At 44.2% G+C, this 63,328-nt stretch overlaps 2 protein-coding genes across 4 annotated transcripts; both read left to right on the top strand.

Moving 5' to 3' along the window:
• Positions 1-3,214: 3,214 nt before the first annotated feature.
• BCL2A1 (BCL2 related protein A1) lies at positions 3,215-15,861 on the top strand. 2 transcript variants are annotated; one of them, XM_059878947.1, is made up of 3 exons: positions 3,215-3,555; positions 6,038-6,636; positions 15,581-15,861. In XM_059878947.1, exons 2-3 carry the CDS (start codon positions 6,217-6,219, stop codon positions 15,686-15,688), a joined length of 528 nt encoding a protein of 175 aa, XP_059734930.1. In that variant the 5' UTR covers positions 3,215-3,555; positions 6,038-6,216; the 3' UTR covers positions 15,689-15,861. The 2 variants fall into 2 exon arrangements, with proteins under 2 accessions (XP_059734930.1, NP_001032177.1); NM_001037100.3 differs by lacking the exon at positions 3,215-3,555 and having other exon boundaries at positions 6,030-6,636.
• Positions 15,862-29,995: 14,134 nt separating this feature from the next.
• MTHFS (methenyltetrahydrofolate synthetase) lies at positions 29,996-47,274 on the top strand. 2 transcript variants are annotated; one of them, NM_001075616.1, is given in 3 exon segments: positions 29,996-30,182; positions 38,537-38,798; positions 45,749-47,267. In NM_001075616.1, coding segments are annotated over 3 exon segments (606 nt in total). In that variant the 5' UTR covers positions 29,996-30,062; the 3' UTR covers positions 45,973-47,267.
• Positions 47,275-63,328: the final 16,054 nt, after the last annotated feature.

The following is a 63,328-nucleotide window of genomic DNA, read 5'->3' as shown; positions in this document are numbered from 1 at the left end:
ATCCTGGAGCAGGAGGGCACCCGCGCCCTTTACCGTGGGTACCTCCCCAACATGCTTGGCATCATCCCGTATGCCTGTACCGACCTGGCCGTCTATGAGGTGGGGGTCTCACAGAGGGGTTGGCAGGGGCGGTGTGAACCCAGGCCCGTGGAGAGCTTCCTCCTGGCCTTCTTCTCTCCTAGATGCTCAAGTGTCTCTGGCTGAAATCAGGCAGGGACATGAAGGACCCTAGTGGCTTGGTCAGTCTGTCATCTGTGACACTGTCCACCACCCTGGGCAGAAATGGAGGGGAAGATCCAGTGTCTCCTGGCCCCAAAGGGCCTTCCAGGCTCAGGACCAAGGGCAGACTTGTCAAGAGAAGCAGACTGGTTGCCTGGGTCAGAAGATTCCTGGTGCCTCCTCCCCAGTGGAGTCTGGACTCCAGTTTGGTTTGCTGCGACTTGTCCTTGGGCCTCTTAGTCTTGAACAGGAATTGGAAGCCTGGAAGATGCCTGGGTCCAGAAGATAAACTGAGGGCCTAGATCAGAGCTTAGAGCTCGGATCCAGGGACCTTATGTGAAGCTGGTGTAGGGTGTCGAATTAAGAGTCTAGGATCCCTTGGTCCTGGGAGGAAATCTAGACCCTTGAGTTGGTAGGAGAGCTGGTTCCATTTCTGGAAGAGAAGTAAGGACTCTAGATCCCTGGCTGGCCTCCGGGGACTCTAACCCAGACGTCAGGCTTGAATTCCTGCAGCCGGTGGCCAATGCCCACGTCGGCTGCCATTCAACCTGGTTCCGGCTAATCCCCTCCGAAGCAAGGATTCTTAACCACTGGACCACCAGAGAAGTTCTGATACTCTGTGAATTCTAACCTGGGTTATAAAAAGCTATTCAACTCCTATGTTGGTCACTGGAATGCTTGCTCTTGGCACCTTTAGCCACCACATGAGAAGTATGACCAATCTGAGATTGCCATGCTGGACAGACCACACAGAAAAATTCTGTGACTACATGAAGAGAGATGCCCAGCCAACCCCAGCTGTTCCAGCTGCCACTGTTTGAAACACTCCAGCTAAACCCCAGACAACATGGAGGAGAGACCAGTCATCCATCTGAGCCCTGCCCAAGGTTCATTTCATGAGCAAAATGCATGATTATCGTTTGAAGCCACTGAATTTGGGGAACTCCCTAGAAAGCAATAGATAACATATGTATACAGATGTGGCAATTTATATAAACACCACAGATAGACACAGAGGTGTAGTTCCTGTGTGTGTGTGTGTGTGTGTTTAGTTGCTCAGTCGTGTCTGACTCTTTGTGACCCTATGGACTGTAGCCCACCAGGCTCCTCTGTCCATGGGATCTTCCAGGTAAGAATACTGGTGTGGTTGCCATTCCCTCCTCCAGGGGATCTTCCCGAGCCAGGGATGCAACTACTTCTCCTGCATTGCAGGCAGATACTTCACTGTCTGGGACACCAGGGAAGCCCTGGAGCCTGGTGAATGCAAACCCAGGTCACAGTGGCATTAACAAAGGATACGTCCTTCTGTCTCTATACCTGCTTCATGATCAGCTACTTGTCTCTGTCCCACATGGCCCTCCATCCCAACACACCTGAGAAATGGGACATTTCCTGCCCTATCAGTAAATAAGAATTTCACAGTCATCAGCAGGTGCCACCTTCCAGAGTCAGGGAGCCTGAAGGAGCTTAAGAAGGAAAGAACACCTGCTATCTAGCAGCCATGCCCTCCGGTAAGCCCTGAGGAAACTCAGGATGAGAGAACACAGGACACTGGTCCCAGATACCTGGGGTGCATATCAAAGGAAAGATTTCAGTGAGCCCAGACTCTTGCATCTTCCTATACAAAGAAAAGCACTATCTTGAGATGTCTGGTTTTCCTTTAACAAACAACAATCTTTTGACCTTCCCTTTGTTGCAAAACTTCTATAAACTGGCTCCCACCTCACCTCCTTGGAGCAGTTCTCTCAGGGTTACTTAAGATGCTACTTCCTAGCCTGAAGTCCTAATAATTCCCACCGAATAAAACAACTCAACTTTTAGGTTGTGATTGTTTTTTAAACCTACACACCCCATTCCAGTCTTTTCATACTTTATATACAAATAATTCTTTCTGGAAAAGACTTTGTCTTTCTTCTACCTATCCTGGAAAAGTGATTATTTGGAAATACTGCAAAATAAACTAAAGCAGACTACAATATTTAAGACTTTTTACAACAATTTCTTTTCAATTCCAGATAAGGAACCCAGAGCCCTAAATGTAGTTGGCTCCAGGTGTGACATTGGTCATGTTTATTTATTCAACAGAGATCTGTCCCTGGCTTCCCTAGGTCCAGGCTTGAACACTGGCAAGACAGGGCGAAAAAGGTAGACCCTGACCTTATGAGACTGAATTGCAACTCTTTAAAGTCAGACTTTTTTTTTAAGTCTTTATTGAACTTGTTATAACACTGTTTCTATTTTATGTCTTGGTTTTTTGGCCCAGAGGCTTGTGGAATCTTAACTCCCAGACCAGGGTTCGAACCTGCACTCCCTTCATTGAAAGGCAAAATCTTAACCACTGGACCACCAGGGAAATCCCCTGTACAGTAACTCCTAAACCACCTGCTCATACTATTTTTCCAGAAATGCTCATCACCACAGGAATGTAATTGGGCAGGGGTGGGGGGTGGCAGGTTATAATAAATTTTCCCATCGTTGCCATGGTTCTTATGGTGCTCAAGGATGATTTGAGGAGAAAAAGCTGGCTGTACTTGGCTTCCTGCTCCTGTGGGCCAAGAGGCATTGTCCCAGGTGGTGGGAGGAGGGGAGGAAGAACCTCCCCAGGGGAAATCCCAGAGAAGTGACTTGACCACAGGTCTGCGTGCTCCTTTGTTCTATAACTCTAGGCGGAAAATGCCAAGAGAGGGTTAGATGAGCGAGAGATTTAGTGGGGGGAATGCCTGTGAGGGAGAACCGGGAGGGAGCTGTCAGACCACAGTGTGGGCCGGCCTGGGCTGAAGAAGAACCAGGAGGAAGGAGGACCCAGGAGGAAGAGTCTCAATTGGAGCAAAGTCTCAGCCATTCTTCACAAAGCTGATGAGGAGTCATCGAGCCACCTTTCAAAGGAGGCTGACCTACAGGGACAGCTCTTCCTACTCGTGCCTTGACCAGTCTTTGACAGGGACAGCCTGCAGGCAGCACAATCTCTGTGCAAAGTCATGGGGGCGATAGATTAAGGACCAGCCGTGGGGCCCTTGGTCAGTTACAGCAATTACGCCACTGTGGCACAAGGTTTACAGTGCATTGTTGTTTTCTTTCTTCTTTTTATTTTTTAATTTTAGTAATTAATTTATTTTTAAACTTTTGGCTACACCCTGTGGCATATAGGGTCTTAGTTCCCCGACCAGGGATCTGACCTGCACCCTCTGCATTTGGAGGCTGAGCCTTAACCACTGGACCACCAAGGAAGCCCCAGGGGTGCATTTTCACGGCCACCACAAGTCCCTCTCAGCCAGCACCCTAAGCAGCAGCTCTCCCATCCTTCTTAACCCTTTGGAGATAATTCAGAAATACAAGGTATGTGGGATTTTTTTTTTTTTCCTGTTTGCCACTCTTCAGAAACACTGAGGCGAAGAATTAAAGTTACTCCATATGTGGATAGAACAACAACAACAAAAATAGTGAATCCCATCTCTCTAGGGACCCTGCACTGTTTACTCTTTTTCCCACTCTCTACTCCTGCCTATTAGCAACCCTGGCTTCTCGGTCGACAGAAAGATGCTGCCAGCAGACAGGGATACAGTGCCCTGACTGCCTTCATTGCCATATAATCTGTTCCCCAGGGCTCTTCTTAGCCAACACTTTCACCGTTTCCACCAACTGTTTCCCAGAACTGATGCCAAAGCTAAATGAATGACAGATTTGCAATTCACTTGAACCTAAGCGTTTAGGAAGTTATGCTCTTATTGGGAAGCCGAATTTCTCATTAGTCTGTAAAGATTGATGGAGAATTAGGGCTGATGAAGCCCCCACATTGTGCCAGCTGTGGTCACAGGTGCTACACGGGTCATCAGTTGCATACCTCACCCCTGGGAGTTCATTGCGCATGGCTGCATTTTACAAACCCTGGGCACATACTGAGTAAGGGAATAGAGATTTGGGTGGGAATGAGGCTTGGGTCCTCTGATGCCAAGTTTAGTGTTCCTTCTGGCCCCTAAATTCTATCTGCACGTTGGACAATTTGGCTGACTTAAATAAGAGGAAATAGAGGTATTGGCTTATAGCAGGATTTTGTCTTTTTGTTTGTTTGTTTGTTTTAATTATTTGTTTATTTGGCTGTGCTGGGTCTTAGTTGTGGCATGTGGGATCTAGTTCCCTGTGTGTATGCTCTGTCGCTCAGCCGTGTCCGACTCTTTGCGACCCCATGGACTGTAGTCCACCAGGCTCCTCTGTTCATGGCATTTTCCAGGCAAGAATACTGGAGTGGGTAGCCATTCCCTTCTCTCCAGGGCATCTTCCCAACCCAGGGATCGAACCCACATCTCCTGTGCATTGGCAGGTGGACTCCTTACCCACTGAGGCATCAACCCAGGCCCCCTACATTGGGAGCCCAGAGTCTTAGCTACTGGACCACCAGGGAAGTCCTAAACCCCTTTAGTTTTGTCTAGAAGTGTCTTGTGTTGCAGTCTTTAGAATTGTATGTGTTTAACACCTAACCCATTGCTTAATGCTCTTGGGAAACGTATTTTTCATTCTTGATTGTACTTCTAAAAAATTTGTGTTCATCTGTTATGCAACAAATATTTGCCTAAAAAACCAAAGTTCTAGGGTAAATGGGATGTGAGGAATGAAGCAGATATGTTTTTCTTCCCTCCCATGTCATCCTATCTGAGCACCACAGTGTCAAGCACCATGTTGCCTCAGCAGTGCTTGAGAGGCCCTGTTTACTGGCCGTTTGCTAATCTGTATTCCAAATTTTCATTAATTCAGCTTAGCCACTGGGCTATATTGAACTTTTTTCCTTTGGAGGTTAAATTCACATAATGTAAAAATGATCCATTTTATTTTCTTCCCTTTATTTTTTATATTTATTTATTTCACTGTGCTGGGTTTTAGTTGTGGCATGTAAGATCTAGTTCCCTAACCAGGGATCAAACCTGGGCCCTCTGCATTGGGAGCTCGGAGTCTTACCCACTGGACCACCAGAGAAGTCCCCACATGACCCATTTTAAAGTGTACAATTCAGTGACGTTTAGCATCTTCACAATGTTTCGCAGCCAGCCACCACCTCGATGTAGTTCCAAACCATTTTCATCACAAGACAGAAACCTGTACCTACTCAGCAGTTACTCCCTTCTCCCCTCAGCCCCCAGCAATCACCATTTGCTTGCTTTCTCTGTGGATTTACTTATTCTGGCTCTTTCACATAATGGGATGATACAGTAGGAGAGCTCTTACCTTTGGCTTCTTCCACTGGGTGTCCTGTTTTGGAGGTTTGTCCATGCGGTAAAGTGTATGGGGACTTCATTTCTTTCTGTGGCTTAAGAACGTTCCACAATTCATTTATCCCTTCGTCTGTGGAAGAACATTTGGTTTGTCTCCACCTTTTGGCTATTGTAAATGATGCTGCTGTAGACATTCGTGTGTCAGGAGTTGTGTGAGTCCCTATTTTCATTTCTTTTGGGCATATACTTATAACTGGAATTTCTGGGTCATATGGAAATTCTATATTTAACTTTTTTTCTTTGTTTTTGGCCACACTACTCGGCATGTAGAATCTTAGTTCCTCCACCAGGGATAAAACCTGTGCCCCCTGTGTTGGAAGTGGAAATTAAACACTGGCCCCCAGAAAAGTCTCTATATTTAAGTTTTTGAGGAACTGCCAAATATTTCACAGTAAAAGTTCGTGAAAACTGTTTTACAATCCTACCAGCAATGCAGGAGGGTTCTGATTCCTCCACTTCTTTGAAACTACATTAATCACTTACAGGGTGAGGAAGTGGCCTGTCTTTGAGATATTTTCCTCTTTCACATTTTATACTTTCTCTTTCACTTGCAGCCCACGCCTGAAAGCGACCAGGAGGAAGGATAGCTTTAGATGATGCAAACAGAAATTCCACCGGCCTCCAGATACTATCATGTGTCATGTTTCACCAGGCTCCACAAGCTTGAGCTTCAGACTGTCTCGGTCACTTGCAGGTGAGCAGGCTCAAGACTCTGCTCCCCAGCCAGGAGAAGATGACTGACACTGAGTTTGGCTACGTTCACGGGCTGGCTGAGGACTATCTGAAATATGTGTTGCAGATACAGCAACCTGGATCCAAGCCAAGCAAAACATCCAGGGTGTTACAAGATGTGGCTTCCTCTGTCCAGGACGAAGTGGAAAGGACTCTGAAGCAGTGCTTGGATAAGTTTGATGTGGTGTCCGTAGACACTGCCAGAACAATATTCAACCAAGTGATGGAAAAGGAATTTGAAGATGGCATTGTTAACTGGGGCAGGATTGTAACCATATTCGCCTTTGAAGGTATTCTTACCAAGAAACTTCTGGGCAAGTGTATTGCCTCAGACATGGACATGTGCAAGGACATTTCTTTCTTTGTGGCGGAGTTCATCACCGAAAATACAGGAGAGTGGATAAAGCAAAATGGAGGCTGGGTATGTGTGATGGAAGTATTTTTCTTTGTCCTTTACTTTAAAATAGGAATTGAAATAGCAAGTCTCTTTGGTAATTTAAAAAAGAAATTTACCTAAAGGATTATATTTTCTTTGAGTAGTTTGTTTAAAAATTTTTTTTTTAAATTTTAAAATAAAGAGGAATTTCCCTGGTTGTCTAGTGGCTAACACTCTGCACTTCTAACTCAGGGGGCCTGGATTTGAATCCCTGGTCAGGGAACTAGATCCCACATGGTGCGACTAAGACCCAGCACAGCCAAATAAATTAAAATAATAAAAAAAGACATTTCTAGCCGATTTCCAGTGAATCTTAAAACTTTATAGCTGAGAAACACTTGAGGTTTCAGTTTTTATACCTACAGTGTAAATTGAAGAAGTGAGTTTGGGGGATTAATAAAGCACCTCCCTAATGCTTCTTCAGAGTCTAGTCCACAGGACTGAGCTCTTGCCAGGGTTGTCATGACAATGTAGAATTAGTACAGAATGAGTTGATATTAGAATCTGTTATATTTAGGTATTTATTATGTTGCAAAAGACAGGTGTAAATTTTTACGAGTTTGTTGCTTCCTGCCCCCTCTCCCTGCCCCGCCCAGTTTTCTAATATACCAAATTCTGGCCAGTAAAGCTTGGCGATTAAAAAAACATAATGTACTATATCACCAGCTAGAATCTATTCAAGATTTTCCAAATAAAAATTCACTTTATTATCAATGCCTCAAAAACTGAGACCATGCAGGGGTCCTAGATCACAACTCAAATTGTAGCATATCACGCATGCTTAGTCGTGTCTAACTCTTTGCAGCCCCATGGACTATACAGCTTGCCAGGCTCCCCTGTCCATGGGATTCTCCAGGCAAGAATACTGGAATAGGTTGTCATGCTCTCCTCCAGGGGGCTCTTCCTGACCCAGGAATGGAACCCAGGTGTCTTGCATTGCAGGCAGGTTCTTTACTGTCTGAGCCACCAGGGAAACCCCACACAACTCATTGATAAGGGGCCTGTCCTGGCTGAATGTACATACTTTTCTTGATATTCCAATAAACTCAATGCTCACTTTTCTTACAGCACTGATTTCCCATAGATCCTCTCTTCAACCCACAATCCCTGGCCTCCCCTCTTCTCAAAGCTGTCCACTGTTATCAATTATTAAAGCATCCCTATTAATAAAAAAAAATGCTTGTTGAATATATCTATAGAAAATATACATAGCACTTCTTTGTAAAAAAATTATAAGTTGTTAAATAATATTTAACAATACTAATACTAATATTTGAAGTGAAAGTTGCTCAGTTGTGTCCAACTCTTTGCGGCCCCATTGACTATACAGTCCATGGAATTCTCCAGGCCAAAATACTGGAATGGGTAGCCTTTCAGAAATTGTTTGTGTAAATAGTTCTTGACATGGGCTTGATCTGTGGGTCAGGAAGATCACCTGGAGGAGAGCATGGCAAACCCACTCCACTATTCTTGCCTGGAAAATCCCATGGACAGAGAAGCCTGGCGGGTTATAGTCCATGGGGTCCAAAAGAGTCAGACATGACTGAGCTCAGCACAAGGACTTCCCCGGAGATCCAGTGGTTAAGATTCCTGCAGGGGGATGGGTTCCAGTCCCTGGTTGGGGAACTAAGATCCCGTCCTTCTCCAGGAGATCTTCCCGACCCAGGGATTGAACCCGGGTCTCCCACATTGTTGGCAGACGCTTTATCGTCTGAGCCACCAGGGAAGTCCTAACATGGCCACACATACACACAAAAGAGTACTACATATATGCTGTTGTATGTGAATGCTGTTGAATGATCATTTCTAGCTGATGGATAGTTATTTATTTTGAGTTATTCCAGAGCTCTCATGAACGATACTTCATTGGATATCTTTAGTCGTGTCTTCCCTGTGCTTTTCTAGGGTGAATACTGGGATATAGAATGGCTAAGTCATGGTGTCAACACATTTTCAAACTTAGTAGATGCTTGTCCTCCTAAATGATTCTAACCTAGTTACCCTCCTACCACAGCTTGATGGAATACACCACATTTCCTTTCATCCCGGCTGACTAATATTACGCTATGGTGGTCTGTCGTATTTTCCCTACTCTGTTGGCTTAAAAATACATACCTGATTATCTTTTTGTTGTTGTCCACACCCTGTGGCATATGGAATCCTAGTCCCATGCCCCCTGCAATAGAAGCGCAGGGTCTTAACCACTGGACTGCCAGGGAAGTCTTCTGTCTTGCTGTTTTAATTCTTTTTAAAATCAGTTTCCTTGATTACTAGTGTCTTTTCACATTGAGCATCTTTTCATATGTTTATTGACTATTTGTAATTCTTATTCAGGGAACTGCCTATTTCTCTCCTGTGTCCATTTTCCCATTTTTTGTCTTTTTCTCACTGATTTGTGGGAATTCTTGGAATATTCTGAACACAAATTATTTTGTGTTTAGCATTTATATATGCTAAGTCACTTCAGTCGTGTCTGACTCTTTGCTACTGTATGGACTGTAGCCCACCAGTTTTCTCCGTCCATGGGATTTGCCAGGCGAGAATACTGGAGTGGGTTGTCATTTTCTTCTTCAGGGAAATCTTCCCCAGGGATTGAATGTCTCTTACATCTCCTGCATTGACAGGCAGATTCTTTACCACTAATACCACCTGGGAAGCCCCTTGTATATGGTGGATATCTTCTAATATGTTGATTGCTTTTTAAAACTATAGATGTCTTTGGTGTTCATAAATGTTTTAAAAGTTGATGAAATCACACGTATTAATCTTTTACTTGATGTCTTCTGCACTTTGTTTGAGATCTTTCTGCATAATGAAAGGGCTTCCTTCAATCACTCTCCTTTCTCTATCACCTTTTTTTCTTGGAACTCAGCCTGACTTGGGGCTGGACAAAGCATGCAAGATATTTGGTCATGTTTTCTTCTGGGTGCTGTGGGGAGCTATACTGAAGGATGGGTGGGAATTGCAGCTATTACGCTATGTAGATTTCAAATGAATGCAGGAAGGTTTCTAGCACAGAGGTCTATGTGTAGAGAAATCCTAGTTGGCAAACTTCATATGAATGGCTCAATGGTAAAGATTCTGCCTGCCATTGCAGGAGATGCAGGTTTGATCTCTGGGTCAGGAAGATCCCTTGAAGGAGGAAATGGCAACCCACTTTAGTATTCTTGCCTGGAAAATTCCATGCACAGAGGAGCCTATCTGGCTACAGTCCATGGGGTTGCAAAGAGTCAGACACTAGAGTACTAGGAATACTAGAGTGGGTTGCCATTTCCTCCTCCAGGGGATCTTCCCCACCCAGGGATCGAACACGAGTCTCACATGTCTCCTTAGTGACTCAACAATAGTAACAAAAACAACATATGAGCTTGCACTGTATTTGTAACACACACAAAATTAAGAAATATTCCTGAAAAATTTTAACTTATTCACAGTAAATGTTGTAAGTTCCTGGAATTCATAATTAGTGGATGGTATGGAATTGCTTCTGAGAAATTCTAGAAGGCTACTAATCTTTTGGGGGTGGTACAGGAGGTGGTAACCAAAACTATCCCAAAGAAAAAGAAATGCAAGAAGGCAAAGTGGTTGTCTAAGGAGGCCTTACAAATAGCTGAGAAAAGAAGAGAAGCAGACAGCAAAGGAGAAAGGGAAAGATATATCCAACTGAATGCAGAGTTCTAGAGAATAGCAAGGAAAGAAAGAAAGCCTTCTTAAGTAGTAAACTCAATACAAGTTTAGGGCTATTATTATTAGTAGCATCATAGTATCACCTAAGTTTCCTGAATATCTGCTCAGTCACTCAGTCGTGTCCGATTCTTTGCACCCCATGGACTGTAGGGCATGGGATTCTCCAGGTAAGAATACTAGAGTGGGTTGCCATTTCCTCCTCCAGGGGACCTTCCCCACCCAGGGATCGAACAGGAGTCTCACATGTCTCCTGCACTGGCAGGTGGGTTCTTTACCACCGGCACCACCTGGGGAAGCCCAGCTTCCCTGAATAGATAGGTGTAATCTCCAGAAATTATATCACCAGCTATATAGTTAGATATTAGCCACCATCTAAAACAGATGCCCTAAAGGGAGTGGGGGGGGGGAACCAGTGAGATTTATTTTTTCATTTTTATCACCTTGAGCTGCTTTTCTTTCCTTCTTCCTTCCCTCCTTTCCCCCTCCCTTGTTTCTCCCTTCCTTTCTTTCTTTTCTTTGCTGCTTCTCATGTCACTTTTTATTCCTCTTCCACATTTACCATTACTTCCTCCTGTCTCTGCCAGCGTGACATACTAGAAATGAAAAGGCTCTTGTAGATCTGACAGGAGAGCCAGTGCTATTATTATTAGTTTTTTCTTAGCAGTCTTTGGCATTCAAGAGGAAAGCCTGGTTCTTAAAAACCAGTAGAATGTGTCTGAGAAGACACTCATCTCACCTCCTGGGACTGCCTTTCCTTTGCAGCCAGGTGGCTTTCCTGCTTTTGCCCACTTCAGTAAAACACTCTCCTGCCCCTGTACTGGTCGAGTGGAAAGGATACTCTATCTCCAGCTTCACATGAGAGGAATCACCTCTACCTAATGCACACTGAATACATCATGCTTGGCCCAGGGCCTGTGGTATAGAACATAGCCAGCAAATATTTGTTAATGGGGTGATGGAATGAACTGGCATTGAAAGTGAGATCTAAATTCCGGTTTTCCCACTCACTAGAAGTGTGATCTTGGGTGAGTTACTGAAGTCACTTGAGACCCAAATTCCTAATATAATATAAAATAATATTTTCCATAATATATGGGCTTCCCTGGTGGCTCAAACAGTGAAGAATTCCCCTGCAATGCAGGGGACACGGGTTCAATCCCAGGGTGGGGAAGATCCCCTGGAGAAGGGAATGGCTGCCCACTCCAGTATGTTTGCCTGGAGAATCCCATGGACAGAGGAACCTGGGTGTCTACAGTCATGGGTTCACAAAGAGTCAGACACAACTGAGGGACTAACATTTTCACTTCACCTCACATAATGTATAATAAAGACAATAATATATACCGTTAAAAATTGAAAGAACTTTTCTGTAAGAGTGTTTTGTAAACTGTCAGATTTAATACAACTGTGAAGGTTACATGGAAAATTCCAAAAAGTTTAAATATGCAAATTCTTAAAACTACTCTAATACCAAAAGAAAGCCCCCTTTGAAAGTAGGAATGTACAATCAGAACTGGTGCTTTCCATGTAACCAGCATGTTGAAGTCTGAGTCATAAGTGTTATGCAAAGTAGGTTTTATTTTCTTATGATCATCTTGCTCTCAATAATGGTCTGGTGAATTTGAGGGCAAATCAAAGGACCTACACAGGCGTGTAGATGATTAACCAAGTGTTCAGCCTGGCAAAGGCATTTCCAGAATGAGGTAATACAAGCTCAAAATTTTTTATATATCCTTTGATATATAAAATAGATTTGGGGGCCAGATTCTTCTTGTATATATTTTTGAATTTTAACTTGAGATTTAAAAATCATTTAATGAAGAATAAGGTTAAATGTAGTTCAGGTCTCCCTGAGGGCTCCTTCAGGGAGTATCTGTGGAATATCCTTTCCACTTGACCAGCTCAGCTCTCTCCCCTTGGGAGTCCTCTATGACTCTTTCCGTGCATACCCTGCATTTGACGCATCAGCAAATTCTGATTCTGCACACCCAGCACACTGGAGCAACTGTCTTCTCTCACTTAACTGTGTCAATAGGCTCCTCCCAGCTTCCCTGCTTCCAAGCTTGCCGTGCGATGCTCTGTTCCCCACATAGCAGAGTGATCAGAGCCGTCAGAGGAATTTTTAAAATAACTCGCCTTACGTATTCCATGTTAACACTTCCAATGTTTATAGACTATCCCATCATTTTTATGCATCATAATTTACTTAAGCAATTTCCAACAGCTAGACATTTGGGTTGTTTTCTGTTTTTCCTTCTTAGAGATAATGCTTCAATACTAAACATGGAGATGGTTTTCTACCCCCACAGCATAAAAGAAGACTGCCTTTCACTGCCCCTCCCTCTCCATTCTGCCTTTTGACTTTAGTTCCTCATTGCTTCTCTCTCTGACACTAGAAAAGAACTTGGTATCCAGGGCCCAACGGATGGTTACTTTGAGACTAAAGTCTGCCATCTTCTCAGTCAGCTGGGTTTCCAAATAAAGTCTTATTCCTTGCCTCAAAAAAAAAAAAAAAAAAAGGAGGCTGCCTCATGATCACCTTCTCACAATAGTTCACAATTGGTTCATCTATAATAGAATGATTGGTTCATCTATAATCACACTACTCATACATTTTGGAATACACATTGCCTTCAAAAGTTTTGCTACCAATGGGACAAGCTCACAACTTGATCAGCATTAGGTGGAACCATTAAACATAATCTTGAGGGTTTAATAGACTTCTATTAACAAGGTCAAGTTAATAAGTCTAAAAAACAGTAAGATTCCATTACAATGTGAATTTAAGAGCTGATAATGTGGAGTTTTTTCCCCATATACTTGCTCATGATTGATATTTATCTTCTCAACAGCCTTTGCCTTTTAAATTATTGAGGGCTTGATGATTTCCTCTTATGTTTGAATGAACTCTTTCATGGCAAATGTGTAATAAATAGTATCCTGGTCTGTTGTTCTTATTTTAGTTTCTTATAGCTTAAAAAAAAAAGAATCTTCATATAGCTGAATTGTCAGTTTTTTTCCTTTGTTGTTGCTTTAGAACTTTAATAAATATAAGAGGGTGACATATTAACCATTAACTGCCTGATCATAATGGTGATCATTGTGGTAATAATAAAAATCATTGTAGAGCTGCCCCCACAGTACGGGGTTTATAGAAATTCTAGGAAGAGGAACACTGAAGTGGATCCCACACCTGGGACGGGTGGGAAATGCCCGAGTGTGTAAAGGCAGGAGAAAGAGGAAGAAAAGCAGGAGCAGCCTGTCCCCTCTGTGAACATGTGACAGCAAGCGTCTCCAGGCATGACGTCACACTTCACACGGAGGCGGAAGTTGGCTTTCTTATGCAATCTTTTCAATGGAAAACTCTTCTGAATGGTGTTAGTCTTCGCTGCCGGTGATGCTCCAAAAGACAGTTCCGTAGCATTACTGAGTTCTCAGTCAAAGAAATATGTTTGGTTTACACTTTCGTGTTAGTCACACTAGACTGTGAACTACGAACTTCTTGAAGACGTTTATAACCCCAGAAATGGAACTTTACTAGATGAACATCTAAAAAAATTGTTTTAAACAATTTTCTAATCTTCTTGGGAGTGGTTTGAAAATTTATGGATTGAAAAGAGCAGTGCTTTCATTTCAGTACAGGTCCAGGTACTAAGAAATCAGGTAACCTTACTTACATAACATTTTTTTCTGGATCTCTGTTTCCTCATTTGTCAAAATAAGAGAGGACATTAGGCTGGATAAGCTCAGCGGTGCTTTTCAGTGAGGGTGCTCTATAATAAATCAAAAGTTAATTAAATACAGTGTCCAGTTTATGTGTACATGCATTCTCAGTTGCTCAGTTGTGTCCAACTCTTTGCAACCCCATGGACTTCTCTATTCATGGAATTTTCTGGGCAAGAATACCAGATTGAGTTGCCATTTTCTACTCCAGGGGGTCCAGTTTACATGCTTCTTAAAAAAAAAAAAAGTCTGATTAAAAAAGGAATGAATGTAATCTGACTTTACTGTTGCATCCTCATGACTCTCAGCACAAAGGAGTTTACAAATAAAGGCTTATTTCAGGGGCTTCCGTGGCTTAATGGTAAAGAATCTGCCTGCCAATGCAGGAGACATGGGTTCGATCCTTATCCATGAAGATCCCACATGCCTTGGAGCAACTAAGCCCATGTGCCACAACTATTGAGCCTGTGCTCTAGAGCTGGAGAGCCACGACTACTGAGCCCACATATTACAACTACTGAAGTCTAAGCACCTACAGCTCTTGCTCTGCAGCAAGAGAAGCCACTGCAACGAGAAGCCTGAGCACTGAAACTAGAGAGTTACCCCTCATTTGCCACAACTAGAGAAAGCCTGCATGCAGCAACAAAGACACAGCACAGCCAAAAACAAATCAATAAATAAAATTATTTAATAAATGCATATTTTAGTCCCAAACATTCAGAAGAAAAAGAAGGGTGGGGGGCAGCAGGGGAAAGATAGACTCTCTACCCTCTAGCGCTTTGCCATCCAATACAGTAGCCACTTGTCACCGGTGACTGTTGAACAGTTTCAGTGTGGCTGGTCTGAATTGAGATATGCTGTAAGTTCAAACACATTGGATAGTAAAGATATAGTACCAATAAAGTAAAATATCTTATTTCCATCGTGCTTGCATATTGAAATCACAATTTATTTGTTTGCTTATCTATGTATTTATTTATTTTTGGCCATGCACAGCAAGGCATGTGGGATCCTAGTTTTCCACCAGCGATCAAACCCACACCCCCCACATTGGAAGCACAAAGTCTTAGTCACTGAACCACCAGGGAAGTCCCAAAATCATAATATTTTTAGATAAATTGATTATATTTTTAAAATTAATTTTGCCTCTTTTTACTTTTAAATATGTGGCTACTGGGAATTTCCTGGTGGTCCAGTTGTTAGGACTCTATGGTTGCAATTCCAGGGGAGAAGATTCAATCCCTGCTTGGGGAAATAAGAAAGATCCAGCAAAAAAAAAAAAAAAACCCTGTGGCTAAAAAGATTACGTATATAGCTTGCATTATATTTCTGTTGGACAGTACTGCTCTAGGGTGGTCTGGAATTGAAGATAGAGAATGGTAATGAGGCTGAATAGAATAAAACCAGTGAAAATATAGAGAAGACTACCTACATTAATTAAATGAAAGTTTATTTGCTTTTCATTCCAACAAATTTAGTCTCCACTGATTTTTAAAATGTTAACTTTGTTCTCTTGTAGGAAAATGGGTTTGTAAAGAAGTTTGAAACCAAATCTGGCTGGCTGACTTTTCTGGAAGTTACAGGAAAGATCTGTGAAACATTATGTCGCCTGAAGCAATACTATTGACTGAAAAGGACACTCCACATTGTGAAATTTGTCCAATTTTTTAAACTCCTACAAGAAGTACTGTCAACACTTACTTCTACTTCTACACAGAGAACTTTGATGATGTAACTTAACATTCTGAAGTTATGGGAATTTTCTCCCCATTTTAGTGAATAAACTGTACATATATGTGATGTGTACTGTCTGGGAGTCTAACAACAAAATGATAAAGCTCAATAAAGGGAACAGGGGCTGAATTAAGAGAAGGATGACCCGGAAGGTGACGTCTTTGGCAGATTTTCTTAAGGGTGTGTCCACTACCCCCAAATCATTTCCAGTGTCAGTAGTCTAGATTGATGGACTTCCCAGGTGCTGTGCTCACTCAGTCGTATCTGACTGTTTGCAACCCCATGGATTGTAGCCCACCAGACTCCTCTGTCCATGGGAATTCTCCAGGCAAAAATACTGGAGTGGGTTGCCATGCCCTCCTCCAGGGGATCTTCCCGACCCAGGGGTCGAATTACAGCCAGATTCTTTACCATCTGAGCCAGCAGGGAAGCCCCTTCCCAGGCGGCTCAGTCAGTAAAGAATCCGCTGCCAAGAAGGAGATGCAGGAAGCCCGGGTTCGATCCCTGGGTCAGGGAGATTCCCCGGAGGAGGAAATGGCAATCCACTCCAGTATTCTTGCCTGGAAAATTCCATAGGCCGAGGAACCTGGCAGGCTATAGTTCTTGGGGTCACAAAGAGTCAGACATAACTTACCGACTAAACCACTACACCACAGTCTAGACTGATAGTGGGTGAGGTCTGCTGCCCACATGCCTCTGGGATTCAAGTTTTCTGAAGACCCCAGGGCCCCTGAATGGTTACGTGTGGTTTTCCACTGATGCCCTCTCAGCTCACTTCAGAGATGTCCTTTAAAGCTTATGAATATGGCAGCGAGATATGGAGGATGCCTTGGGAGAATCTGAACGAGGATAGTCAGGTAAATGACTCAACGTTGAGCCACTGTTAAACTCTCCATTTAAGAAATTTCACAAAATAGGGACTCCCTTGTGGTCCAGTAGAAGGTCCATTGGAAGGTCTGCCTTCCAATATGGGGGACATGGGTTCAATCTTTGGTTGGTGAACTAAGATCCCACGTGCCACAGGGAAACTAAGCCCATGATCTACAGCTACTGAGCCTGTGCGCTGCTACAACCTAACCCTAAGATTGGATGCAGCCAAAAACAAATACAAAAAAATTTTCACAAAGTGGAAAATGATGTCATTTATTAGCCCCTGTGTTCTGATTTTTACATCAGCACATCAGATTGCAATATGGGAGCACTGTACCTTGTTCAGGGGAGCCTGGTGGGCTGCCGCCTATGGGGTCGCACAGAGTCGGACACGACTGAAGCGACTTAGCAGCAGCAGCAGCAGTACCTTGTTCTAGACTTTGTCCTTCTTCCTCTCCTCCCACAATACAATCTCTACCCACCCTGGGGCTGTTTTACCCTTCCTCTGAAGTTGTCCATGGATCCAGTAAAGAAACCAGAGCCTCCTTTCCCCATTGCCCTTCAGGGGATTTTAGTTAATTTATGTTTACCTCTCATGGTGATTCTTTTCCTTTTTTTTGGTTCTGCCATGCAGCATGTGGGATCCTAGATCCCTGTTGTTGTTCAGTTGCTGTCGAGTCTGTCTCTGCAATCCCATGGACTGAAGCATGCCAGGCTTCCCTGTCCTTCACTTTTTAGCTCTCTGACCAGGGATCCAATCTGTGCCCGCTGAAGAAGAGTTGGATACAATTTAGCGACTTAATAGCAACAACTGCATTGGAAACTTGGAGTGTTAAGCACTCAGTCAGTCAGTCAGTTCAGTTGTTCAGTCGTGTCCGGCTCTTTGCGACCCCATGAATCGCAGCACACCAGGCCTCCCTGTCCATCACCAACTCCCAGAGTCCACTCAGACTCAGGTCCATTGAGTCAGTGATGCCATCCAGCCATCTCATCCTCTGTCATCCCCTTCTCCTCCTGCCCCCAATCCCTCCCAGCATGAGTCTTTTCCAATGAGTCAACTATTCGCATGAGGTGGCCAAAGTACTGGAGTTTCAGCTTTAGCATCATTCCTTCCAAAGAAATCCCAGGGCTGATCTCCTTCAGAATGGACTGGTTGGATCTCCTTGCAGTCCAAGGGACTCTCAAGAGTCTTCTCCAACATCACAGTTCAAAAGCATCAATTCTTTGGCGCTCAGCCTTCTTCACAGTCCAATTCTCACATCCATACATGACCACAGGAAAAACCATAGCCTTGACTAGACGAACCTGTGTTGGCAAAGTAATGTCTCTGCTTTTGAATATGCTATCTAGGTTGGTCATAACTTTCCTTCCAAGGAGTAAGCGTCTTTTAATTTCATGGCTGCAGTCACCATCTGCTGTGATTTTGGAGCCCAGAAAAATAAAGTCTGACACTGTTTCCACTGTTTCCCCATCTATTTCCCATGAAATGGTGGGACCGGATGCCATGATCTTCGTTTTCTGAATGTTGAGCTTTAAGCCAACTTTTTCACTCTCCACTTTCACTTTCATCAAGAGGCTTTTTAGTTCCTCTTCACTTTCTGCCATAAAGGTGGTGTCATCTGCATATCTGAGGTTACTGATATCTCTCCCAGCAATCTTGATTCCAGCTTATGTTTCTTCCAGTCCAGCATTTCTCATGATGTACTCTGTATAGAAGTTAAATAAGCAGGTTGACAATATACAGCCTTGACGTACTCCTTTTCCTATTTGGAACCAGTCTGTTGTTCCATGTCCAGTTCTAACTGTTGCTTTCTGACCTGCATACGGATTTCTCAAGATGCAGGTCAGGTGGTCTGGTATTCCCATCTCTTTCAGAATTTTCCACAGTTTATTGTGATCCACACAGTCAAAGGCTTTGGCATAGTCAATAAAGCAGAAATAGATGTTTTTCTGGAACTCTCTTGCTTTTTCCATGATCCAGCGGATGTTGGCAATTTGATCTCTGGTTCCTCTGCCTTTTCTAAAACCAGCTTGAACATCAGGAAGTTCGTGGTTCACGTATTGCTGAAGCCTGGCTTGGAGAATTTTGAGCATTACTTTACTAGCGTGTGAGATGAGTGCAATTGTGTGGTAGTTTGAGCATTCTTTGGCATTGCCTTTCTTTGGGATTGGAATGAAAACTGACCTTTTCCAGTCCTGTGGCCACTGCTGAGTTTTCCAAATTTGCTGGCATATTGAGTGCAGCACTTTCACAGCATCATCTTTCAGGATTTGAAATAGCTCAACTGGAATTCCATCACCTCCACTAGCTTTGTTCGTAGTACTGCTTTCTAAGGCCCACTTGACTTCACATTCCAGGATGTCTGGCTCTAGGTCAGTGATCACACCATCGTGATTATCTGGGTCGTGAAGATCTTTTTTGTACAATTCTTCTGTGTATTTTTGCCATCTCTTCTTAATATCTTCTGCTTCTGTTAGGTCCGTACCATTTCTGTCCTTTATCGAACCCATCTTTGCATGAAATGTTCCCTTGGTGTCTCTAATTTTCTTGAAGAGATCTCTAGTCTTTCCCATTCTGTTGTTTTCCACTATTTCTTTGCATTGATCGCTGAAGAAGGCTTTTTATCTCTTCTTGCTATACTTTGGAACTCTGCATTCAGATGCTTATACCTTTCCTTTTCTCCTTTGCTTTTCACTTCTCTTCTTTTCACAGCTATTTGTAAGGCCTCCCCAGACAGCCATTTTGCTTTTTTGCATTTTTTTTCCATGGGGATGGTCTTGATCCCTGTCTCCTGTACAATGTCACCAACCTCATTCCATAGTTCATCAGGCACTCTATCTATCAGATCTAGGCCCTTAAATCTATTTCTCACTTCCACTGTATAATCATAAGGGATTTGATGTAGGTCATACCTGAATGGTCTAGTGGTTTTCCCACTGGACCACACTTAAGCACTGGTGATTCTTAACGGTGGGGATTAGGACACTGGGGTGAGTTAGCAGGGAAATACTCCCAACGAAAGGAGCTCTGGCTACTGAACAAATCCTAGGTCACCTGGGTAGTGTCTGCAGCAGGCAAAGAGCATTTTCCTTTTCCTCCTTCACCTCCCCTCCCCCTACCAAACTGTGTTCAGTATTAATAAGTTTTTGCATTAATCAGCACTAAGGTGGGAATGAATAGTCATGAATGGACGTCAACAGGAAGTGTGTGTCAGAGCAGTGCTACCTGGAATAGGTTTGCACAGGAAACCACAAACCCTGGCTTTTATATTCTGTGATAATCTATTTAACAAAGTGACGGTGAGATATCACTGACCGTTTCTGGCTTGGCTGGTGACCTGGTCTTTCAAACTACAGCTTGCTGCGTGCTTTGTTTAGCACCTTACTTAAAATAAAAAAGCTTTGAGGAACCTCAACTTCTAACTGATGCCATAAACAAAAATGAAAGTGAAACAGATCACAAACATATATGTTAAGTTGAAACTATAAAGCTCTTGGAGGAACACACAGGAGAAAACCTTCACAAGCTTGGAATAGGTAGATTTCTTAGTGACAACACAAAAACCTGAACTGGAAAAGAAAAGATTGGTAATTTAGAAATCACCAAACTTTTAAAAATTATTTTTAAAAGACACAGTTGAGAAGTCAGAGAGGGTATGTGAATTATATCTCAATAAAGCTGTTTAAAAAAATAACTCAAAGCAAGTCACAGAATGGGAGATAATATGTCACATTACTATCTGACAAAGGACTTGTCTCCAGAAAAAATATAATACTCTTACAATTTGATAAAAACATGACCATTGATCCAATTTAAAATTTGGCAAAAAATTTGACCACACACTTTGCAAATGTAGATGGTCAACAGACATGAAAAAGATTCTGGACACCATTAATCATGAGGGAAATGCAAATTAAAACCACAATGAGAGGACTTCCCTGAAGGTCCAGTGGTTAAGAATCCGCCTGCCAATGCAGGAGACATGGGTTCTATCCCTGGTCTGGGAAGATTCTACATGCTCTGGAGCAACTAAGCCTGTGTGACACAACCAACGGAGCCCATGCACTGCAATCGAAAGTCCACATGCTGCAGCTAGGGAGAAGCCCCTGCAGTGCAGCCAAAATATAAAAAGTCTTAAAACAAAAATAAAAACCCACAGTGAGACCATTGCACACCCTCAAGGATGGCTAAAATGAAGAAGATTGATTATACCATCCTTGGGGAAGATATGGAATAACTGGAAGTCTTGTCCACTTCTGGTGGTAATGGAAAACCACAAGTGCTTTGGAAAACAGCTTGGTAATTTCTCATAAAGTAAAAGTATACTTACTGTAAGACCCAGACTTTCTACCCCTAGGTATTTACTCAAAAGAAATAAAAACATATGTCTGTACTATTCATCACAACTCTATTCACAATGGCCAAAAGAAAAAAAACCCAAACCCTGGAAACAACCCAAATGTTTATTTGACAGGTGAGTTGTTCAGCAAAGTGTAGCATATCCACATGATGGAATATCACACAGGAAAAAAATGAATGAAGAACTGATACATAAATGGAATGGATAAATCTCAAAAGCATGTTGAGCAGAAGCAGCTGGTCACAAAAGCAGTGTATATCATACTGTATCATCTAAGTGAGATTCTAGAAAAGACAAATCTAATACATGGTGACAGAGAGCAGCTGAGTAGTGGCCTGGGACTGGTGTGTGGGTGAAAGGAGTGAAGAAAACACTATGTCTTCTTGAGCTGGTAGAAATTTGCCAAAATTCACAGAGGTTCCCACTTAAAATAGGTGCCTTTTATTGTAGATAATATCTCAATGAAGTTGACTTAGAAAAAAAGTTCTTGTGTGAGGGGAAAAAATGATGAACACTCATTACAAATGACGTAAACAATAAGGAAAAATACACAAGGAGAGAAATAAATACCACTCTCAATACTAATTTGACGTGAAATGCTATTCACACTCAGATAAACATGTAGCACTTGATTTTCACCTCCTTGTCATGCAAAAGGACTTGGCCAGATAGTAAAGACTTGCTGATGCCCTACTAGGCACTGTGTGTGTCTGGCCCTCCCTTCATTCATCCCTCTTGTTTTCCAATGCTTCCTCCCAGTGGCTTGTCTTTTCTGCAGCTTCGCTGGTCTGTTTTCATAACCCTTGAGACCACAGTCTTTTCATCTGTTGTTCCCTCTGCTCAGGACACATCTTTGACCCCTGCACCTGGTCAGGTTTACTTGCCCTTTGGATTTCAGTTTAAAGGTAATTTGCTTAGGGATGCCTCCCCTTAACTCTCCTATTATAGTCTCTGGAAACACTACAATCTCAATTACAGTTTTGTACTTGTGTGAGTTTGGAATTTATAGACCTGTTTCCTCAACAGGAGGGCAGGATCCATGGCTGTCTGTACTCACCATTCTCTCTCAGAGTTCTGTTCAGAGCCAAACAAAAGTTCAATAAATACGCGTTTCAAAAATAAATGAGTGAGGACTTCCCTGGCAGTCCAGTGGTTAAGACTTCACCTTCCAATGCAGGGGGTACAAGTCCCATCCCTGGTCAGGAAGCTAAGATCCTACATGCCCTGTGGCCAAAAGAAAAAAAAATGTAAAACAGAAGCAATATTGTAACAAGCTCAATAAAGACTTTTAAAATGGTCCACATTTTTAAAAAATCTTAAAAAAAAATAAATGAATGGACGTCAACTGGTTTGGGGAGGGGTCACACACAAGAATGCGGTGGGGCTGAGTGTTGTGCGTAGAAGGGAGTGATGGCTGTTATTGGTTGTCTTCCACGTGCTAGGAGCTTCAGATATTCAATCTCTTTCTATTTTCATGGCAGTTCCCTGAAGTAGGTCAAACAAGTCAATCCTAAAAGAAACCAATCCTGAATATTCATTGGCAGGACAGATGCTGAAGCTGAAGCTCCAATGCTTTGGCCACGTGATGCAAAGAGCCAACTCATTGGAAAAGACCCTGATGTTGGGAAAGATTGAAGGGCAGGAGGTGAAAGGGATGAAAGAGAAAGAGATGATTGGCGGATGGCATCATTGATTCAATGGACCTGAGTTTGAGCAAACTCCAGGAGATGGTGAAGGACAGGGGAAGCCTGGAATGCTGCAGTCCACGGGATCGCAAAGAGTCAGATAGGACCAGAGACTCAACAACAATACCTAGAACAAGGTATTACCCCCATTTTGTATGCATGTGTGTTAGTCACTCGGTCATGTCCGACTCTTTGTGATCCCATGGACTGTAGCCCACCAAGCTCCTTTGTCCATGGAATTTTCCAGGCAAGAATACTGGAGTGGCTAGCCATTTCCTTTTCCGGGGGATCTTCCCAACCCAAGGATCAAACTGGGATCTCCTGCGTTGAAGGCAGATTCTTTACCATCTGAGCCACCAGAACAGCCTACTCCCATTTTACTAACTGGAGAAACAGGCATAAAGGCAGTGAGAAACTCACCCCAGGTCCTGGAGTTGCATGGGTGTGTCACACTGGCCCCTGTGCCCCAGACTGGGGCTCACTGCCCTGGGGTTCCTCTCTCTGCTGCACTTCCTCCTCATCTCCTGGGGCCACCCAGACCCTCTACTTCCTTCTCTAGCCCTTTCACAAGCTGGAGTTGTGTGTGAAGGCCAGCTGGCTCCCAGCTGACTGAGCGTGTCTTTAGCAACCCCGTGGGTGTCCTTGGCCTCTCCCCTCATCATCTTCACTCCACTATGCATGTCCTCCTTGGAGCATCAGCCCAATTCAAATTGGCTATTATGATTCTGGATCTGGAAACTTAAAAAAAAAATTAATTAATTAATTAATGACTGCACTGGGTCTTTATTGCTGTGTGTGCTTTCTCTAGTTGTAGCGAGTTGGGGCTCCTCTCTGTTGGGTTGCTTCAGCTTCTCATCTCGCTGGTTTCTCTTGTTGCAGAGCATATGTTCCAGGAGAGAGGGCTTCAGTAGTTGTGGTGCATGGGCTTGGTTGTTCCCCAACATGTGGGATCTTCCTAGACCAGGGCTGAACCTGTGTTTCCTGCACTGGCAGGCCAATTCTTTACCACTGAGTCTCCAGGAAAGTCCTACATCTTGAAACTGTTTTCGGAGGCTGCAAACCTGCTGACAGGAAAATGTTGCTTTGTATTAATATAATTCCACGGAACATAAAGATAAAACAGACTGTTTCCTTATAATCGGTTGCTCTGTGTGGCCATTTCTGCTGGAAGATGCAGTTAGGGATTGGGCATTGGGGTTAAATCATTTCCGCATGGTGCTGGCGGGTTTCTCTGATTCATCTGCCTCATGACCAAAGGTGGGACTTCAAGACAGCTGAATGACCCTACGGCTACGATTTATCAACTCACATGAGAGTCAAACCCATTACCAACATTCTCTGAAACTACATTCAAATTAAAGGTTGATGATTGTGACATGAGGACGTCTATACGAGAAGCATTTTTTTAGAAACACTTGCAACATGATTATTTTGACACAATTTGATTCCTATTGACTCAACTTTTTGTTTCACTGAGAATTTCCACATATCTGCCCCCCCATATCAAGTTAACTCAGTATGGGTTAATATCCAAGTTTTTAAAAAACTTTTCTTTTGTATTGGCATATAGCTGATTAACAATGTTGTGATAGTTTCACGTGAATAGCGAAGGAACTCATCCATACAGATACATGCATCCATTCTCCTCCAAACTCCCCTCCCATCCAGGCTGTCACCTAACACTGAGCAGAGTTCCCTGTGCTGTATACAGTAGGACCTTGTTAGTTATCCATTTTAAATATAGCAGTGTGGACATGTCCATTCCAAATTTCCAAACTTCCAAACTATCCTTTCCCCCATCCTTCCCTCACCCCCGGCAACCAAAAATTCATTCTCTAAGTCAAGGAGAATCTTTCTGTTTTGTAAGTAACTTCATTTGTATCATTTCTTTTTAGATTGCATATATAAGGGATGTCATACAATATTTCTCCTTCTCTGACTTCACTCAGTATGACACTCTCTAGGTCCACTCATGTTGCTGCAAATCACATTATTTCATTCTTTTTAATGAGTAGCCAATTCTTATAGCCTCAAGTCAAAGAACATTTCTGCTGGAACGTTGGTGTTAGGTGATTTGTTAGGGTGCCATGAGGAGACTACGGAGATGGGCGTTTTTGCCTAATCTGGGGCCAGGAAGCCTGCTGGTGATGATCGGGAGGCTTTTGGCAATGGTTACAAAGGGGCTCCATCAGTTGCAGAGGTGACCTTGGTTCTGGGCTCCACGTCTGTGGCCTTGGTGCAAGGCCTCCCATCTGTGGCCTTGGGGCAGGACTCCACACTTCTCTTCCCTCAAATGCAGTGGAAACTAGCTTCATGAGCTCCACAATCTCTCCCTTTCTTTTTTCTTTTTTTTTTGTCCAATTTGAGTCACTACCTTCCTTCTCTTCCTTTGTGGAGCAACATAAAGTCATCTTATGCACAGCAGTTTAGGGACCATCTTTTCAGTACTCTGGTTTTCACTCTCTAACCCCAGTGAATGAAGCTTTCTCTATATCAGCACATCGTGACAGCTGTGACATCAGCCATGCACAGAAGTCATAGGAGCACTGCACGCTGTGGGCCACGTGGTGAGTTATGGAGCTGTTCAGTTCATCTGGGTCCAGGCTGAGAGGAGCCTTGTGTCCCAGGATGCGAGGCTGGTTTTGAAAATAACTTTTAAAAGAGACAGTGATATGGACAGAATGTTTTCTTTGTAAGGAAGCTGGGTTTGGTGGTGGTGGTGTGCCCTGACTGCAGGAGAGCTTACTGGCTGGGAGATGCGTGAGGAGCCTGCTGGAATAGATGGTTAGTGAATACTTGTTCATTTACACCTCGATCAACTAAAATTTCACAGTAGGAGCTTTCCCATTCCATGCTTTCACTAGTTTATTTTTCAAATTTTATTGTGAATTGGTATTTCCCTGGTGGTCCAGGGATAAGACTCCGAGTTCCCAGTGCAGGGGGCCTGGGTTAGATCCCTGGTTGGGGAACTAGATCCTGAATGCCACAACTAAAGATCCTGCATGTCTCAACAAAGATCAACGAGCCCGAGTGACAATGCAGCCAAATAAACGCCCCTTCCCACTATATTTAAAACCATGGGTCATACTGACACTTCTATTTGTGTGTGTTAGTTTAAATACTGACACTTCTATTCTTTTTTTTTGGCCATATCACCCAGCACGTGGGCTCTTAATACCCCCACCAGGTATTGAACCTGTGCTCCTTGCAAGTGCAGAGCTTTAACCACTAGACTGCCAGGGAAGTCCTGGTACTGAGACTTCTAATTACAATCCTTTATTTTTTTGGACTCCAAAATCACTGCAGATGGTGACTGAAGCCATGAAATTAAAAGACTTTTGCTCCTTGGAAGAGAAGTTATGACAAACCTAGACAGTGTATTAAAAAGCAGACATGACTTTGCTGACAAAGGTCCGTATAGTCAAAGCTATGGTTTTTCCAGTAGTCACACACGGATATGAGAGTTGGACCATAAAGAAGGCTGAGCACCGAAGAATGGATGCTTTCAAATTGTGGTACTGGTGAAGACTCTTGAGAGTCCCTTGGGCAGCAAGGAGATCAAACCAGTCAATCCTAAAGGAAATCAATCCTGAATATTAATTGGTAGGACTGATACTGAAGCTCCAATACTTTGGCCACCTGATGGGAAGAACTGACTCATTAGAAAAGACCCTGATGCTGGGAAAGATTGAAGGCAGAAGGAGAAGGGGATGATAGAGGACGAGATGGTTGGATGGCATCCCCAACTCAATGGACATGAATTTGAGCAAGCTCCTGGAGGTGGTGAAGGACAGGGAAGCCTGGCATACTGCAGTCCATAAGGTCATGAAGAGTTGAACACGACTGAGTGACTGAGTAACAGAAAAACAGTTACAACCCAGCACTAGAGGGTTCATTCCCCAATTCTCTCTTTATTTGTAACTTGTTTTTCCAACAGGAAGAAACCTGGCTCTCACTATCCAGAATATCTTTCGTTATTGTTCAATTCTAGAATAAAGTCATTTCACAATTGTTAATACTCACCCCTGTGAAAAACAAATGTACTGACTAGCGTGCAATATTTTTATAAAGTTATTTTTGTCTTCGGCCTTATGGTATACAGTCAAAATACTCTTTTCCAAAGTTACTTAACTTAGTTCTTTTCTTCTCTACCCACTTCGTTGTGGTTATGTTAATCATTTACATTACAATTCAGTTTGTTTGTCCCTGCGTGTATTCTAATATTTTGACATCTCTCCACACTTGGCTTGCATGTATATACATGTAGAACATTATAACAGTTTCAATTTCTCCGAACTCTTGTCAACATTTGTCTCCTGTTTTTTTGACTGTTGACACTCTAGTGCGAAGTGGTATCTCTCTGTGGTTTTGATTTGAATTTCTCTAATGACTAATTATGATCTTTTTAAGTGCTTATTGGTTATTTGATGTGGAGAAATGTCTATTCAAGTCTTTTGCTCATTTTTAAATAGGATTATCTTTTTTTCTTAAATTGCTGAGTTTTATGAGTTTTTGTATATTTTAGATACAGGTCCCTTTTAGATATATGACTTGTGAATAGTCTCTCCCATTCTGTAGGCTGTTTTTTTCATTTTCTTGATGGTGTCCTTTGATGCACAAATGTTTTTAATTTTGATGAAGTCCAATGTACTTTTCTTGCTTGTGGTTTTGGTGTTATAACTAAGAAACCATTGCCTATTCCAAGGTGATGAAAATTTGTGCCTATGTTTTCTTCTAAAAGTTTCATTTGAGCTCTTATATTTATGCTTTTTAAAATCTATTTTGAGTTAACTTTTGTATGTAGACATTCAGTTGTCCCAGCATCATTTGTTAGAAAAGACTATACTTTCCCTATAGAATTATCTTGGTACTCTTGTTTAAAAAAAAAAAAAAATGACTATAAATGTAAAGGCTTATTTCTGGATTCTCAATTCTGTGACATTTTCCTATCTCCCTTTAATCAAACACTGTACTGTCTTGATCATTGCAGCCTTGAAATAACTTTTAAAGTTTGAAAGAGTGAGTTTTCCAACTTTGTTCTTCAAGATTGCTTTGGTTATTCTGGGCTCCCTGCATTTACATATGAATTTTAGGACTGGCTTATTGGTTTCTGCAAAAAGGCCAAGTTTGATAGGTATTGCATTGATTCTATAATTTGTGGAGTATTACTATCTTAAAAATACTAAGTCTTCCAGTCTACAAACATGGGCTGTCCTTTTCCTTATACAGGTCTTTCTTTCAACAATGCATCTGGCTTTCAGAAGTTTAACACCCTCTTTGTTAAATTTATTACTAAGTATCTTGTTTTTTTAATGCTGTAGTGGTGGTGGTTTAGTTGCTAAGTCATGTCCAACTATTGTGACCCCATGGACTGTAGCCTGCCAGGCTCTTTTATCCCTGGGATTCTCCAGGCAAGAATACTGGAGTGGGTTGCCATTTCCTTCTCCAGGGGATCTTCCCAACCCAGGAATCATAGGTCTCCTGCATTGCAGGCAGATTCTTTACCAACTGAGCTACGAGGGAAACCCCTTTTGATGCTATAGTAAATGGAACTGTTTTTTTAAATGTCATATTGCTCATTGCTAGCATATAGAAATTTATATTAATCAGCTTTCTTCAGAGAAGCTGATCCTATAGAATATAAATACGTATGCCTTCAGTTCAGTTCAGTTCAGGCACTCAGTCATGTCCAACTCTTTGAAACCCCATGAACTGCAGCATGCCAGGCCTTATATTTTATTATATATACTTAATAATGTATCTATTATCTTTTGATATGTGTGTATATATATAAATATGTATATATATATGTGTGTGTGTATATATATATATATATACACTATGGTTTTTTTCAGTAGTCACATACAGATGTGAGAGTTGGACCATAAAGAAGGCTAAGCACCAAAGAACTGATGCTTTCGAATTGTGGTGCTGGAGAAGCCTCTTCAGAGTCTCTTGGACAGCAAGGTCAAACCAGTCAATCGTAAAAGAAATCAATACTAAATACTCATTGGAAGGACTGACGCTGAAACTAGAGCTCCAAAACTTTGACCAACTGATGCAAAGACCTGACTCACTGGAAAAGACCCTGATGTTGGGAAAGATTGAAAACAAAAGGACAAGGGGGAGGCAGAAGATGAGACAGTTAGGAGCATCTCTGACTCAATGGACATGAGTTTGAGCAAACTCTGGGAGAAAATGAAGGACAGGGAAGCCTGGTGTGCTGCAATCCATGGGGTTGCAGAATCCGTACGACTTAGCCACTGAGCACACCCAACAGATTCTGTTGAGTCAATGATGCCATCCAACCACCTCATCCTTCCAGCTTCTGGAAAAGAAAAAGAGGAAGGCACGTAGGGAAAGGAAGCAGGGCACAATCTTGAACAGAATGACACAGCCCAAGGACATAACATAAACTGATGAGATTAGAACCAAATAGATCCAAGATGGCATATCTCAAGAGATCTTGAGCCTCAGTATAGGCTCATTACAACACATCAGAAAGTAGATAACACACCCACCAACACCAAGACAGTTCCAAGGCTGACCACAAAGGTCAAAAAGTGGGCAGTGGCCCACTTTCTGGAAATCCCCACCCCTTTCCCAAAATAGCTGGAATAGGCCTCCTACTCATTAGTCTTACCCACCCCTATAAACAGTGACAACCTGGTAACCCCCGAACCCTGAGGCTGCTCTTGCTCCCTGAGCGGGCTCACTCTGTGGACTGTGTCTGTCTCCAGATAAATCCACTTCTTACCTTTCACTTCATCTCTCTCTTAATTCTTTCCACAATGAGACATCAAGAACCTGAACTTCTTTAAGATCAGAGGCTAGGTTTAAGATCTCAGTTAACAGATCATGGTTTCCGGTCCTGATCTGAGTTACACAGTTTCAGAGTTATTACAAACAAAAAGGGTCGTTTTCCCTTTAGCTAGTAGGACTGCCATGTCATGTGAATTTCTCAATTCCACCGGCCTCTACTTTTTCAGGCCCCAGTACTGCAGGAGCCATGGCACCCAGGGATTCGAGAGCATTTGTGTGTGTGTGTGTGTGTGTGTGTGTGTGTACAGGGGGGCCCTATAGTACTCCTTCCAGCAGTACCCCAGGCCGAGAGGTCAGGCGTGTAGAGCTGTCACCGCTGCAGAGCCGGAGAACAGCAGGGAAGCCCTTGCCCTTCATCTGCTAGGGGTGGGGCGCGCATCGATCGCGAAGGCTGCAGGATGTCGGGTCAGAAGGGCGGAAGGCGTGGTGCGCCCGGGGCCGGAAGCGGAGGGGGTGGGGGCGCCCCCGGACCCTCCCTTGGGCCGGCGGACTTCGCGGAGTGAGGACGGGGGCTGGATCGCACCAGGAGATGGCGGCAGCGGTGGCCGTGAGCGGCGCCAAGCGGAGCCTGCGGGCTGAGCTGAAGCAGCGTCTGCGGGCGCTGAGCGCTGAGGAGCGGCTGCGCCAGTCCCACCTCTTGGCCCAGAAGGTGAGAGACCGCGACGACAGCCACAGCAGCGCCAGACCTGCGGATCTGCGCAGGCGCGGCCCTTTGGGCGCGCGCACGTCCGCCCGCCGCGCGCATGTCCGCTGAGCGCGCGCATACCGTGTCCCCGTGAGCCCGCGTGAGTCCCACAATGGGTGTAGGGTACTGTTGGGCACAGTGTGGAGGGAATCAGCGCCACGTGGAGAATTATGGGCCTTGTGAGGGAGGGGATGGAGGTGGGTGACAGGGTGCTGAGGCAAGAGCAGCATGAGAACAGATCTGGAGGGCGGGACCACCTGGGTCTAAAATGCCTTCAGTTCCGTTCCGTTCAGTTCAGTTCAGTCGCTCAGTCGTGTACGACTCTTTTTGACCCCATGAATCACAGCACGCCAGGCCTCCCTGTCCATCACCAACTCCCGGAGTTCACTTAAACTCATGTCCATCGAGTCGGTGATGCCATCCAGCCATCTCATCCTCTGTCGTCCCCTTCTCCTGCCCCCAATCCCTCCCAGCATCAGTCTTTTCCAATGAGTCAGCTCTTCGCATGAGGTGGCCAAAGTACTGGAGTTTCAGCTTCAGCATCAGTCCTTCCAATGAGCACCCAAGACTGATCTCCTTTAGGATGGACTGGTTGGATCTCCTTGCAGTCCAAGGGACTCTCAAGAGTCTTCTCCAACACCACAGTTCAAAAGCATCAATTCTTCGGCACTCAGCTTTCTTCACAGTCCAAGTCTCACATCCATACATGACCACAGGAAAAACCATAGCCTTGACTAGACGGACCTTTGTTGGCAAAGTAATATCTCTGCTTTTCAATATGCTGTTTAGGTTGGTCATAACTTTTCTTCCAAGGAGTAAGCGTCTTTTAATTTCATGGCTGCAATCACCATATGCAGTGATTTTGGAGTCCCCCAAAATAAAGTCAGCCACTGTTTCCACTGTTTCCCCATCTATCTGCGGTGCCTTCAGTGACTCTTAAAGAATACAGGGACTTCGGATGGTTCGGACTGCAGCCTCCCAATGCAGGGGCCGCGGGTTTGGTCTTGAACTAAGATCCCTCACGCTTCGTGATGTGGCCGGGGAAAAAAAAGTTATGAAAAAGAGTCCATAGCGGTAAAATGACCAGAGAACGATACGATTACTTCAGAGGAGCGAGTGCAAAATAGGGTGCAGAGATGCTCAAGGATGGAAGCCCGTCGGAGCCTGTGGAGGGCTGGGCCCTGCCTCTGTGGCCTCGGGCCTATCCTGTCACGCAGTAGGTGAACCTTAAGTACATTTTTGAATTAATGACAACTGATTCTCATACTCAGCCTGCTCAAGAAGATAGGAAGCTGGAGAGATTAGGGAACTGAGTCCGGTTTCCTGTCTCTTGGTTATGATACCTCCAGTTTGTTACTTTCACAGACTAACTTGCTATATATTAATACTTTGTTCATGTGATGATACCAGTGTCTCTTATCAGTAAAACAGTCCACAGATCCTGTCCCAGAGGCATGTGCCAAAGGTCTGTGAGACTGGTTTTTGTTGGACACCAGAGGGGGAAAAATGAGTGTCCTGTGAATAACTAAATATTAGTGATTCTGTGTCAAACTAGTGACCCGTCTTCCTCAACATCCAGATGTTATATTTGGATGTTATCAGGATGTTATATACCAATGTTATATTTGGAAATTAGCTTCTTTTCCTTGATGTGTCTTGAAATTAGATGTGCCATAAGAATTTCTTAATTACCCTTCATTATTCTACCATCCATTAGTTTCTCAAATTCAAAGTTCCTATGAGTTAAAACAGTAAAGCAAATACAAGCATTTCATTCCACTCTTTGTGTATATAGGTGTGCATGAAGGGGGTTCTACGCAGATGGTGTCTATGCAGATATTAGTTTATTCAAACTTAGTATTTTTTAGCGATTATGAGGAAGGCATTGGTTGCTTTAGTGAATGTAGAGATGCATACCATCTTATCCTTACTCTCTAGGTGCTTAAAATTTAGTTAATTAATTCACATATACTAAACCCTTTGTTTGGAGAAGGCAATGGCACCCCACTCCAGTAGTCTTGCCTGGAAAATCCCATGGACGGAGGAGCCTGATAGGCTGCAATCCATGGGGTCGCGAAGAGTTGGACACGGCTGAGCAACTTCACTTTCACTTTTCACTTTGATGCATTGGAGAAGGAAATGGCAACCCACTCCAGTGTTCTTGCCTGGAGAATCCCAGGGATGGTGGAGCCTGGTGGGCTGCCGTCTATGGGGTCGCACAGAGTCGGACACGACTGAAGCGACTTAGCAGCAGCAAACCCTTTGTTGTTTAGTCACTAAGGGATGTCTGACTCTTGTGATCCCATGGACTATAGCATGCCAGGCTCCTCTGTCCATGGAATTTTTCTGGCAGAAATACTGGTGTGGGTTGCTGTTTCCTTCTCCAGGGGATCTCCCTGGACCAAGGATTGAACCGATGTCTCCTGCACTGAAGGAGCCATCAGTCTTTACCTCTGAGCCACCAGGGAAGCCCATATTGAACCCTACTGTGGCCCATACTTTGCCATGTACTTAGTTATAGGATGAAAAAGATAGGATTGTTGCTCTAAAGGAACAGAGTCTGGAAGAAGAAACAGACTTGTGAATACAGAATTCCAGTGCTTTCAGATAATCTGGTAAACATCAATTGTAGAAATATAACTTAGGGGAGGGGGACTCAGAAGGCTTTCCTTCTATAGGGAGATGTTTGAGATGTTTTTTGTAGTACAAGATGAATTTTGTCAGGTGAAGGGAAAGTAGGATCGGTGAACATGTACAGGAATATTTTGTCAAGAGAAGGAAGGGCACAGTTGAACATGTATTTTGGAGCTCTGCAGATCTGGATTTAATCTGGCTACACTGCATTTTAGCTGCCTAGTGAAAGTGAAATCGCTCAGTCGTATCCGACTCTTTGTAACCCCATGGACTGTAACCTACCAGGTTCCTCTGTCCATGGGATTTTCCAGGCAAGAATACTGGAGTGGGTTACCATTTCCTTCTCCAGGAGATCTTCCTGATCCAGGGATTGAACGCGGGTCTTCCACATTGTAGGCAGACGCTTTACCGTCTGAGCCACCAGGGAAGTCCATAAGCTGTCCATTAGCTGCCTAGGGCCTTGGACAAATCCCTTAATCATTCTGAGCCTCTGGTTCCTTATCTGTAAGAGGGATAATGCCCATCCTTGCAAGACCTATTGTGAGGATTAAAGAAGTGGCTAAGGGATGTATTGATAAGTCCTGTAGGAAGAGAATATTGGCAGCACTTTTGGAAAATAGGTTGGGGATGGAAGAATGAGGAAAAAATATATAGAGGGCATTAAGGGGCTGTTGTGATAGTTTGGATAAGAGATAATAAAGGGCGTGGATGGTGAAGCTGAGGGGGAAAAGGCAGGTGAATGGGAGACTATGCAGTGAGACCCAGCAGGATTGGGCAATTAACTGGATGACATTAGAAAGTACTGGGAAAGGGGAGTCACTTATGATTTCAGAATTTAGAGCTGGAGGTAAAGGTTTGCTTATTTATTTTTTAATATTTATTTGGCTGTATTGGGTCTTAGTTGAGGTACATGGGCTTAGTTGCTCCCCAGCATGTGGGATCTTAGCTCCCCAATCAGGGATTGAACCTGCTTTCTCTGGGTTGCAAGGTGGATTTATAAATACTGGACCACCAGGGAAGTCCTGATAAAGGGTTTTTAACATTACTAGGTGCAAGGAATGTAGGTGTTGGAGTGGATTTTGGAGGGGCATGGGGTAAAGAAAGATGAGTTCAGTTTGGTTTCTTTGTCTTATGGTACATTAGAAACAAAACACTCCAGGTGGGAATAGGAGCCATATAGAGACAGGACCACTGGTAGTACACTGACAGCTGAGCACTGGCATCTGAGGAGAGACCCACAACTCTCAGTAATACATATACTTGAGCACATATACCCAGATGTACTCATATGAGACATCTGTTTCATAACCAAAGATTTCATAGCTCTTACTGTATCTGATGAACTCTAATATTTTCTATTTCATTTGCTGATTATAACTCACTGTTGTTTCATGCCCAACCATGGATCAAGGCCCAAAATATCAACGTACTGGTACTAGAACAGTGATTTGCCATAATGTGTGTTCAATACGATAAAAGTATTAAATGATAAGTAGGCATATTCTTATTGACACAGAAATTTTTAAAAAATAATTTAGAATTTTACCAGAAAATGACATATAGTAAAGAAATTAAACTTTATGCTGTAGTTTGACTCCTCAGCAAATAAGATGAGGAAATTAGTACCCAGTATTCATTTTATCTTATATCCTATGTGCCAGTTTCTTTCTTTTTTAAAAAGTATTTATTTGACTGGGCTGGGACTGCTTCCCTGGTGGCTCAGATGGTAAAGAATCTGCCTGCAATGCGGGAGACCTGGGTTCCATCCCTGGGTTGGGAAGATCCCCTGGAGGAGGGCGTTGCAACCCACTCCAATATTCTTGACTGGAGAATCCTCATGGACAGAGGAGCCTGGCAGGCTGCAGTCCATGGGGTCGCAAAGAGTTGGACACAAATGAGTGACTAAGTACACAGGAGGGACTTAGTTACAGCAGGTGGGATCTAGTTCCCTGACCAGGGATGGAACCCAGGACCCTTGCATTGGGAACACAGAGTCTTAGCCACTGGACCAGCATGGAAGTCCCACTTCTGAATTGTTTTAATTTTGGTAATCTTAATTTTAATTTCCAAGTGTTTAAAAAAATTCTCTGCTTTCTTTCCAAAGCAGCCTTTTTTTGCCCTATAGATGCATCTATCTTCTTGAACTTGTCTGAGAAGACTAATTAGAATTAAAAAAAAAGAAAATTCATGTTCTCTGAATTATAATTTTCTGTTTCCTGCTGGATCACTCCCCTCACCTCCCCTTTTAAAAAATCCTTCTAATTAGTGTTTGGCTTTCTAAAATGTTTGAAAGTGAAAGTGAAGTCACTCAGTTGTGTCCAACTCTTTGTGACCCCATGGACTGTAGCCTACCAGGCTCTTCTGTCCATAGGATTTTTCAGGCAAGAGTACCAGAGTGGGTTGCCACTTCCTTCTCGATGAACCTTTATTGTCTGTACATATTTATGAATGAAGGTGTGATCACTAAAATGGGGATTTCCTTTGCTTTTAGTAGTCACTTTGGAATTCTGTGGTAAGAATGGACTCTTGTCTGACTTACATCCTTGTTCTCCCAGTGTTGCAATCTGTTGCTCTTATCTGTAAATATTGTCCTATCCAGGGCTTTTCTGGTGGCTCAGTGGTAAACCCACCTGACAATGCAGAAGATGCAAGTTCCATCCTTGGGTCGGAAAGATCCTCTGGAGAAGGAAATGGCAACCCACTCCAGTATTCTTATCTGGGAAATTCCATGAACAGAGGAGCCTGCCGGGCTATAGTCCATGGGGTTGCAAAAGAATCGGAAAGGACCGAGCACTTACGTGCGCGCGCGCACACACACACACACACACACACACACACACACACACTGTCCCATTCACTCTGTCTTGCAGAAACTAGTTAAATACCTATTCTCTTGTTATTGGTGTTATCCTGCTTTTCTTTTTTACTTTGTTCTTACTGTCATGTAAATGAGATTTGAGGAAGAAAGGTAAGTGTGTATACACAGTCTTGTTGCAGGAAAGGAGACCCCTTCCAGGGCCCGAAACTGGGCTCTTGTCTAACACTTGAAAATGAATTGTCCGAGGAGACACATCTGCTGACAAAGCAAGAGATTTTATTGGCAAAGGGCACCCGGGTGGAGAGCAGTAGGGTAAGGGAACCCAGGAGAACAGCTCTGCCGCGTGGCTTGCAGTCTCGGGTTTTATGGTGACTGGATTAGTTTCCGGGTGGTCTTTGGTCAATCATTCTAATTCAGTCTTGCCTGGTGGCGCACACATCTCTCAGCCAAGATGGATACTAGCGAGAGGGATTCTGGGAAGTGGACGGACACCCAGTGTCTCCTTTCCACCTTTCCTGAACTCTTCCGGTTGGTGGTGGCTTATTAGTTCCATATTCTTTATCAGGATCTCCTGTCATAAAGCAACTCATGCAAATGGTTACTGTGGTGCCTGGCCAGGGTGGGCGGTTTCAATCAGTGTGCTTCCCTTAACAGTCTCACACTGAATTTTAACCGATGTTTGTTTCTGCTTGTTCAAGTTTTGATTTTCTATGTTCTGCTTTAAAGAGCCCAAGATAGACACTTAACTTTCCCAGAAAGTACTTGGGTGTTAAAAGCCTCAGGTCTGCCCAGTGTCCAGGTCTCACAGTTCCACTTGCTTTGCCCACTTCGGGCCTGATAACAGCTTTGTAACTGCTCAGAAAGATGGAGTTAGCTTCCTTCCTTGGCACTGTTTTGGTGTGCTTTGTCTGCTTAACTCTGTGTTAAGTTATTCCTTTTTATTAGGAATAACTGGACATTCTGTGCCTGTATCTTTCTGGCACTCATATTTATAAGCCACCTTTGCAGTCACTTTTCCTTCTTAGCTCGGAGAACAGGGAAGAACAGAAAAGGAAGAAAAAGGGAGCTGAGGGCTAACTTCAGAGACTAGGGATGTTCTGGGATTATTAACATTTCTATAGTGAGCAAAGCTCAGCCCATTGCTCCTGCTTCTTGTTAAACTGAGTACAAAAGAATGCTTTCACCCAGGTTCTCCTTCTTATTAACACAACATGGCACTCATTTAGAGGGCCTTTGCTTCTCCAGGATCCCCCACCTTCCATCTATGTGAACACTTTTATTTTTTATATTATTAAAAAAATTATTTTTGGTGGACCTACTAACCCTAAATATTCATGGGAAGGAATAATGCCCAAGCTGATGCTCTGATACTTTGGCCACCTGATGTGAAGAGCCGACCCATTGGAAAAGACCCTGATGCTGGGAAAGATTGAGGAGGACAGGAGGAGAAAGGGGACAACAGAGGATGAGATGGTTGGATGGCATCACTGACTCAATGGACCTAAGTTTGAGCAAACTCTGGGAGATGGTGAAGGACAGGGAAGCCTCGTGTGCTGCAGTCCATGGGGTTGCAAAGAGTGGGACACGACTGAGCGACTGAACAGCAAGAACTGTGGCATGTGGGATCTTAGTTGCCTGACCAGGGATCAACCTTTGCCCTCTGTGGTGGAAGTCTTAACCACTGGACCACCAGAGAAGTCCTTGTCTTTGTTAACATTTTAACACTCATTTGAATAGAAAAGCTTTAGCAATTGGGAGGGAGGTGGGTAGTGCCAACAGAATTGTGTGGCATGTCTGCCCTGGGGAGTTTATAGACTGGCTAGGATGCTGTGTTTAGGATACACAAAACAATAATTGACTTATGATAGCACATAGCTGTTAGGTTGTATAGTGACTCTACACATAGTGAGGGTTCTGCAGAAGTCAGGAAAAGTTAGGACTTGAATTGCGCTTAAGTGGTGGAATTTGAGATGAGAGAAGGCTAACAATCTAGGGAGTAAAGAAACTTGTACTAGTTGGGGTTTGGGGGTGGCTTCCCTGGTGGTCCAGTGCCTAAGACTATGCGCTTCCAACACAGGAGGCTGGGTTCCATCACTGGTCAGGGAAATAGATCCCACATGCTACAACTAAATGTCCCACATGTCGCAACTAAGATCTGGTGCAGTCAAATAAATAAATATTAAAACAATGACAACAACAGCCACAGAGGAAAAAAAACAAGCTTGTGGGAGCCAAGGTTCAAAGTTAAAGCAGAGACTCTCAGGGAAAGACACAGAAGTCTGCTAGAATGGGCACTACCCATTGTACCCGTTGGCACTACCCACCTCCCTCCCAGTGGTGGGGGTCAAGTTTGGAATTTTCCATATTTTAGACAGCAGGGTCCCACCGTGACCTTTTAATGAGATTTTGCATCTGCTAGGAAAATATCTGGGAAGATTGAAGGCAAAAGGAGAATAGGCCAGCAGAGGATGAGATGGTTGTATAGCATCACCGACTCAGTGGACATGAATCTGAGCAAACTCTGGGAGACAGTGGAGGGAAGGGGAGTCTGGCGTGTGGCAGTCCATGGGGTCCCTGAGTCAGACACGACTTAAGAGACAGCAACAACAACGACAAAGAGCAGATGTGCCAGAGAGGCATTAAGGGATCAGAGAAGTAAGTGTTGGGTCCAGAAGTAAAAGTCAGGCTTCAGGATGCAATATTATTTGACATATTGTATCACTCCACTTTTTATGTGTTTGTTTTTGGTTAAAAAGTTTGGAGAAGGCTGAGAGAAAAGGGAGGAAGTGTTAAAACTGTTAAGGGGAGCCACTTGTTTTAATAAGTATCATCTGGGAAAATTTAACTGCCATCGCTTCTCCCTTAGGTGTTTACCCATAATGAATATCAAAAGTCCAAAAGAGTGTCCATCTTTCTGAGCATGCCAGATGAAATTGAGACAGAGGAGATCATCAAGGACATTTTCCGACAAGGCAAAACCTGCTTTATCCCGCGGTACCAGTTGCAGAGCAATCACATGGATATGGTGAAGTTAGCATCGCCAGAGGAAATCGCTTTGCTGCCCAGAACTTCCTGGAACATTCAGCAGCCCGGTGAGGATGAAGTTCTGGAGGAGGCCTTGTCAACAGGTGAGCATTACAGTATTAGAACTGCCATCTTAGGATGCTGTCCTGCTGCGTTGGCTTGTTAGACCTCTGATCCGCTTGTCGTGGTCGAGTTGGGAGGGTTACTTTTCTACAGGGATGAATGTGTATTTCACTTAAGTTCCAAGCCACCCACCTAACCTGACTTAGGATGAGATGCCCTGTGTAAGCTGTGGCATGTCAACTGTAATAGTAAAGTATCAAGGTATTCTTCGGGGCTTCCCTGGTAGCTCAGTTGGCAAAGAATCCATCTACAATGCAAGGAGACCTGGGTTCGCTCCCTGGGTCAGGAAGATCCCCTGGGAAAAGAAATGGCAACCCACTCCACCTTTCTTGCCTGGAGAATCCCATGGACAGAGGAGCCTGGCAGACTGTAGTCCATGGGGTGACAAAGAGTCAGACACGACTGACTGACTAAGCAGGACAAAGGTATTGTTCTTTTCCACAGACTCTTGCCCTGAACTTCTGGTTTGGATAATACATTTTTCCTAAATAATACTCTGTTTCCCAGGACTTCCTGGAGGTCCAGTGTTTAAGAACCTGTCTTCCAATGCAGGGGATGCGGGTTCAATCACTGGTTGGGAAACAGATCCCACATGGCTTGGGGCAACTAAACCCTCCAGTCAGAGGAAGAACCCTTGTGCTGCAGCAAAAACCCAGTGCGGCCAAATTAAAAAAAAAACTCTGCATTTTCCGTGGTTTCAGTTGCAGTCTGTCTGGTAATGAGTGAGTGAGTGAAGTCGCCCAGTTGTGTCTGACTCTCTGCGACCCCATGGACTGCAGGCTCCTCCATCCATGGGATTTTCCAGGCAAGAATACTGAAGTGGGTTGCCATTTCCTTCTCCAGGAGATCTTCCCGACCCGGGGATTGAACCCAGGTCTCCCACACTGTAGGCAGATGCTTTACCGTCTGAGCCACCAGGGAAGTCTGGTAATGAGCACATTATTATTAATGCAATAAACGTTTATGTCTCCAGCACAGACTTGTCAACTACTTGGGCATTCCATGGTCATATCACATACAACATGTTCCAAAGTGAATTGTGCTCCCTCATGCCTCCTGTCTTGTGTTTCTCTTAGGGTTTAGAACCATCACTCACCCACTTGACCATGTCAGAAGTCTCAAGATCACCCTTGACTCTTCTCTTTCTTGCCTGCTCCATGAGCAGCCCATTGTCAGCTCCTGGTGATTTTACTTGTTGTTCAGTTGCTAAGTTGTGTCCAACTCTTCGTGACCCCATGGACTGCAGCCTGACATTCTTCTCTGTTCATGAGATTTCCCAGACAAGAATACTAGAGTGGGTTCCCATTTCCTTTTCCTGGGGATCTTCCTGATCCAGGGATTTAACCCAGGTCTCCTGCATGGGCAGATAGGTTCTTTACTACTGTGCCACCAGGGAAACCCCCGAGGATTAATGCTTACTGAATCTGTCCCTTCTCTCTTATCCCACTGCAGTCCAAGCCACCATCCCCCCTTGTCTGGGGTATTATAATAGCCTCCCAACTCTGCTTCCTCTCCACGCTTTGTATTCTGTCCTCCCTCTCAGTCATATTATTTATATAGTCATTGCAACAAGATTTCTGAAATGCAAAGTTGACTTTTTCTCTCCCCAGTTTAAAGTCTTTCAGTGACTTTCTGCTACCCTTCCTTTGAAGTAAACATTCCTTAACAAGGTTCTTCCTGGACTCCCTGAAGGTCCAGTGGTTTAAGTGCCACCTTCCAGTGTAAGAGGTGCAGGTTAGATCCCTGGTGAGGGAACTAAGGTCCCACATGCTGCAAGGTGTGACCAAAAAAATAAAAACGAAACAAAACATCCAAGACTCTTCCTGATTGAGCCTTGCTATTCTTTCCTTTTGCACATCTTTCTACTCCCTTACTTTATCATCTGAATTCCAGCCACTCTGAATCTCTTTCAGTTTCCCAACCCTATTTAAAAAAAAATTGAAATATAGTTGATTTATAGTATTGTGCTAGTTTTAGGTGTGTAGCAAAGTGATTCAGTCATACTTACATTACATATATGTATTTTTTCCATTGTTGTCCATTAAAAGTTATTTTAAGATATTGAACATAGTTTCCTGTGCTATATAGTAAATCCTTGTTGCTTATCTATTTTATGCATAGTAATTTGTGTCTGTTAGTCCTATACTCCTAATTTATCCAAACCTCTTTCCCCCTTTGGTAAACATAAGTTTGTTTTCTGCATCTGTGAGTCTGTTTCTATTTTGTATGTAGAGTCATTGCATTATTTTTTTAGGTTCCACATACAAGTGAGATCATATAATATTTGATATTATATCCATCCATGATGGGCTTTGCTGGTGGCTTGGTAAAGAACCTGCTTGCAATGCAGGAGCCACAGGAGACATGGGTTGGATCCCTGGTTCGGTCAAGAAGATCCTTTGGAGGAGGAAATGACAACCCATTTCGGTATTCTTGCCTGGAGAATCCCATGGACAGAGGAGCCTGGCGGGCTACCGTCCATGGAGCCACAAAAGAGCTGAACATGAGCGACTGAACGACTAAATAACAACAATAGCATATCTTGCACCCTGCAGCTGCAACTCCTCTGCATCCCCCTCTAAGGTGCTCTTGTCCTGTATCCTCTGTCCGTTTGACTGAGGTCACCTGTGCCTTTCAGCAGCAGGAGCAGTGTATGCTGTGGAGTCCACCTGGACTGCAAGCCCTCAGCTTCATTTCTTATGAGCTGAATGCCGTGAAGGAGCAGTTAGACCTCTCTGAGCACAGTGTATGTTTCTTTCTTCAGGGGATGGTAGTAATACTTGCCCTTCTGCCTCACCAGGTAGATGAACTGATCAGCTTATGTGATTCATCCTTCTGTCCCTGGGGTATAGAATGGTGCCTGCCACATTGTAGACACTTCACAAATGTTAGCTTCTGTGCTTCTTTTCCTCTTCTAGAAGCTGGACTTTGGATAAGAGTCAGATGTTGCATAGGATGATCTGAACAGGTAGCTACTTAAATATAGTCAGGAAACTTAGATAAATATGATCAAGAGGTGTCTTATTTTATCTTTTACTCTCATTCTTCCCTTTATAGTAAATAGAACAGAGATGAGCATCTTTCTGGGGAACCACAAAAACTGTTCCCAGAGGTAGGGGAAAGGATTCCACCTGCTTAGTGGACCATGGGCACCACGCAGTGTAGGATACGAGCTGGTCATACCAGACTGCGTGGGCAGGGATGGATGGATGGACATTTCACTGAGGTCCGTGAGGACTGTTATAATTAGACAAATTGATGAAAAGTTTAGACATGTGCACACTGCTATATTTAAAATGGATAACCAACAAGGACCTACTGTACAGCACAGGGAACCCTGCTGAATGTTATGTGGTAGCCTGGATGGGAGGGGAGTTTGGGGGAGAATGGATACATGTATATGTATGGCTGAGTCCCTTCTCTGTTCACCTGAAACTATCACAACATTGTTAATCGACTATACCCCAAAACAAAATAAAAAGTTAAAAAAAAAAAAAGATTATTTACAGACATGGAAAATAGCATCCCAAGAGCAAAAGCAGGAAGTCATGGGGCAGGCACGTGGGACAAGGAATCTATCCATTTATCTAGGATCGCCTAAGTATAATGGGAGATGCTATGGGTGAGGTGATTGGGGTGAGAGTGTCGTGGCTGTGCACCCAGTTAAGGATGTGGATGTCGCCTTTAGGAGATTGTTATTGACGGAGAGTTTGGGGGCATGGGGAGTCATGGTGAAGGATGGATTGGGACCAGCAGGGCCTGGAGGTGGGATGACAGTTGGAATTCCAGGAGAAATGGCATCTTCAAAAAGCTGACATGAAGTTTCTGGCAGTATGCAGAGCGGGCATGGAGAAGTTTATCAAGTTCTTGCAGAGGACTTTGAGGGAGATGTGGCCATGACACTGAACTTAGCAAGAAGAGCAAGGAGAAAGAGAAGGTTATGCATAGGATGTGTTGAAAGGAGTGTTAGAAAGCTCCGTTTAACTGCCGGCCTCTCACACTTACTGTTTTCAGCTTTCTCTTTAGTATTAAAGGGAGTCCTCTGGCCAAGCTGATTATATTGTCCTGCAAAACCCAGGATATGGGGAGTGAGGAGGGAGGAGGGTTCAGGATGGGGAACACATGTATACCTGTGGCGGATTCATTTTGATATTTGGCAAAACTAATACAATTTGTAAAGTTTAAAAATAAAATAAAATTAAAAAAAAAAAAAAAAAAACCCAGGATGGACAGTCTGAGTTCAGAGCATCCTAAGAGGTGTCCATGGCCCAGCTGCCGCCTCCTTGGCCAGAGGTAAAAAGGATGTTTTGTGAAGGTTAACTGAATTCTCAGTGCCTAGTATGTACTTTCAGTTTCAAGAATAAATCAAGGCCTTTAGAGAATCTTCTTTCCTCATTTTCTTTCAGGGCCTAGTTCCTAGGCTTTTATTTTTTTGCCAGGGGGCGGGGGGTGTCGATGAATATTCTACAGCTCAGCGTCTGCCCCATCTCCCAAAGTTAGCCTTAGCCTGCCAATTCCCTTGTTGCTGACCCTGATGATACTGTCCTGTCTGCACCTTACTCTCCTTTTTGCCAGCTCCTGACATCGTTTCCACTTCCTTCTACGGGAAACTCTTTCCTTATGTTCTGTGATGTGGGTCAGCAAAGGAACGGAGGAAAAGATATATGTGGGTGTGTTCTGGACATAATGACAGAGCTGAACTCTAAGCTCAGGAGGAGGACTTGGAGGGGGCGGAGACTGAGCCAGAAGTCACTGTGATTCCTGAGAGAGAGAGATGAGCAGAGCAGGGATAGGGAGGGAAGGTGACAGTCAGTGGCCAGAGCCCTATAGCAAGTTGGGATTAGAGTAGATGAGCAGGTTTCCTCAAGAAGGTCATGCCTGTCATTGGAGGTGTGCTCGGCCAGGTTTTGCAGGCAGGGGTTGGCAGGTGTGCTGGGCGCCCAGGAGAAGCTGAGTTCATCTCGCAGTTCTGCACGAAGTCAGAACAGCTGCTGATAGTGGGGGGCCAGTCTGGCTGGCAGTCTGAACACCTCTACCCTGAACAGCCCATTCCAAAGAATTCATGGCTCCCAGCCCTCGCTGGTACATCTTTGCCAGCAACGCTGCAGGCGTGGTCAGTCCCTGCTAAGCTGGAGGTCACTCGGACCCCCCAGGACAGCCCTCAGAAGGCTGAAGCTCAGTACAGGATGGCCACCAGGTAGATGGCTGGGTGGGGTGTGTGCTGCTGCTTGTGAGCAGCGCTGGTGTGTCCGGCTCCCCGCCAGGGGCTGGAGGGTCACTCCCTGAACCTCACAGAGTCCATGGAGCTCCTCACGACCTTTGTGGCCTTCTGCACACCTCTAACTGTGGGCAGCTTTTTGTAACTTTGAAGACCCTGCCTTCCTCTCTGAGGCCTGTGCTGACAAGGCTGTGGCCAGTTCTGGTCCTTGTGTCCCTGGGAGAGTTCCAGCCCGAGGACCAACCAAGGGACCCCATCTGGTACCTTCGGAATGTTCCTGAATAGGTCAAAGGTCGCACTCATGTGAATACAGGAAAGCAGGACAATTTGGCCTCCCTGCTTCTGTAAGAGGGGAGATGAAAAGGGTCAGCTTAGGCCTCCTAACAGCTCACCCTACTGCTTCTCATCGACTTTGACAAGAGCTCTGTCCTTCCTGATTTCCCTCTGACCCTCTCCCGCTCTGCCAGTTGTCAGCGCCCTGGGACATTGGCTCCCAAACTTGGCAGGAGTGTGTGTAGGGTCATATGTATGCTTAGAGAAAGAAATTAAGAGAAAAAGGACTTCTTAGGTCTATCCCTGGAGATTCTGTTTATCTTCTTTAACATTTATTTTTATTTTATTTATTTGGCTGTGCCAGGTCTTAGTTGTGGCATGTGGGATCTTTAGTTGAGCCATGTGAACTCTTAATTGTGGTTCATAGAATCTAGTTCCCTGACCAGAGATAGAATCCTGGGCACCTGTATAGGGATAGCAGCCCCTCAGCCACTGGATCACCAGGGAAGTCTTGAGATTCTCTTTAACTAGATGTGGATAGGGCCTGGGAATCTGGCATTTTTGTACATGTATACATGAAAAATGGAGACGGGCATGGCAACCCATGCCAGTATTCTTGCCTGGAGAATCCCATGGACAGAGGAGCCTGGCAGGCTACAGTCTGTGGGGTTGCAGAGTCAGACACGACTGAAGCAACTTAGCATGCATACTTGAAAGAACTGCCAGAGGATGGATGATGGGCTTACTAGTTGCTGAGTAATTTTTATTTCTTTCTTTGTCTTTTTAGTTTTTTCAGATTTTCTACAGTGATCGTGTATTTCATTAAAAATCATAGAAAAAATAGACATCATTTATCAGTCGTTATATACACTACCATGTGTAAATAGAGAGCTAGTGGGAAGCTGCTGTATAGCACAGGGAGCTCAGCTTGGTGCTCTGTGATGACCTAGATGGGCAAGGGTGGGAGATCCAAGTGGGAGCAGACATATGTAAACATATAGCTGATTCACTTTGCTGTACAGCAGAAGCTAACACAACATTGTAAAGCAACTGTACTCCAAAAAAAAAAAAAAAAGGGCATCATGGCAAAACAAAAACCAGATCAGGAAGTGATCGGTTTTTTCTTGCCCACATTGGACATTGTGCCATGGTAGGGCCTGAGGAGAAAGGTGGGTGGGTTGTTACTGACGTCTTGCATCTCGATAATGAACTCTGATGGGGGCCCCAGGGATCAGTTGGCGGTCTGATCTATGGCTTGGGCCAGTAGCACATACTGTGCCTTCTCCTCCTGGCCCAGGCTTTTGGTGACATGGATACTGCCTGTGGCCTCATCAATCACAAATACACTAGCTGCCCCCTCTCCAGTCAGTGGGTACCTGGTGTGGCCCCGGTCCCTGTCCATATTAACCTTCCTTATAAATTTGCTCCTCTTTTCCACAGGGGGACTTGACCTCATCTTCGTGCCGGGTCTCGGGTTCGACAAACAGAGCAACCGTTTGGGACGGGGCAAGGGCTACTATGACGCCTACCTGAAGCGTTGTCTGCAGTCCCAGGACGTGAAACCCTACACCCTGGCCTTGGCTTTCAAAGAGCAGATCTGCCTCCAGGTCCCGGTGAATGAGAATGATGTGAAGGTAGACGAGGTGCTTTACGAAGACTCCTGAGCACCTTTGGCTCTGACAACCTCAGCTGAATAATCAAGGTTTTGTGCCAGAAAAAAGTCGAATATGTGTATTTTCTCTTTGTCAGAGATTAGTGGAAATTGCACACTAATGTGAATATGGGCTATATTGTTTGTAACGTAAGATACACCTAACATGAAACCAGTTTTAAAAATCAATAGCCGTGTGTGTAATAGAACATTGATTAAAATGGAGGCTATCACTGTATGCTTTTCAATTTAACTTTCTGGCCTTAATGTCCCAGGTTGGTCTGTCTGCTCTGTGGTGGTGGTGGTTTAATTGCTCAGTCGAGCCTGACTCTTGGCAACCCCATGGACTATAGCCTGCCAGGCTCCTCTGTCTATGGGATTCTGCAGGCAAGAATACTGGGGTAGATTGCTGTTACCTCCTCTCAACCCAGGGATCGAACCCAGGTCTCTCACTTTGCAGGCAGATTTTTTTACCACTTGAGCCGTTAGGGAATCCCTGGTTCTGCTTTGAAGTGTAAGTTGAACATTCATGAGACGCTGTGCTCCAACTCAGAGTGTGAGGGGAAAGGAAACTTATGGGGAATGGACACTGTCATGAAGTCCTGTCAGGGGTCTGAGTCAGTCTGGCAGGCACACAGAGACCCAGCAATTACTAAATGACTTGGAGTTTGCTTTGCATTAGAAGTTCCCCAAGAATATTCTCCCCTTTTATCATGGCTTCACTTACTCAACCGGAAATTATGTCTGGCACTTTCTAACATTTGATGGACAACAGACTGAAACCTTTTATGATTTAAATATTTAAATCTGGCTAATGTGTTCCCATCTTTGCTGTTCCGGATGTCAGTCACCAAAGAGTTTAAGATCTGGTGTCTTAAAAGGATGCATTTGAATCAGTTCTAATGAGATGGATGAAATAAAGCCTATTATACAGAGTGAAGTAAGTCAGAAAGAAAAACACCAATAGAGTATATATGCGAGACAGCAAAAGAGACACAGATATAAAGAACAGACTTTTGGACTCTGTGGGAGAAGGTGAGGGTGGAATGATTTGAGAGAATACCATTGAAACATGTCTATTATGATATGTGAAATAGATGACCAGTCCAAGTTCGATGCATGTAAACAGGGCACTCAAAGTCGGTGCACTGGAACAACACTGAGGGATGGGATGGGGAGGGAGGTGGGAGAGGGGTTCAGGATGGGGGACACATGTACACCCATGGCTGATTCATGTCAATGTATGGCAAAAACTGCCACAATATTATAAAGTAATTAGCCTCCAATTAAAATAAATAAGTAAATTTTAAAAAGATCTGGTGTCCTGCAAGTTAGACATTATTTCTGTTGATTGGTGGTATCTGCTCAGGAGATGAGATTTGAGCTGACGGTTGATAGATGGCATCACAGCCAGGGAACAGGAGTCTCGTGGGGGAAGTCTTGTTATAGCCAGAGACCCAGGAGGCTTCCAAGGTGCTGCTCTTTCACTCACATCCCACACTGTACCTGTCCCCAGGTCCCATTGATTCTGTCTCTGAGCATGCATATGAGCTCAGTCTCTTCAGTCGTGTCCGATGATCTCTTTGAAACACTATGGACTGTAGCCCACCAGGCTCCTCTGTTTATGGGATTCTCCAGGCAAGAATACTAGAGTGGGTTGCTATGCCTTTCTCCAGGGGATCTTCCTAACCCCAGGATCAAACTCATGTCTCCTGGATTGCAGGTGGATTCCTTACCCACTAAGCCACCTGGGAAGTCTCTCTTAACCTATTCCCTCCTCTCCTCATCCTGTTGTCCCTTTTGTCCAGACTGAGTGTCTAAGCTAAACTGGGCAAGAGCCCCATCCTTGGCTCCTGCCTTCAGTCTGCTTCTCTTCACTTTATTTCTCAGATCACAGTCAAGGTGATCTTATCAGACATGAACCTGACCATGAAGTACCCCTACTCATCTCCTTCCAGGCTCAGCTCTCCCTGTACTCTTCCGTGTCCCAGTTGTGTGGATGACCACACAGCTCCTCAAACACCACCAGTTTCTTCCACCCTTCCTGCCTCTTGGGCTGCTTTTTCTCTGACTGCAGGGCTTCTTCCTCTTTTGTTCATCAGGGAGACTCCTGTTTATCCTTCAAGACTTAGCTCCATTGCCTCCTCTTCTGTGAAGTCTTCCCCTGTCCCTTCACTTGCATAAGTGGTCCTGGGCATTGTTCCCCTCATCACATCATCCTACATGTCAATTTAGTTGTCATGGGACCTCCCATGCCGATCCTGTGGTTAAGAATCTGTCTTCCAATGCAGGGGATGTGGGTTTGATCCCTGGGTCAGGAATGTCCTCTGAAGAAGGAAATGACAACTCACTCCAGTATTCTTTTTTTTTTTTCAAATTTATTTTTATTCTTTAACACCAAAAACATTTTGTATTTGGGTATAGCCAATTAACAATGTTGTGATAGTTTCAAGTGAACAGTGGAGGAACTCAGCCATACATATACATGTATCCATTCTCCCCCAAACCCGCCTTGCATTCAGGCTGGCACATAACATTGAGCAGAATTCCATGTGTTATACAATAGTTTTTTGTTACCCATTTTAAATATAGCAGTGTGTACATGTCTCAGCAAGACGGTAGGAGGAACAAAAGCACATTTAAAATCAAACCCCATACCCACCCGAGACACTCAGAGGGCTCAAACAAAACCTTTTGCGCACCAGGAGACTCCACAGAGACTGAGCCAGACCTGCCTTTGAGTGTTTGAGGGTCTCCTGTGGAGGTACGGGTCAGCAGTGGCCTGCCACAGGGACAGGGGCTCTGAGTGCAGCGGAACTGGGTATGGCATAAGCCCTCTTGGAGGAGGTTGCCCTTAACCCCATAGTGCTGCTAGAAGTTACACAGGATGGGGGAAACAGACTCCTGGAGAGCACAAACAAAACCTTGTGTGCACCAGGACCCAGGAGCAGTGACCCCACAAGAGACTGACCCAGACTTGTCTGTGAGTAACCAGGAGTCTGGCAGAGGCATGGTTGGCTGTGGCCTGTGCAGGGTCGGGGGCACTGAGTGTGGCAGTGCCTGCATGGGACCTTTTGAAGGAAGTCGCCATTATCTTCATTACCTCCACCATAGTTTGCCCTCAGGTCAAACAATAGGAAACACAGTCCCACCCATCAATAGAAGATTGGTTTAGAGATTTACTGAGCATGGCCCCACCCATCAGAAAAAGACCTCAGTCAGTCTCTCCCATCAGGAAACTTCCATTTGCCTCTTATCCTTATCCATCAGAGCACTGGACAGAATGAAAACCACAATCACAGAAAACTAATGAAACTGATCACATGGACCACAGCCTTGTTTAATTCAATGAAATCATGAGCCATGCCGTGTAGGGCCATCCAAGACAGATGGGTCATGGTGGAGAGTTCTGACAAAATGCAGTCCACTGGAGAAGGGAATGGCAAACCACTTCAGTATTCTTGTCTTGAGAACCCCATGAACGTATGAAAAGGCAGAAAGACAGGACACTGGAAGATGAACTACCCAGGTTGGTAGGTGCCCAATATGCTACTGGAGATCAGTGGAGAAATAACTTCAGAAAGAATGAAGAGACAGAGCACAAGCAAAAACACCCAGTTGTGGATGTGACTGGTGATAGAAGTCTGATGCTGTAAAGAACAATATTGCATAGGAACCTGGAATGTTAGGTCCATGAATCAAGGTAAATTGGAAGTGGTCAAACAGGAGATGGCAAGTGTGAACATCAACATTTTAGGAATCAGTGAACTAAAATGGACTGGAATGGGTGAATTTCACTCAGATGACCATTATAACTACAACCGTGGGCAAGAGTCCCTCAGAAGAAATGGAGTAGCCCTCGTAGTTAACAAAAGAGTCCGAAATGCAGTACTTGGGTGCCATCTCAAAAATGACAGAATGATCTCTGTTCATTTCCAAGCAAACCATTCAATATCACAGTAATCCAAAACTATGTCCTGACCAGTAATGCTGAAGAAGCTGAATTTGAACTGGTCTCTGAAAACCTACAAGACCTCCTAGAACTAACACCCCAAAAAGATGTCCTTTTCATTTTAGGGGACTGGAATGCAAAAGTAGGAAGTCAAGAGATACCTGGAGTAACAGACAAATTTGGCCTTGGAGTACAGAATGAAGCAGGGCAAAGGCTAACAGAGTTTTGCCAAGAGAATGCACTGGTCATAGCAAACATTCTCTTCCAATAACAAAAGAGAAGACTCTACACATGGACATCACCAGATGGCCAATACTGAAATCAGATTGCTTATATTCTTTGCAGCCAAAGATGGAGAATCTCTATATAGTCAACAAAAATAAGACTGGGAGCTGACTGTGGCTCATATTATGAACTCCTTATTGCCAAATTCAGACTTAAATTGAAGAAGGTAGGGAAGACCACTAGACCATTCAGGTATAACTTAAATCAAATCCCTTATGATTATACAGTGGAAGCTACAAATACATTCAAGGGATTAGATCTGATAGAAGAGTGCCTGAAGAAGTATGGATAGAGGTTCATGACATTGTACAGGAGGCAGTGGTCAAGACCATACCCAAGGAAAAGAAATGAAAAAAGGCAAAATGGTTGTCTGAGGAGGCCTTAAAAATAGCTGAGGAAAGAAGAGAAGCTAAAGGCAAAAGAGAAAAAGAAAGATATACTCATTTGAATGAAGAATTTCAAAAAATAGTAAGGAGAGATAAGAAAGCCTTCCTCAGTGATCAATGCAAAGAAATAGAGGAAAACAATGGAATGGGAAAGACTAGAGATTTCTTCAAGAAAATTAGAGATACCAAGGGAACATTTCATGTAAGATCAGTTCAGTCGCTCAGTCGTGTTTGACTCTTTGTGACCCTATGAATTGCAGCACGCCAAGCCTCCCTGTCCATCACCAACTCCCAGAGTTCACTCAAACTCACATCCATCGAGTCGGTGATGCCATCCAACCATCTCATCCTCTGTCGGCCCCTTCTCCTCCTGCCCCCAATCCCTCCCAGCATCAGAGTCTTTTCCAATGAGTCAACTCTTCACATGACGTGGCCAAAGTACTGGAGTTTCAGCTTTAGCATCAGTCCTTCCAAAGAACACTCAGGACTGATCTCCTTAAGAATGGACTGGCTGGATCTCCTTGCAGTCCAAGGGACTCTCAAGAGTCTTCTCCAACACCACAGTTCAAAAGCATCAATTCTTCGGTGCTCAGCTTTCTTCACAGTCCAAGTCTCACATCCATACATGACCACAGGAAAAACCATAGCCTTGACTAGACGGACCTTTGTTGGCAAAGTAATGTCTCTGCTTTTGAATATGCTATCTAGGTTGGTCATAACTTTCCTTCCAAGGAGTAAGCGTCTTTTAATTTCATGGCTGCAGTCACCATCTGCAGTGATTTTGGAGCCCAAAAAATAAAGTCTGACACTGTTTCCACTGTTTCCCCGTCTATTTGCCATGAAGTGATGGGACCGGATGCCATGATCTTCGTTTTCTGAATGTTGAGCTTTAAGCCAACTTTTTCACTCTCCTCTTTCACTTTCATCAAGAGGCTTTTGAGTTCCTCTTCACTTTCTGCCATAAGGGTGGTATCATCTGTATATCTGAGGTTATTGATATATCTCCCGGCAATCTTGATTCCAGCTTGAGCTTCATCCAGCCCAGCGTTTCTCATGACGTACTCTGCATAGAAATTAAATAAGCAGGGTGACAATATACAGCCTTGATGTACTCCTTCTCCTATTTGGAACCAGTCTGTTGTTCCATGTCCAGTTCTAACTGTTGCTTCCTGACCTGCATATAGGTTTCTCAAGACGCAGGTCAGGTGGTCTGGTATTCCCATCTCTTGAAGAATTTTTCACAGTTTATTGTGATCCACATAGTCAAAGGCTTTGGCATAGTCAATAAAGCAGAAATAGATGTTTTTCTGGTACTCTCTTGCTTTTTTGATGATCCAGCGGATGTTGGCAATTTGATCTCTGGTCCCTCCGCCTTTTCTAAAACCAGCTTGAACATCTGGAAGTTCATAGTTCACATATTGCTGAAGCCTGGCTTAGAGAATTTTGAGCATTACTTTATTAGCATGTGAAATGAATGCAATTGTGCGGTAGTTTGAGCATTCTTTGGCATTGCCTTTCTTTGGGATTGGAATGAAAACTGACCTTTTCCAGTCCTATGGCCACTGCTGAGTTTTCCAAATTTGCTGGCATACTGAGTGTAGCCCTTTCACAGCATCATCTTATGCAAAGATAGGCACAATAAAGGACAGAAATGATATGGACCTAACAGAAGCAGAAGATATTAAGAAGAGGTGGAAAGAATACACAGAAGCACTGTACAAAAAAAATCTTCATGACCCAGATAACCATGAGGGTGTGATCACTCACTTAGAGCCAGACATCCTGGAATGTGAAGTCAAATGGAACTTAGGAAGCATCACTATGAACAAAGCTAGTGGAGGTGACGGAATTCCAGTTGAGCTATTTCAAATCCTGAAAGATGATGCTGTGAAAGTGCTGCACTCAATGTCAGCAAATTTGGAAAACTCAGCAGAGGCCACAGGACTTGAAAAGGTCAGTTTTCATTCCAATCCCAAAGAAAGGCAATGCTAAAGAATGTTCAAACTACCACACAGTTGCACTCATCTCACAGGCTATTGAAGTAATGCTCAAAATTCTCCAAGCCAAGCTTCAACAGTACATGAACCATGAACTTCCAGATGTTCAAGCTGGATTTAGAAAAGGCAGAGGGACCAGAGATCAAATTGCCAACATCCATTGGATCATAGCAAAAGCAAGAGAGTTCCAGAAATACATCTATTTCTGCTTTATTGACTATGCCAAAGCCTTTTTTATTGATTTATTATTTTTGGCTGTGCTGGGTCTTCATTGCTGCTTGCAGGCTTTCTCTAGTTGCAACGAGTTGGGGCTACTCTCTAGATGCAGTGCACAGGCTTCTCATTGCAGTGGCTTCTCTTCTTGTGTAGCATGGGCTCTAGAGCACAGGCTCAGTAGTTGTGGTGAATGGGCTTAGTTGCTCCACAGCATGTAGGACCTTCCCCCAGTCCAGGGATTGAACCTGTGTCCCTTTCCATAGCAGGTGGATTCTTAACCACTGGACTAACAGAAAAGTCCCTCTCCTTGCCTCTTATTGACCACATGTATCTGGCCTCCCGTGACCCCTTCATCTCTCTGGTCTCCTTGTCTTCTGAGTGCTCTGCTGGGCTATTCTCTTGCCTATCGAGTTCGAGTACTAGGAGAAATCATTTCTCTAAGTTATTCCTTGAAAAACAGCATGGCCTAAAGAACGCTGTTGCCTAGAAAACAGCAGATTCCTGTCTCTTGGTTCTTTCCCTCTCAGAGACCCTGGCTGACCAATCTCCACCCTTTGGGTGCATCAGAGGACTTCTGAGCCCAGATAAAAGATGAGGAACACTTTTTAAGTCCTTTACTTCCTTGCATGTCATCCCTCAGTCCACCCCCAGTTGCAGCTATTGTTCATTTTCATGTTTGTGACAACAGACCACATGAATACTAATGGGAAAGTTATCTAAAGGAAAGTCCATTGTTTTGATTATGTGTGTTCTGTGGATATCCTCCTTATATTTTAGCCTTAAAATGTGTAGAAAGTACACTTTATTTTTTAAATGTATATTTACATTATTTTTACTTGAATATAATTGGTTTGTAATGTTGTGTTAGTTTCTGCTGTACAACGAAGTGTAAAAAAGTATACTTTACACCTATGGCTAATTCACTTTGATGTATGCCAGAAATGAAACCAATATTGTATAGCAATTATCGTTCAATTCAAAATAAATAAAATTTTTAAAAAGTATACTTTAGAAGCAAACAGTTGTTGCAGGGGTGAATCGGATCCCAAATAGTTCACTACTAGAAATGATGGACATCTGGTTTATCACTGAGAAATTATCTCTTAGGGATTAAAATACAAAAATCATCTGTTATTTTTTCTCAAGAAAAGAGAGTACTACATTATTCTGAAGATCTGGGTTGAGATACTTGTGGACATGGGTTCTGGAGGATAGATAGGTTTTGTAAGTCCTAAATATTTGCCGTTCCTCAAATCTAGCAATAAGATTAGATAGTAAATGCTTCTCCCTGTAATTATACTTCATATAAGACCCAATGGACAATGGAGATTCCTGTGTGACCAGCCATCTCCTCTACCCCATCCTCCTAAGTCAGGAGCCTTATTGTCAGAAAACAACCCTACTTATGTTATCTGCCTGCTTAACATCTTTGATGGTTGTCTGTTGCCAAAACCCTTGGCTAGCAAATAGGACCCATTCTAACTTGACTACACCATCTCTTCATCTTTCTCTTTCCCTCTTTATATTAACACACACACACATCCTCTTATTTCTTCTAAACAAATAATGCTAGTTACATTAGAATCCAGTATTCTGGGTAAAAATTGGGTTAGACTGTTAATACAGTTGGATATTAGAATTTGTCTATAACAAGAGAGTGGTGTTAACAGATGGTAGGTAGCTCAGAAACGGGGCATCTCAGTCAGGCACCAAAATGTTCTTGAAAGTGAGTGTCAGCCTTCACGGACTTATGGTTTGCCTGGGGATCTTGTTCGTTTTAAAATTTTTATTTATTATTATTTTTTTTTGGCATGTGAGATATTAGTTCCCTGACCAGGGATCAAACCCACTCCTTGCTGCAGTGGAAGCTTGGAGTCTTAGCCACTGAATCTCCAGGGAGCTCCTGCCTGGGCATCTTGTTAGACTGCAGATCCTGATTCAGTAGGTCTAGAATGGGACCTGAAATTCTGTATTTTTAACAACCCCCCAGGAGCTGCTATTGGGTTGCTGTGCACTCTGGGCATCAAGGTCCTAAGCTGTGCTGTTCAAGATGGTGACCCTCATCACATGCAGCTATTTAAATTGAAATTGATTAAAACTGAATGGCTACCCACTCCAGTATTCTTGCCTGGAGAATTTCATGGACAGAGGAGCCTGCTGGGCTCCTTCGTGTCCAGGGGGTGGCGAAGAGTCAAAAACGACTGAGCGATTACACTTTCACTTTTCAGAACTGAATAAAACTTAAAATTCACTTCCTTGGTCACAATGGTAGTATAGTATTAGGTGCCTACTATACTGAATAGTGTTGAAAGAAAACATGGCCATCACTGCAGAAAGTTCTATTAGACAGCACTGTTCTCTAAAACGCTGTTTTTCAAACGGTTTTTTACAGGCCATCTACTAAATCAGAATCTCCAGGGGTAGCGGCCTAGAAATTCGCATTGTAAGCAAGCACCCCTATGGGTTCTTATGCATGTTAAAGTCATGGGAAAGCTTTTATAGAGAACTAGAGTCTGATGCTTAGAGATAAATGTAATGTTTACTTGCTCAGTCATGTCTGGCTCTTCTTTTTCGATCCCATGGACTGTAGCCCACCAGGCTTCTCTGTTCATGGGATTTCCCAGGCAAGAAATCCCATGCCATTTCCTTCTCCAAATGCGGGGATAGGTAATGGAGCAGCTCAGCTTAAACTGGAATGCCCTTTTTGCCAGCCATGAAAAGTATATGCAGTTGTCTATAGGTATAGTAGGTTTCACCTGGTGGGGCTGACCTCTGGCGCCAAAGTCATGTAGGGTGGAAGAGGTGTGAACCCCTCAAGTCAGCAGTGTTCTGCCGGTGTGCCACCAATCCCAGTTATGTTCTGTGGTCCCCTGTGCATTCTGCACTTGCAACGCAGGGGGTCTGGGTTTGATTCCTGGTCAGGGAACTAGAACCCATATGTGGCAACTAAGACCCGGCATATGGACTTCCCTGGTGGCTCAGACGGTAAGGAAACCTGCTTGCAATGCAGGAGACCCAGGTTTGATCCTGGGTCAGGAAGATCCCCTGGAGAAGGGCATGGCATCCCACTCCAGTATTCTTGCCTGGGACATCCCATGGCAGAGGGGCCTGGAGGGCTACAGCCCAGGAGGGTCACAGAGAATCAGACATGACTGAGTGACTAACACACACACAAGACCCAGTGCAGCAAGAACAACAATAACAAAATGTAGATACCTGTCTCCCATTTTCCCCACCTTGGAGATTCCAGAAATTCCACACAAAGGAAAAACCCCGTGTAACAACCCTTTTCACACAGTAATTGGACCTGGAGGGTCAACAGGCAGGTACTTATGCCAAGGCAAAACTCTATGATGGTTAGCAGTCTGCAGAGTTTTCCTCCTGATAGAAGTTCACGTTCTTGTGCTCATTTTTAACTGGGGCCGTGCACAACGGACAGACAAAGCTGGAGTTAGTTGTTGAAGAGAGCTCTCCAAAGGCAGGAAGTAAATTTAAGTCTACTGTCCGAGATCTCTCTGTGTCTGAATAAATCAGCTGTGGTCCTTTACTTCAAGCAGAGATTGAACTTAAGTCTGAGAAGAAGATGATGCAAGGAGCAGCGGGTGCTGTGACAAGCTGCCCGACCCCTCCTTGAGGTCTAAACTATGCTTTCCTCCAGGTGCTGGTGGCCCAGAGCTGAGTCCCTTGCCTGGAATTGCTCCCGACTAAACAATTGTTCCTGATGCTGCAGCTCCAGTACTTTGGCCACCTGATGCAAAGAGCCTGATGCTGGGAAAGATTGAGGGCAGAAGGAGAAGGGGGCAAAAGAGGATGAGATGGTTGGATGGCATTACTGACTCAACGGACGTGAGTTTGAGCAAACTCTAGGGGATGGTGAAGGACAGGGAAGCCTGGTGTGCTGCAGTCCATGGGGTCGCAAAGAGTCAGACACGATTTAGTGACTGAATAACAACAACAAAACAAAGGCATCTCTCCCAAGGTTAGAGCCCCTTCTTGGTGACAGCCCACACTAGCATATGGTCACTGAAGAGGTGGGAAGGTCTGGCCCCTTTGCTTCAGGGCAGGCCACCGGTGAGGGGCCATCCCAGGGCAGCCGCCATGGGCCTGGCTGAGGCCGCGTGCCTGTGCAGGCCTGCATTGCAGTTCCACTTCTCCCCCTGCCCGGTCCTTTTTAGTGGCAACCCACTCCAGTACTCTTGCCTGGAAAATCCCATGGATGGAGGAGCCTGGTAGGCTGCAGTCCATGGGGTCGCTAAGAGTCGGACACGACTGAGCGACTTCATTTTCACTTTTCTGCATTGGAGAGGGAAATGGCAACCCACTCCAGTATTCTTGCCTGGAGAATCCCAGGGACGGGGGAGCCTGGTGGGCTGCAGTCTATGGGGTCCCACAGAGTCGGACACGACTGAAGCGACTTAGCAGCAGTTAGCAGTAGCAGCATTAACTTTATTATTATTATTTTTTGGCTGTTCTGGAGATTCTGCACTCCGGCTTTCTCTAGTTGCAGACAGTGGGGGCTACTCTAGTTGCAGTGCGCCGGCTTCTCATTGTGGTGGCTTCTCTTGTTGCAGGGCACAGGATCTAAGGCTCATGGGCTTCAGTAGCTGTGACACATGGCTCAGTAGTTGCAGCTCCCGGGGCTTAGTTGCTCTGCGGCATGTGGGATCTTTCCAGATCAGGGATCAAACGTGTATCTTGGGCATTGGCAGGCAGATTCTTTACCACTAGTGCCACCTGGGAAGCTCCTTCTGCCGGCTACTTTCCTCAAATCTGGGTTTTCTTTTGATTTCCTTATCAGCCTTTCCGTCACCACCGAGTGATGAGGTTTTTTGCTTTTCAGTTTCTACATGTGGTCCAACCATCACACACGTGCATCCCTTCCCCTTCTCTTTCTTCTCCTTCTTTCTTCTTCCCCGGCCCCTGCATTTCTTGGCCCCCTCTCTTTTGTTCTTTCTCTCCTTCTTCCTTTGTCGCCCTCCAAATCTGTCTCCCATCTCTGTGTCTCTCTCTTCCTCTCTTTTCTTCCCCAAGCCCCTCACTTTGAACTCTACAGGGACAGAGCAATCTGCAAAGGAGGGGTCTCAATCACATGAGTATGAGGCACCCCCCCATGTTTTTTTTTTAATTAAAAAAATTTTAATCACAGTATCATTACTTTACACTGCTGTGTTAATTTCTGTTGTACAGCAACATGAATCAGCTATATGTATACATATATTGCTCCCTCTGGAGCCTCCCTCCCACCCCCAAACCCCACCCCTCTAGGTCATCACAGAGCACCAAGCTGAGCTCCCTGTGCTATACAGCAGCTTCCTGCTAGCTGTCTATTTTACACATGGTAGTGGGGGGCTTTCCAGGTGGTGCTAGTGGTAAAGAACCTGCCTGCCAGTGCAGGAGATGCAAGAGATTCAGGTTCGATCTCTGGGTTGGGAAGATCCCTGGAGAAGGAAATGGCAACCTGCTCCAGTATTCTTCCTTGGAGAATCTCATGGATAGAGGAGCCTGGCAGGCTACAGTCCATGGAATCACAAAGAGTTGGGCATGACTGAGCTCACACACACACACACACACACACACACACACAGAGTGTATATATGTCAATGCTACTCTCTCAGTTTGTCCCTCCCCTTCCCCCTCTGTGTCCAAAAGTCAGTTTGAGACCTTCTCTTCCTTTATCTAATAGAAAGCAGTACCGTGGGAATGTTCTGCCTGGGACTGAGGGTTCATGAAGGAGTCCTGAATATGATGGAAATTCTCTGGAAGGTGCTGGGCTTGGGGCAGCTGCTGTGGGAATGAAGGTGGGTATCTGCCCCTCCCACCCTCTGAGTGAGCAAGAACATGAAGGAAGGAGAGGGGAGGGGTTCCCCACCTCATTTTATCCTCTTGACAGTTTTGCCCAGAACTAGTCCTGCCAGTGTTATTTTTGCCTGTAAATGCGATTTATTTCTACTGTCAAATCCATCTTTTTAAAAAAAATTATTATTAAAATTTAGATAAAGTTTAAAAAAAAATCTCCTCAACATCTGGCACCAGAAGGGAGATTTCAGAGAATGAGATGTTCAGATTTGCCTCACCCCAGAGCTCCCTTTTTGAGCAGTGATAGGTATTTACAGGCATTTAATCTCCATCAGAATCCTGAGATAGGTATCATTACCCCTGTTTGCTAGGTGAAGAAAACTGATGAGCACAGGAGGGAGGGACCACAGGGCTTCACTGGTGGGCCAGTGGTTAAGAATCAGCCTGCTAGTACAGGGAACACAGGTTCGATCCCTGATTCGGGCAGGTCCCATGTGCCGAGGAGAAACTAAGCTCGTGCACTACAGCTACTGAGCCTGTGCTCTAGAGCCTGGGAGCTACAACCACTGCAGCGCATGCGCCCTAGAGCCTGTGCACCACAGCTACAGAAGCCACCATAGTGAGAAGCTCACGCGTCGCAACTAGAGATTAGACCCTGCTCACTGCAACTAAAGACAAACTTGCTCGGCAGTGAAGACCCAGTGCAGCTTAAAACAAATAAATAAATAATTTTTTAAAATTAATTAATTAATTAAAAAAATAAATACAGAATCACAGAATGGAGTGGCAGAACTAGGGCAGTAGCCCAGATTTTCCAAGTCCTAGTCACGTGCGCCCCTTGCTCTATCAGGCTACCTTACCACCAAAAGCACTCTAGAGGGAGATGTTAGGGGAACTATCTTTTGGCCTCAGGGTTAAATGTGCAAGAATTGATAGGTGAAAGGGGCATGGGAGTTCGGTAGAGGCTGTGGAATGTAGAGGTTACAAGTATAGATTCTAAAATCAAGCTCTGGGAGTGCAATTCCTAGGTTCCCCACTTAGGAACTGTGTGACCTTGTATAAGGTACTTAACGTCTCTTTGGGTTGGGAATATACAGCCTTGTCTCTTTGTAAAATGGGAAATGATAATAATATCTACCTTGTAGGTTTGTGGTAAAGGTTAAAAAAAATAAGGAGGAACTTCGCTGGTGGTCCAGTGGTTAAGACTTTGCACTCCCAGTGCAAAGGGGGTCCTCGATCCCTGGTCAGGAAACTAGATCCCATATGTTGCATGGCCTTATTTACTATTAAACCAAGCCTTTGACTGTGTGGATCACAATAAACTGTGGAAAATTCTGAAAGAGATGGGAATGCCAGACCACCTGACCTGCCTCTTGAGAAACCTATATGTAGGTCAGGAAGCAACAGTTAGAACTGGACATGGAACAACAGACTGGTTCCAAATAGGAAAAGGAGTACATCAAGGCTGTATATTGTCACCCTGCTTATTTAACTTCTATGCAGAGTACATCATGAGAAACGCTGGGCTGGAGGAAGCACAAGCTGGAATCAAGATTGCCGGGAGATATATCAATAACCTCAGATATGCAGATGACACCACCCTTATGGCAGAAAGTGAAGAGGAACTAAAAAGCCTCTTGATGAAAGTGAAAGTGAAGAGTGAAAAAGTTGGCTTAAAGCTCAACATTCAGAAAACGAAGATCATGGCATCTGGTCTCATCACTTCATGGCAAATAGATGGGGAAACAGTGGAAACAGTGTCAGACTTTATTTTTTGGGCTCCAAAATCACTGCAGATGGTGATTGCAGCCATGAAATTAAAAGATGCTTACTCCTTGGAAGGAAAGTTATGACCAACCTAGATAGCATATTCAAAAGCAGAGACATTACTTTGCCAACAAAGGACCATCTAGTCAAGGCTATGGTTTTTCCTGTGGTCATGTATGGATGTGAGAGTTGGACTCTGAAGAAAGCTGAGCACTGAAGACTTGATGCTTTTGAACTGTGGTGTTGGAGAAGACTCTTGAGAGTCCCTTGGACTGCAAGGAAATCCAACCAGTCCATTCTGAAGGAGATCAGCCCTGGGATTTCTTTGGAAGGAATGATGCTAGAGCTGAAACTCCAGTACTTTGGCCACCTCATGCGAAGAGCTGACTCATTGGAAAAGACTCTGATGCTGGGAGGGATTGGGGGCAGGAGGAGAAGGGGATGACAGAGGATGAGATGGCTGGATGGCATCACTGACTCGATGGACGTGAGTCTGAGTGAACTCCGGGAGTTGGTGATGGACAGGGAGACCTGGCATGCTGCGATTCATGGGCTCGCAAAGAGTCGGACACAACTGAGCAACTGAACTGAATTGAACTGATGGAGATCTTAGTTATTATATTTTTAGTTCTAGAATTTTTATTTGATTTTTAAAAACACATTTTCATCTTTCATTAGTAGTAATATTCTCCATCTTGTCCTTCATTTTCTTGGGCATATTACTCGCAGTTATCTTGAAAGCTTATTTGATAATTCCACTATTACATCTCCCTGGGTCTGTTTTTGTGTCTTTTCTTTCTCTTGGTCTTTGACCTTTCACATCTCCTAGGACGCTTTGTGGGCTTTTCTGGTGGCTCAGATGGTAAAAGTATTTCCCCACAGTGCGAGGGACCTGGGTTTGATCCCTGGGTCTGGAAGATCCCTCCAGGAGTGGAATGGCTACCCACTCCAGTATTCCTGCCTGGAGAATCCCATAGACAGAGGAGTCTGGCAGGCTACTGACCATGGAGTCACAGAGTCGGACATGACTGAGCAAACAACACACACACACCCTGGTTGCTTTATAATTTGTTTATTAAGTGTCAGATATTGTTTATGAAGAATTGTGAGATAATCTGAGACTCTGAGAGGATTTACTTTTGTTCTTGGAAGTTAAAGGAGGGGCGGATTGTTGTGATCCAGTCTAGGATTGAGCATATTTGAAATTAGGCTTTAGTCTATGGCATCGCCGACTCAATGGACATGAGTTTGGGTAAACTCCAGGAGTTGGTGATGGACAGGGAGTCCTTGCGTGCTGCAGTCCATGGGGTCCCAAAGAGTCGGACACGACTGAGTGACTGAACTGAACTGAACTTTAGTCCTTGTGAAAACGGAAATGACTCTTTCTGGTTAGTCCATATTCCTAGGCTTCAGATCCCATCTGAAATCTTGGGGTGCATACCAGGATTCCACTTCTTGCCCTGAACCCCCATCTTTGCTCCCCCAGTTTGCTGATATGACAGAAACCCTGCTTAGCTTCAATCTGCTTGGCTGCTAGTTTCTATTTTTCTTCTCCTTCTCTTGGCTTCCTCAGTGATCAGTTTCAACAAAGCACTCTCTGCTTTTAGGTTTTTCTTAAGAATCAGCAAATGCCTCAAGGCAAAAAGCTATGCCAAATATCAGGTTCATCTCTTGTGATTTCCTTCTGTGAGATCTTAGTGCCTTAAGATCTTACCATCTTTGATAACTCTCTGTTTTGTTTTATTTTTTGGCCACAACATGTGGCAGGAATCTTCCCTGCTCAGGGATTGAACCCATGCCTTCTGCATTAGGAGCACGGAATTATAACCACGGAACCACTAGGGGGGTCCCCTCTCTGTTGTTTATAAACAGAATTTTTTTAAAATGTAGTTTTGTTCATAGCTTTTATTTGTTTGTGGTAAAAATGTTGATCTGTATACATTCAGTTCAGTTCAGTTCAGTTCAGTCGCTCAGTCGTGTCCGACTCTTTGCAACCCCATGGACTGCAGCACGCCAGGCCCCCCTGTTTCATCACCAACTCCCGGAGTTTACTCAAACTCACATCCACTGAGTCAGTAATGCCATCCAACCATCTCATCCTCTGTCGTCCTTCTCCTCCTGCCTTCAATCTTTCCCAGCATCGGGATCTTTTCAAATGACTCAGTTCTTCACATCAGGTAGCCAAGGTATTGGAGTTTCAGCTTCAACATCAGTCCTTCCAATGAATATTCAGGACTGACTGTATACATTAGTCTGCCACAGAAATGGAGCTCCTTGGTATTGTTTGTCAGATCTTCTCAGAAGATTTTAGTGTGAGAAGCGCTGGACAGAATCAACTCCTTGACAGATCATAAGAAGCACCTGAGGCCCTTGTTTAAAAGTCTTATCTCTGGTCCTACCTTAGGCATACTGAATCACAGGCTCCAGGGAAAAAGACTGGAGATTTGTAGTTCCAACAAGTACGTCTAACACAGGCACAATAGGGAAACACTGAACGTGACTAGGGTCCAAGTGCGTGTGTGCATGTGTGTTTAGTCATCGCCAACTCTTTGTGACCCCATGGACTATAGCCCAGCAGGCTCCTCTGTCTGTGGGATTTCCCAGGCAAGAATACTGGAGTGGATTGCCGTTTCCTCCTCCAGGGGATCTTCTCCACCCCGGGATCGAATTCATGCCTCCAGTGTCTCCCACATTGGCAGGCAGATTCTTTACTTCTTGAGCCATCAGGGAAGCCCTGACTAAGAGTCCAAAGCACATTCCACTTGTGTTCTGCTTGTCCAAGCTATCCCAGTGACCCCTCTCTACCTACCAGTAAGCCCTATGTATATGGATGAGAAAGAGCCTGGTTGCTCTGAGACACAGGCAGGGCAGAGAGCTGTTTTTTCACTACCTCCTCGAAATTTCCTTTGCATTCCACAGCTTCAAGAGTGGGAGCTTCCTTTTGCTGAATTATTTCCAACTTCTTCTTCA

Source organism: Bos taurus, chromosome 21 (assembly GCF_002263795.3).
Source record: "Bos taurus isolate L1 Dominette 01449 registration number 42190680 breed Hereford chromosome 21, ARS-UCD2.0, whole genome shotgun sequence".
NCBI lineage: Eukaryota > Metazoa > Chordata > Mammalia > Artiodactyla > Bovidae > Bos > Bos taurus.
This window is presented reverse-complemented; position numbering and strand designations above follow the sequence as displayed.

What these genes read in the sequence shown, in the direction of transcription:
- BCL2A1 (XM_059878947.1), top strand. Translation starts at nt 6,217, where the DNA reads ATGACTGACACTGAGTTTGGCTACGTTCACGGGCTGGCTGAGGACTAT. An exon ending in TAAAGCAAAATGGAGGCTGG is followed by an intron (nt 6,637 to 15,580) that starts GTATGTGTGATG and finishes GTTCTCTTGTAG; the next exon opens with GAAAATGGGTTTGTAAAGAA.
- MTHFS (XM_005221878.5), top strand. Translation starts at nt 38,591, where the DNA reads ATGCCAGATGAAATTGAGACAGAGGAGATCATCAAGGACATTTTCCGA. An exon ending in GGAGGAGGCCTTGTCAACAG is followed by an intron (nt 38,799 to 45,748) that starts GTGAGCATTACA and finishes TCTTTTCCACAG; the next exon opens with GGGGACTTGACCTCATCTTC.